This window comes from Brachyhypopomus gauderio, chromosome 14 (genome assembly GCF_052324685.1).
Source record: "Brachyhypopomus gauderio isolate BG-103 chromosome 14, BGAUD_0.2, whole genome shotgun sequence".
NCBI classification, from domain to species: domain Eukaryota; kingdom Metazoa; phylum Chordata; class Actinopteri; order Gymnotiformes; family Hypopomidae; genus Brachyhypopomus; species Brachyhypopomus gauderio.
Window position 1 is genome coordinate 3,359,982 of NC_135224.1, and position 72,089 is coordinate 3,432,070.

The 72,089-nt window shown below is 42.5% G+C and overlaps 1 protein-coding gene and 1 long non-coding RNA gene across 13 annotated transcripts; both read left to right on the plus strand.

Annotated features, from left to right (window-relative positions):
* The first annotated feature begins 6,304 nt into the window (after positions 1-6,304).
* LOC143474711 (NACHT, LRR and PYD domains-containing protein 3-like) lies at positions 6,305-58,751 on the plus strand. Of its 12 annotated transcripts, none has more exons than XM_076972251.1 (12): positions 6,305-6,449; positions 16,491-16,642; positions 17,049-17,123; positions 18,879-20,655; positions 27,056-27,232; positions 27,713-27,889; positions 28,098-28,274; positions 28,475-28,651; positions 31,130-31,306; positions 31,475-31,651; positions 33,316-33,492; positions 58,572-58,751. In XM_076972251.1, the coding sequence occupies exons 2-12, from the start codon at positions 16,522-16,524 to the stop codon at positions 58,597-58,599; spliced, it is 3,240 nt and encodes a 1,079-aa protein (XP_076828366.1). In that variant the 5' UTR covers positions 6,305-6,449; positions 16,491-16,521; the 3' UTR covers positions 58,600-58,751. The 12 variants fall into 12 exon arrangements, 11 of the variants coding, with proteins under 11 accessions (XP_076828366.1, XP_076828365.1, XP_076828368.1 ...); XM_076972250.1 differs by having other exon boundaries at positions 6,309-6,449; positions 14,898-16,642; XM_076972253.1 differs by having other exon boundaries at positions 6,320-6,453.
* Positions 58,752-68,029: 9,278 nt separating this feature from the next.
* On the plus strand, positions 68,030-70,188 carry LOC143474726 (uncharacterized). The gene is made up of 2 exons (XR_013120842.1): positions 68,030-68,856; positions 69,594-70,188. It is a non-coding gene; the product is annotated as an uncharacterized LOC143474726 (long non-coding RNA).
* The last annotated feature ends 1,901 nt before the right edge of the window (positions 70,189-72,089 follow it).

The following is a 72,089-nucleotide window of genomic DNA, read 5'->3' on the forward strand; positions in this document are numbered from 1 at the left end:
AGCAGCACGTCCTAAACCTGCATCATTATTAAAGATCAAACCCAAACACCACCTACACAGATGAGAAGCAGCACGTCCTAAACCTGCATCATTATTAAAGATCAAACCCAAACACCGCCTACACAGATGAAGCAGCACGTCCTAAACCTGCATCATTATTAAGGTGCTCTAAAAAAAAAAAACCCGATTCGACTATTAGTCAACTAAAGGGAAAAGCTGACGAATCCGATTTGACTATGAAAATCCTTAGTTGAATACACCCCTAATTATAATATCTGGGGGAGATATATTATATTAGAAGATTTTTCCAGTGATTAATGTTTGTTGTTTTTTGTTTTCCAATTCATGAGGCTGACTTTTTTGGCAATGACTAGTGACATTAGGATTGTTCTATTGTTTTGTGGTGTTGTGCTAATGGTTGATATGTCTCCTAGTAGGCATAATGAAGGTGTTGGATGAATTTGAGTATTTAGGGCTTGAGATAGATGAGTAGTGATTTCATTCCAAAACTGGTTAACTGGAGTGCAGTGCCACATAGCATGGATATAATTATTAACGGTGTTCTGATTGCAATGTGTACAGTTTGGTGAGTTTGTGAATCCCATTTTATACAATTTGTATGTGGTATAGTGTACTCGGTGGATAACTTTATACTGGATTAGTTGTAGATTAGTATTTGTGATAAAGCTATAGTTATTATTACATATCTGGATCCAGAATTTGGCATTTAGAGTTATTGATAAGTCTTCTTCCCATTGCTTGCACGGTAAGCAAATGTTAATATTTAATTGAGATATAATTTTATATATTTTGGATAATGTTTTATTTACAGTAGCAATGTTAAGAAGTTCTGAGATTGGTGTAGGGAGGTCTAATGTAGTTGGATTGATTTTTGAACTGATGAGTGATCTTATTTGTAAGAACTGAGTTCGTTCGATGCCGTATTTCTGGGTTATTTGTGGTAGTGACATTAATGTGGTATTGTTATACAGATGTTTTAGGTGTGTGATTCCTTTAGTCCATGATAGTTAGTTTAATGTTTTTTTATTAATTGTAAAGTCCGGGTTATTCAAGATGGGTAAATGGGTGGTTGGTGTTAGTACTGAGTTTGTTAGTTGGTGAAAATTCCACCAGGCTGTCAGAGTTCTAGCCACAGTTGTATTTTAGAAACATGGGTGATTTTTAATTGTTTGGCTAATAAATGGTAAATTGGCTATCTGTATATCTTTACATAATGCTTGTTCTAAATCAGTCCACAATCTATCTGTCCTTGTCACGGTCACAGCTCCGGACCCTTCCCTGTGGGCGTGTCGTTATGTCGTCTGCGTGCAGTTATGTCTATGTTTGTACTTCCGTGGGTGTGGGTCGTTTGTGAGCGTGTTCGTAGACGAACCTGTGCCTTGTCTCGAGATCACGAGGGTATGTGTTAATTACCTATATAATGTGCGTTCGCGCAATGTCTTGTGCTCGTCTTTGTCTACGGTTTCGTGCTGGTGTGAGTGTTATCTGTTTGCTTGCCCTCCGCACGGAGCTACATTTTTTTTTTGTCAGAATAAACGTTTTATGTTGCACTGTTCGACGCTCGTCGTGCCTCCTCCTTCCAGCGTCACAGAAAGACGAGCCGCAAGATGCCAGGGTACACGTCGGCATGCAAGAAGGGTAAGAGGAAGGCCAAGCGACACCACGCCACGATGTGCAGGTCCCCATCGAAGGGATGCAGCAGAACCCCGTGTGCGCCAACCTGCTGCGCCAAGCCCAGGCGGCTGAGACCGAGGCGCAGGCAGAGTGCTTCCGGCTGGTTTGGGAGTAAAGACTCCGGAGAGGAGGAGAGTCTCCCCCCCTCTGTGTGTTCGGGCGAGGAGGGCGAGGCCAGCTGCCCTCGCCCCACGTCTGCAGCTCCCCGGACATCAGAAGAGGAGGGGGTCAGTCCCCCGTCATCAGTGTACTCCGCGCCAACGGTGTATGGGACGCCGACTACGGGGAGGGCGAGAAGGAAACCAGCCCCACTCTGATTCCAACGAGCACCCCGAAATGGTGGAGGAGGAGGAGGTCAGTCCTCCCCCATCCGTTTACTCGGAATCCACGGTGTATTACGGGGAGGGGGAGGACGTCAGCCCACCTCCGTCCGTTTGCTCACCCCCCTTCGAGTCTAACAGCGAGAGCAAGGAGGAAGACAGCCACCCTCCATCCGTTTGCTCATCGCTCTCGGAGCGCAACAACGAAAGTGAGCGCGAGCAATGTCTTGTGCTTGTCTTTGTCTATGGTTTTGTGCCGGTGTGAATGTTATCTGTTTCCTCGCCCTCCGCACAGAGATACATGTGTTTTTTGTCTGAATAAACTTTTATGTTGCACTGTTCGACGCTCGTCGTGCCTCCTCCTTCCAGCGTCACAGTACTATTCGGTTTTATCCATTTTAATATATATTGTAATTGATTTGCAAGATAATAATGGTGGAAATTTGGTGCTTCTAAACCGCCGTATGATTTCGAGTTCTGTAACGTTGTGATTTTGATTCTAGATGGTCTATTTTTCAAATAATAATCAGTTATTGTGGTATTTAAAGTCTGAAACCAAGTGCGAGAGGGCTGAATGGGAATCATTGAAAATAAATAATTGATTTTTGGTAATATTGTCATTTTAATCATAGCAATTCTGCCAGCAAGTGAAAGAGGAAGTGTAGTCCAGCGGCGAAGATCGTCACTTATCAATCAATCAATCAAATTTTATTTATATAGCGCTTTTTACAACAGTTGTTGTCACAAAGCAGCTTTACAAGTGCCGAGTCCTAGCCCCCAGTGAGCAAGCCAAGGGCGACAGTGGCAAGGAAAAACTCCCTAGTTTTTTGCATGAGGAAGAAACCTTGAGAGGAACCAAGACTCAGGGGGGGAACCCATCCTCCTCTGGCCGACACCGGTCACCATGACAACAACGACAACAATTTAGACAGAAAGAATAAAAGGAAAAGGAAAAGATGTAGTAATGTCCATCATGGTGTAGGCTCATCCGGTCAGGCAGTAGGTGGCTGGCACTGGATAAATTGCTTGTCTCTCCTCATCTCATTTTTCCTCGAGCAGGCGGGCAGCCATGTGGAGAAAATAAAACAGGGAAAATTAGCTCTGTAAGAAGGCCTAATACAGGACGGATGAAATTAAACACATTTCTGGAGTGTGGCAGAATGGATCTGTACCTTTATCTAAGGGGGGGATGTTAATTATCAAACGCTAAACCAAATAGGTGGGTTTTCAACCTAGACTTAAAGATTGTGACTGTGTCAGAGTCCCGTACGCATTTTGGAAGGTTGTTCCAAAGCTGGGGGGCCTTATAAGAAAAGGCTCTTCCCCCTGCTGTTACCTTATTAATTTGTGGAACTAATAAAAGACCAGCACCCTGTGATCTTAGTTGACGTGGGGGTTCATAGTAGGAAATAAGTTCCTGGAGGAATTCAGGAGCAAGCCCGTGTAGTGCTTTATATGTTAATAGAATTTTAAAATCAATATGAAATTTAACTGGGAGCCAATGCAGGGCTGATAGGACTGGTCTAATATGCTGAAATTTTCTAGTTCTGGTCAGAACTCTGGCTGTGGCATTTTGAACTATTTGAAGTTTATTTAGATTCCTATTTGAACATCCTGACAGTAGTGAATTGCAGTAGTCTAATCTAGAGCTAACAAAGGTGTGCACCAATTTTTCTGCATCATCCTGTGATAATGCATTTCTTAATTTGGCAATGTTGCGGAGATGTAGAAAAGCTATCCTAGTAGTATTATCTATGTATTTATCAAATGATAGGTCGGAGTCGAGTATGACGCCTAGGTTTTTGGCTACTGTGCCAGCTGTAATGGGATAGTCTGCAAGATTAAGCATTAAATTAGGATTTTTTTGTCTTGCGGCCTTAGGGCCCACAAGGAGAACTTCTGTTTTGTCCTCATTTAGTTGGAGGAAGTTTTGAGACATCCAGCATTTAATATCTCTTACACAGGCCTCAATTTTTCCTAAACTGAGTTTGTCATCAGGTTTGGCTGATATGTAAAGTTGAGTGTCATCTGCATAGCAGTGAAAATGGGGGCAAGCGCCCCAGCAAGCGGCATCACCGTGCCTCTTCCTCCCCCCCGCACCGCGAAGCCACGCTGACACTTGAGCAGCTGGAGCAGGACCCGGTTTGTGTGTTCCAGCTGGCATTGACTCGGGAGTGCAAATCCCCGAGGTGGCAGAAATGCTCCGCGAGGGCGTGGTGAGAATATGGCTCCTACATGGAGGAGGAAGAAGAGAGTCTTCCCCCCTCAGAACACTCCGTGGGGACTGTGAGGGGACTGAGGATTCCTGAGGAATGCGCCTCCTCCAGACCATCCGAGGCCAGCACCATGGACTACTCCCGGGGTGAGAGCCTGGCGGAGTCCATGGAGAGGAGCCTGAGAGAGGAGGAGGAGCAGATGGAGATCAACGGGGGACTCCCATGCGCTGCACCTGACGCGTTCGCCAGCCGCGCTGCACCCAACGGAGGGTTCGCAGCGAAGGCAGGAGGAGGACCACCCACCGCAGCTCCCGGTCTCTCTCCCCTGGTCGCCCTCCTCCTGTTTCGTGTGTGTCTGTCCCTGTGTTCGTATGTCTTCCCGTGTGTCTCCCAAACCCCCTTTTCTCATTTGTGCCTCTGTGTATCAATGTACCTATTTGTGTGTTTGTAAACGTTCCATTGTGTTTGTCTAATGTGTTTTCCCCGGTCTTCCCAGGGAGGGTGTTCTAGGCTGTTCGTGGCAGACCCGTCACCGAGGGCGGTCATCTCCCAGACGCAGGACTGAGCGCGTCGGATCCGCCCATCGATGTGGGTTCGGGGCACTTGGTCCTGTTGGCACCCCGGGATGGGTAGTGCCCTTGGTGGGGGAGTCTGTCACATTGAGGACCCCGGCCCCTCCCTTTTGGGCGTGTGTTTACGTCGTCTAGGCCTCCTAGTTTGCGTCTGTGGATCTCCGTGGGTGCGGTTGTGTCTTGTGCTGATTCGTCTCACCTGTGGCTCGTCTCGTCATCACGTGGGGCAGTCATGGCCTGGTGGTTAGGGAACTGGTCTTGTGACCGGAGGGTTGTGGGTTCGATTCCCAGACAGGCCATGACTGAGTTGCCCTTGAGCAAAGCACCTAACCCCAACTGCTCCACGGGCGCCGGGCTAGGGCTGCCCACCGCTCTGGGCACGTGTGATCCATAGCCCCCTAGTAATCACTAGTGTGTGTGTGTGTGTTCTGACTGCACAGATGGGTTAAAAGCAGAGGACAAATTTCGATTGGGGTGTAAAAATCACAATTGACAAAAATATGGCACATTTCATTTCATGTGGTTTGTCTACTTAATGTGCGTTTGCGCAGTGTCCTGTGCTCGTCGTTGTCTGAGTCTACACGTTGTGTGTGCATGTTTATGTGTTTTCTGTGCACTATTGCGCTTTATGTGTATAATAAACGTAACGTTTGGACAAGTGGAAGCAAGGACTTCTGTCTCGTCTGTCGCCTCACCCGAGTGTTACAGCGATAAAGGAGGGATTACTGTATTTGTAATGTGATTTATATTTCCTATAATAAACCCAACATTTATTATTCGCAATAACCGGAAAAAAAACATTAATAGTCCTGATGGTCCTGATAGGAGGAGACACTCCAGTACAGACCAACATTAATAGTCCTGATGGTCCTGAGGAGGAGACACTCCAATACAGACCAACATTAATAGTCCTGATGGTTACACATGATATGATCATTATGATCACTTTATAATATGTAAATGTTTTCTTTGTTATTCCAGTGTAATAATCATGTAGTAAGTCTGTGTGGATGTAGTTAAAGTCTCTGATCCAAACATAAGTAGCTCTAGTGTGAACAGCAGGAATTCAGTCCAGTGTTGAGCACTGCTCACTGACTCTAACTAGGTTTGACTAGAAGCTTTGAACAGTACATAGTTAAACAGCACTGACACAGTCCTAAACATGCAGTCTGAACATCCCCCTCTGTTTGGACTGATCTCTGATCAGTTCATCAATACATAGTTAAACAACACTGACAAAGACCTAAACCTTCAGTCTGAACATCCCCCTCTGTTTGGACTGATCTCTGATCAGTTCATCAGTACACAGTTAAACAGCACTGACACAGGCTTCAACCTGCAGTCTGAATACCCCCCTCTGTTTGGACTGGTCTGGGATCAGTTCATCAATACACACCTAAACAGCACTTGTGCATGATACAACATGTATGTACTTGTAGCAGTCTGACTGCATTCCTCACCTCTGAGCTACTTACCCGTGACCCACTCTGGTGCTGTTATTCAGTAGTGGGAGATAAACTTGAATCTGGTGTCTCCACCTCCTACAGACTCATATGAGAAACTGAACAAACAGATTCAGATCACAGTGAGAGAGACTGAGCAGGATCATCATTTCATGAGACATGAATCTATTTCAGAGAAACACAGTGAGTATGTGAGTCTGTGATAGATAATACAGACAGTAGTAATAGAACTCCTAGTGTTAGTGGAGACAGACAGTAGTAATAGAACTCTTAATGTTAATACTGTTATATTGTGCTTTGGTGGTTTGTGTCTGTGTAATTTGTGTAACACTGTAATTTGCTGTGAATGTTTTCCTTGAAGTTATGTTGATGAGGAATTATGATTTTCTTATTGTTAGGTTGAGATTTATTGTTGTGAACAAGTCACATTTGGGGGCGTGGCAGCTATTTTATGTGAGAAACATGTCAAAGTCAAAGTGAACTTTACTATACAACAAGGAGACCACAGCTGAATGAAATTACATTTCTCTAGACTCCAATATGCAAATACAGTAGGCCCTATATTCCAAAAGAGCAATAAGACTACACATACAGTCGTTGTCATGGTGACAGCTCCGGATCCCTCCTTTTGGGCGCGTGTTAATGTCGTCTGCGTCTGGTTATGTCCATGTTTGTACTTCCGTGGGTCTGGGGTTGTCTGTGCGCGTGTTCGTCAGTCTCACCTGTGGCTCGTCTCGTCATTACTGGGGGGATTGTGTAGTGCGTCTATTTAATGTGCATTCGCACAGTGTCCCGTGCTGGTCTTTGTCAGTCATTCACATGTGTGTGTGAGTATATGTTACGTGCGCTGTTTGCGCTTTTGTTAAATAAACGGACAACTTGAAGTCTGCAAATTCTGTACCTGCCTCGTTTACTTAACAGGCACGCAGCGCCACAGTCGTGCCATTTGATCCATAACATCAACGCCACATTTAGTCGTGTTGTAATAGGAAACAGTTTCAGGCAGTTTCTTTGCTGTGACGCGGGGTTAGAGGCAGCAGGAGGCAGAGGTTGAGCATCTAACGTTTTATTCTCCATAATGAACAGAAATACTCAGGCCACTGGGCGGTACAAAACAACAGGCAATAAGGAATATAGAAAGCAAAGAAAAGGCTGTGTAGCGACGTCGGGCAGGAACAGTGTTGCAGCGGTCTTTTCCCACAAAGCGAGGCGAGGGGTGCAGGAAGTATGCGCAGCGCTGGACGGCGCGACCTGCAGGAATATAAAGAGCCCGAGTCTGATTAATGACAGGTGTCAGTACTCGGGCGATTGGGAGCGAGGGCGTGACCGAGAGTGAGTGGGTGTGCGCAGCGCTAGAGTAGGCGTGTGTGTGGAGGGAGGTGTGTGTGCATGCGCCCTCTGTTGGCGTCCAGGCCGACCCACCGTAACAGAGCCCCCCCCAAGGACCCCTTCAGCCAAACCTTCCGCGGACGGCCCGGACGGCGAGGAGCCGGACGGTGAGGATGCTCCCGATGGAAGGAGGCGACTAAGGAGGGGTTCAACACCCGGGAGGCCGGAACCCACGACCGGTCTTCAGGGCCGTAGCCCTCCCAGTCCACCAAATACTGCAGACCCCTACCCCTGTGCCTGGAATCCAGCAGCCGCCGCACCAGGTACGCAGGACCGTCCACCAGCTGCAGAGGAGGGGGCGGACCGGACCCTGCTTCAGCGCTCAGAGGACCTTCCCGAAAGGGCTTCAGATCAGAGACGTGGAAGGTCCGCGACACCCTGCGGTCGCCTGGCAAGCTCAGCCGGAAAGACACAGGATTAATGCACTTCTGAATCACGTAAGGGCCCGTGTAACGGTCTGCCAGTTTGCCCCGGGGACCCAGCCGGCCGTCGCGGGTAGCCACCCAGACCTTGTCTCCTACCCTGTAGGCAGGAACCTCACTCCTCCGGCGATCCACCTTCGCCTTGAACCGCCTCACCGCCGAGTGAGTGGGTGTGCGCAGCGCTAGAGTAGGCGTGTGTGTGGAGGGAGGTGTGTGTGCATGCGCCCTCTGTTGGCCGGGCCGACCCACCGTAACATTTGCGCAATTATCAATTGAAACTGTCTAATGCATTGTGCTCAAGATGCATACATTTTTTAAGGTTTTACCTGGTAAATCGTTAGCTATTTTTCCAGCCCGCAACACATTGGTGGAAAATCTTTTAGACCATGCCTGTGTACACGGGGTCATCTCATGTCTGATTTTATTCATCGTACCAACAATAGTGGTTTTGTTCAAAGGGGCGTTTGTGTTTGCAAGTGCCAATGAAGTGAAGAAATTGTCAGTCGTTATATTTCTTCCTTTACTCGTGAAAGGCGCCATCAAACGCAACACAATATTTTTGGACAACCGTTGAGCAGCCGGCTATAATAAATGATATATTTTAAGACTTTGGAAAGTGAAACACTTTCACTTTTGATCAACTGACAAATTCCGTTTTTTCTTCACACACACTCAGTGTGAACTTTATGATTAATTTCATTTTGAAAACTAATGATCTTTATTTATTTATACTAAATATTAAATGACATACGAATCTTTGCGACACCCGCTGGCAGAAAAGAGAATCACAGTCTTGAATTGTATGCAATGACGGCAATTTTACAGAGATACAAGCGAAATCGATTTAAACTAGTCTGTACAGGGTTTCTTTTAACAATGTAAAAATACTAGTTTATTAAAAGGACGATTCTGGGAAAAGTGAATTCTGAAATTGATTCCAGTGCAAAGATATGATTTTATTTTGAGCTGCTGCGGTCAAATGACCGGTGCTCCGCGCTTCTAGATATAAGTAGGTCGAACAGACGCGGCGCTTCTTGTAAGACGTCACAGCGGTCAAATGACCGGCGCTTGGCACTTCTACTAATAGCGTGACACAGTGAGCTCTCAAATTGCATCATTCGAGCAATTACATCAATAACAACATTGCTGTAGACACAACCATCCTGTCTTATAGTTCAACTTGAGGATTACCTCGACTGCATGTTTTATTCTGAAAAAATTGCTAACACTTAGCTGTCAATTCCCTTGTCATAAAACAAAATAAAATGAACACCACAAAGTTAAACCCAGAATATTTGCTCACTTGTAAACGAACACGGAGTATGACCACACCCAGTAACGTCTCATAGCGCGCAGCATATACAGTATAGCCTTTCCTGCCCACATGGGAAAATTAAGCATTAGCGAACAAAACTAGCATCTGGACATTCTGGTTATAAACCGCCTGTGGAATGCCCAACCATGACCATAGTTCTCTGTTTATGATTATATATGTTTAATAAAAATACCGCTATAAACGTATTTAAACGTAGAGTAAATTCGTCATTATAATCAGATTGTAATTTTTGTTATGTGCTTTGGTGGAGCAGAACAGTACTTACTCGCAGCAATGTGTGGTCTATTCTGCCGCGAATATCCCTTAGTGTTAGCGGGACATCACAGCGCTGACGTCAAGTAGGTGGTGCCAAAACTCATATAATTTCATATAGCCTATTATTTTACCCTGTTATATATGCCATTATATATATATATATATATATATATATATGCACACGTGCACCATCACAACGCTTTATGTTTGAATAAACAGCGGACTTACAGCTGAATTATCACCAGAACCCCCTCCACACACCACATCAGTCCTGTTTTACAACAGCTACACTGGTTACTAGGGATGCAAATTAACGATTAATTCATTAATCATTAGTTGATTGATCTCATCGATCGACTTTCGATCGTTTTCCACCTGAATTTCAGTGTTTCAATAGGGCCTTTAAAAATATCAGCTAAATAGTTAAAACACTTTGTTCAAAAAGTATATATTATATTATATTATGATAATTATATTGTATTATTGTGACGGGCAGGTGTGAGCAACTAAAAAGGAAGCGATCACGCCAAGTCTCAGGGAAATAGGATGGTTTAATAGAAAGTGTGCAAACCAAAAACCCGTGCATGGTTCCAGATTAAGTAAATAATAACCAGCAGTCAACTGGTACAAAGACGACATAAATAGACGAACAAACGACCCTCAGGTGAGACGGATCACGGGTCCCGCCCACCTGAGGGACGAACATCACGTGACCAAAAACAGGACCGCTGCCGCTGTAACCAGGGGCGATCGGTAGGGGGCCCCCCCACAACGTGACAGACCCCCCCCACCAAAGCCGCACTCCCCTCCGGATGTGCGGCTTACAGCGGCAGCACACAAAACACAACAAAGGGGCGGGAGGGCGGGGACAAGACAGGGACCCGTTCCCTGCCGTCCTGAGCTGAAACACAAAACACAAAACCCATAAGCTCCTCGTCACAGGACGCAGACAAGGCAGGGACCCGTTCCCTGCAGTCCTGGAGCTGAAAACATAAAACACATAGGTTAGCTCGCCTCCTGGGCGGGACCCTGGACCGCCTTAGGCCGCTTAAGTCCCACCGCTGTGTGCGGACCGGGAGCACATGGCCCAACACACGTCACAGGTGTGGATGTGTGCAGGCCGCCACACTGGGGTGCGGCCATGGCTTCCACAAACACCTCCCGAACCTACCTCCCTGCCCTTTTCGCTAGGGGTCACCCCAGACTCCTGGGGAGTGAACCCCTCCCGGGGCCCCTCATCTCAAGGTGGACTCCTCCACCCAACCCAGGAGCGCCAGAGACCAGGGCCCTGGCAATCCGCAACAGGGACACGCTGGTCACCCCGAGCTCGAAGGAGAGGGTCTCCTCCTGGAGACCCCACTAGGTCCGGGAGTACCGCAGTCCACCACCAGGAGCGACCTGCAACACATCACACACACACACGCACACAGACGACACACAACACATAACGCGCACTGCCCTGCCTGTTAAACCCCCTTTACCCAGGGGGGAGGAGACCCCTTCTTAGCCTGAGGAGACACCCTGCCACTAACACCCCAGGCATACTCTGCCTACTTAAAGGGGTACAGGGGCTCCTACCTGCTCAGGGGTCCCTCCCAACAGGACAGGTCTCCCAACGAAGCAGCACCTTCTGAGGAACCCCATAGCTCCCCCCCAAAAACATATTTAGGGGGGACCCCTCCGGGGAATAACAAAACAAAAACACAGACAACATATAACATATACGCACCTTAAGATGCCCTCCGTGCCACACCCAGTGGCACGGGACCTCTAATGGGCCCCTCCCCACACACAGTGAAGAGGGGTGCAAGAGAGGAATTACATAAAACAAAGCACGCTACACTCTAGGACAAAACGAACACGCAAAGACAGAACACAAACAAACGGACAGGACCCACCGATGCGCGCGCTCTGCGGAGCGCGACGCGCCCACTCCAGCTCTCTCTCTCACCGTTTTCACCACGGGATCCGTAGATCTTTGGAGAGAGAGAGCTATGCGCGAGCGGCTTGTGCGCCACGCCCATAGCGACGCGTCCCTCTGGCTCGCAGTCGCTCACCCCCCTCACCGCGGGATATCGGGTGAGCGAGGCGAAAGGAGCAGAGAGACGTGTCTCACGCATTCTAGCGCGCAGCACGCATCGGTGGACCCGTCTACATACACACACACAAACACCACCAGCGAAACACACACCACAGCATACTCACACACTCGCTCACGTCCGCGTCGTTATTAAAACACAACACAACGTACATACACACACACATACAGACGATAACGAACAACGGACGTGCGCAATGTGAGGCACCGGTAGTTTCGCTGGGCGAGAGCGGAGTCTACCGGTCCCCCGCTCTAGTCACCGCCGTGTGACTTACGGGTTTAAACACAAACATTTAAACACGGCGGGACGAGTGGGGACAGACTCAACACTCTCAGACAATACACGACAAACACACAGCACGTAGACAAACACTTACCACGAGACATGACCACGAACGAAGGAGAAAGCAAAGGAGACTGGCGGCTTCCGAAGGGTGGCTGGTTATTCTGTAACGGGCAGGTGTGAGCAACTAAAAAGGAAGCGATCACGCCAAGTCTCAGGGAAAGAGGATGGTTTAATAGAAAGTGTGCAAACCAAAAACCCGTGCATGGTTCCAGATTAAGGAAATAATAACCAGCAGTCAACTGGTACAAAGACAAGACATAAATAGACGAACAAACGACCCTCAGGTGAGACGGGGTCCCACCCACCTGAGGGACGAACAACACGTGACCAAAAACAGGACCGCTGCCGCTGTAACCGGGGGCGACCGGTAGGGCCCCCCCCCCCACAACGTGACAATTATATGATATATTGCTCAAGTAATTATGCATTAGGAAATTTTTATGGTATAACAAAATACATTCTTTCATTTAAAAAAAGGAATAAATTAAGGACTGGCTCCATTTGAAACATTAGACATTAATTATTTTTTTTTAAAGAAGAAATTAAATAGAGAGCCAAACAGAATATTATTGAGCACAATGTTTCTAGCGTTGTAGTGAAAACTTGCTGTAACGCGACCGGAGAGTGCCCAAGTCTCCACAACATCATTGAACTTGTCAGCTAAATTGTCAGCGGAGTGTCTGTACGACTTGTTTGTCGTAATGAGCACTGCAGATTTTAGCTGCCAGTTCTCGTCAGTGTAGTGGCACGTCACGGTAATGTAACTTTCTGTTGTTAGAGCCGTCCAACAATCTGTTGTAAGGGCTACAGCAGTAGCAGTAGCTAGCTTTGTTTTTAGCTCACTCGTATTTTTTCGTAGCGAGCTTCGAAAACGCTCGCCTTCCCAGTGTAGCTGTGATTTTAGGTTGACCAGGTGCACTGGTGATATGCAGGACAGCTGCATGGTGTTCAAATGATAATTGAGTGAGCTAGTGGAACTGTTGTACTTCAATACCGCATTACACAGAGAACATCTGACTTCTTTGCCTAAATTATCAATGTTGAAATGGTCCCACACTGCACGTCTTTTCGCCCGCTTCATTTTGTTTTCCACTCTGGTCTTTTGCGACACGTGTTCACCTCTCATTCTTATGCTCTGTTCAAGTTGCTACAGGAGCGCTCTCTAACGATTAATCGTAATTAATACATTTTGATCGAGTAACCTCTTGATCGACAATTAATCTAAAGTCAATTAATAATTTGCATCCCTACTGGTTACCCATCAAGTTCCACTCAGATTACAAAATTCTTTTGCTTATATTTAAGGTGATCCACAATCTTTCCCCTTCATATCTGTCAGATCTACTTCAAGTCACCACTCCCTCTCAGATCCTCTTCTTCCATACAGTTAACTGTACCCTCTGCTCGTCTAGTCACTATGGGGAGCAGAGCATTCAGCCGCTCTGCTCCCCGACTCTGGAACTCACTACCATCTGCACTCCGGAATACAGACTCACTCACAATTTAAATCCAGACTCAAAACTCATCTGTTTAAAATTGCATTTTCTTTATAAAAACTTCCTCTGTCTTGATTGGAATATTTTATTTAATTTAGTTTTATCTTCAATGTTTGTTTCCTCTGTGTAATTTCATTATTGTCTTTTATTGTACAGTGTCCTTGTGTGCTATTATTATTATTATTATTATTATTGCTTATGTTAGTTGAAGTTGTGCCAGCCAACAGAGAAGGTGATCGTTGAGTTGTTGAGTGTTTTCTCTTAGCTAAGGTAGTTGGTAAAGTTGCTTACTGTGTACCCTAAGTAAAACGTGAGTGCTGCTGCGCAGGGATGGCAAATATCCCCACAAGAAATAAGAACTACGTGATTGATCCTTCAGCAGATCTTGATAGATAACTGAGACTTTGTTAGTGAAAAAACTAAGAAATGCGTTACATTGATCAGGTGTAGGGGCCAGAGGAGATGAAGAGGGACGCAGTAGATTATTAACAATTTTAGAAAAGGAGATGATTCTAGGACAGAGAAGAGTTTACAGATGAAAGTTTACGGTAGGAGAGCAGTAATTTGGAGGAAGGAGGCAGAGTGCTAGGAGAGAAATATGAAGTGATAAACAGATGGTCAGATACCCCAGTGTCATGACCACCACATTTATAATAGTACCAGAAATGGACCAAATTAAATCCAAGATACGAACATGTTTATGGGTAGGAAAATCAACAAGCTGATGCAACTCAAAACAGCTTAACAGTGATGAGAAGCCAAGAGAATGTGGTTGAAATTCTGTAAATCTTAAATGGTGAGCACAATAAAAGTCAGAATCAGTTGGGTAAGGTAATAAAGTAAAATGAATTTGAAAATGAAAACAATTATGGATTAATCCAGAGGTCTCAGTTATAAACACACAAGGCGTCTGCAAAAGAGAGCTAATTCCCCTCTCGGAACTCTCACCTTTTATACTCATCCATAAGCACGCAAGGTGTTCACAAGGTGAGCATGAGGTGATTAACTGCCAAGCATTCACAGTGAACTGTTTCCTGAATTGTAATGTCACTGAAAGTATATTTGCTATTGAATATGACAGCTAAACCTCTGTAGTAATCATGCTGTAACTGCCAGATTTCAGTCAGAAGGAGGAAATCTAAGCGATGCTGTCTGATGAGGTCGTTAATAAGGGCTGCTTTGTCAGTCATGGAATGATAGTTGAACAGACCTAGGTTGAGCAGGCGAGGATAAACAGATAAAGAGCGGAGAGTACTAGGAATAACCCGGGACTGCGGAACCTCTCTCAGGGCTCGAGGGTCCATTCCGCGTCGAGGCGTCAAAGGTGCCGAGCTTGGGGAGATGAATAGAGCTGAAGACCACAGGGATGCTGGAGACAGAAGATTGATGGACTAGAGAGCGATCCACAATGAATGTAACGAGGCCGATGGGCGATACCAGCAGAGAGACATATGCCGTATGTAGTGGAGTCCAATCATGATGGAAAACAAAGATTGTAAAGTTGTAAAGATTGTAAAGTAAACCCGCTGGAAGTCCTCAGCAGCACCCGAGACCAGCATAACAACCATAACCGCTAACACGGAGACCAAAATAGTAGCCACAATAGCAGAAAAACGAATGCTTACGCTGCGTTAGCCCGTGTTACCGTCCAGAACCACACACTGTCAATCGGCGATAAATATCACAGATCGCAGACTGGTAAGAAACAACAAACAAAGAGAGATGGGAAACTCACTCATGCATGTTGAAACACGGGACTGATGACGGCCCACAGAGAGCTCGCAGGTAAACACAAAGCTGCCGGCTAAGCAAAGTTGGTAGTTGCAGTAGTTTCAGTGAGTTCACATGACTCGGAATAGATCCACCAAGAGCAATCCTTGTTTAATCCAGAGATGTAAGAGGACAGAGCAGGACACAGAGGTAGTATAACGATCACAAAATGAATAAATAAAGAGAATAGGCAAAAAGAAACATCGGTGAAGGAGCGGCAGCACAGATGCGCACAGCGAACCCTTTACCCGGCATGCCATGTGTTCTAAAACATCGCAAACAGTATGATAGAGTACAAAATATATACAGTAGGATACAATACAAAATATATACAGTATGATACAGTACAGAGTACAAACAGTATATAGAATATGATACAGTATATAGAGTATAGATTACATAAATTACATACTAATCAAAGTACACCATCATGATTAGGGGAAGAGCTAATGAGGAATTATATACTATCATCATTAGGGGAGGAGCTAATGAGGTGTGATAAACCATCACCAGTAGGGGAGGAGCTAATGAGGAGAGTTATACCATCATCAGTAGGGGAGGAGCTAATGAGGAGAGTTATACCATCATCTGTAGGGAAGGAGCTAATGGAGTGGTAGACTGTCATCAGTAAATTTATTTACCAGTTCAGTTTCCTTTTCACTCATTTTAAATTGAAAAGATTATTGGAAACATCATTAGATGGGTTCTGAATTAATGTATTTGTATGTGAAAGAACCTTTATTATGTGATTGAACTGCGCACTAATACTATGAACCTGCTCACAGCCAACCATCTACAAATTTATACTGTATTTTTTTTATCATCTACAGTATACAAATACTGTACTTAACAAATTCCAGCAACCTATTATAGCTTCTACACTTCACACTAAACTCTGCTGTATTTAATCACACAGATCAGGCATTATTCATATACTAAAATATAATTAGCTGTTTCTTTACTATTTAATAATTGTTTAATAATGCTGACTGCAGATCTACGTGAATAAACAAACTGTGAGACACACTGACCTGTTTCATACTCTGGGTGGTGCTGTTTCACACATTTGAAACATTAACTTTTTAATGCCATCCTCATACATTGATGTTTAGTGGTGTTTGTGAAGTAACGTCTGATTAGAAGATGGGGAATTCCAGTCCAGTCCAGACCAACATCACAGCTCAGACAGGAGGGAACATCTGTGCTCCTCAGATCCAAAGGAGTCAGTTTCAGGGACCAGTGACAATGAACTTTACAAATGGAGGTAAGAGATGAATCTGAATGTCAAGATGATCACAGACCACAGTTAAAATTAATTTATAATTACTGGTCATATACTGGTTATGAATACAATTCTCATAGTTGTAAATCTTTCTTTCTTCGATCATTATCACCAGTTTGGTATAATTGATTAATCAGACTTTTGACTATAAAAGCGTTCTTACTTTGCATTTCCCCCACACCTGTCTAAAACCTTATATAAACACATTGTATTGTACCTTAATATAAACATTATGTATGTATATTGTATAATATATAAAACAAATGAATACAGTAGGCCTACATGAAGACAGCAGTCTTCATAGCTGCACATCCTCTTTTATAAGTCTGGGTTTTTTTTAGTTAATTATGTTAATAACTTTGGAATTTTCCACTGTTCTCTCCACCAGTTCAGGAAAAGTCCAGTTCCAGCACCATCCCAGTTCAGACTGGAGGATCTTCAAGGACTCCTGCACTCAGTAAAGGTCTGTTTATACAGATCACTGATTAAGTACTGAAGAGCACATCTGAATATACACATCACTGATTATGTACTGAAGATCAAATCTGAATATGAAATTATTTACTGAAGAAGACACAGTCACACAGGACAGTGACACAATCACACAGGACAGTTACAGTTATACAATCACACAAGACAGTTGCAGTGACACAGTCACACAAGACAATTACACAATCACACAGGACAGTTACAGTGACACAGTCACACAGGACAGTTACACAATCACACAGGACAGTTACAGGCACGCAGTGTATCTGGATAGTCAATCACCCAGCACAGGAAATACATGCAGTGTCAAACAAAGGTCCATTGTCAGCTGTGCAAGCAGTTGTATAATATATTATATATACACACTATATGACTGAAGCAGTCAGATGGGGGCGTGGTCACAATGGAAGCAGACGAGGTGTCGTGTCAACAGCATTTGTTCAGCATTTTCTACCAATGAGGAACCAGAACAGCTCCGTTTTGCTAATCTAATTTGGAACCATTTGTTTTATTTCCACCAATAATAAGGTTCTGGAAGATGTTATCTGTAGATGTTTGATGACAGCTGTCAGCAGACAGCCCTTAAGGTCTCTAACCACTAACACTGACCACCAGGGGGCCTGTGAGCTGCTCTCCATTTGGCTGGGTGACAGGTGTGGCTGATTGACTGATTACTGTGAAGGTGGCTCTATGTCTCCCTCTGGTGGACAAAGATGTCCTTTTACACATTACAAACACGTTCATTCAGACAGCTTTGTTTATATTAACAAAACTTCAGTGAGTCTGATCAAACAATAGTAAAGCAAAGATGACTCACATCTTACATATTCTGACAGGTTTGAATTAACTGCCCTAAATTCTCGTCTGTCATGACTAACACTACCAACCATCAAGACGTTTAGGACTAAACAGGAATTGCATAAAGGACTCATGTATAACATTACCAACCATCAAGACGTTTGGGACTGAACAGGAATTACATAACGAATTCATGTTTATAAATGCACACCAAAATGGACTTTATTTATCCCTCACATCCTTTCCTTTTTTTTTAATTGTTGTCATGGTGACTGGCATCGGCCAGAGGAGGATGGGTTCCCCCCCTGAGTCTTGGTTCCTCTCAAGGTTTCTTCCTCATGGCCTTAGGGAGTTTTTCCTTGCCACTGTCGCACTTTGCTTGCTCATTGGGGAATTGGACTCGGACAAGCGCTATATAGATAAAATTTGATTGATTAATTGTTTAACTGACCAATAGCAGTAGAGTTCATGTGTAACAGACATACAAGTTCATAGTTTAGAAGACATAATGTTACACTAACTGTGACGGGCAGGGTGAGCAAAATAAAATGGAAGCGATCACGCCAAGTCTCAGGGAAAAAGGATGGTTTAATTGAAAATGCAAACCAAAAACCTGTGACTTGATCCAAATTAAAGATATAATAACCAGCGGTCAACTGGTACAAAGACAAGACATATATAGACAAACAAACGACCCTCAGGTGAGACGGATCGCGGGCTCCACCCACCTGAGTGACGAAAACCACAACAACAACAACTGCCGCTGTGGACGGAGGTGACCAGTAGGGGGCCCGCCGTACCGTGACACTAACACTTAGTTTCTTACCAGATATAACTGGGAGGTGTAAAAGAACTGATGTTTTCTGACTAAGAAGGTAAGAATTATAGCTACAGGAATCATAATTTGCTGGTTTCTGTGTTTTCTTATCAGGTATTTTGTATGAAAAATCAAGACTCCAAAAATGCAAACTGAAGAAAAAATACAATGAAATTAATGAAGGAATCTCAGATCATGGAAGCTCAACCTTTCTGAATGAGATATTCACAGAGCTCTACATCACAGAGGGAGGGAGTGGAGATATCAATAATGAACATGAGGTAAGACAGATTGAGACAGCATCCAGGAGACCAGCAACACAGGAGACACCCATCAAATGTAATGACCTCTTTAAGGACAAACACATCAGAACAGTGCTGACTAAAGGAGTTGCTGGAATTGGGAAAACAGTCTCTGTGCAGAAGTTCATTCTGGACTGGGCTGAAGGAAGAGCCAATCAGGATGTCCTCTTCATATTTCCACTTCCTTTTAGGGAGCTGAATTTGATGAAAGAGAAAAAGTTCAGTCTGATGGATCTGATTCATGATGTTTTCCCAGAAACAAAACAAATAAAATTAATCGACTGTGATGCTTACAAAATAATTTTCATCTTTGATGGTCTAGATGAGTATCGGCTTCCTCTAGATTTTCACAACAATGAGAGCTTGTGGGATGTAACAAAGTCGACCTCAGTGGATGTGCTGCTGACAAACCTCATCAAGGGGAATCTGCTTCCCTCTGCTCTCCTCTGGATAACCTCTCGACCAGCAGCAGCCAATCAGATCCCTCCTGAGTGTGTTGACCAGGTAACAGAGGTACGAGGGTTCAGTGACCCTCAGAAAGAGGAGTACTTCAGGAAGAGAGTCAGTGATCAGATCCTGGCCAATAAAATCATCTCTCACATGAAGTCATCAAGAAGCCTCTACATCATGTGCCACATTCCAGTCTTCTGTTGGATTGCAGCCACTGTTCTAGAGAGAATGTTGGGTGAAGCAGAGAGTGGAGAGATCCCCAAGACTCTGACTCAGATGTTCACACACTTCCTGATCTTTCACATCAAATACAAGAACAGGAGGTACCATGGCACAACTGACCCTGATCCTCACCAGACTAGAAAGAGTGTTCTGGCACTGGGAAAACTGGCTTTCCAACAGCTAGAAAAGGGCAACCTGATCTTCTATGAGGAAGACCTGAGAGAGTGTGGCATTGATGGCAAAGAAGTGTCAATATACTCAGGAGTGTGTACACAGATCTTCAGAAAGGAGTTTGTACTGCTCCTGGGGAAGGTGTTCAGCTTTGTGCATCTGAGTGTTCAGGAGTTTCTGGCTGCTTTATATGCATTTCTCTCCTTCATCTCCAACAACACAAATGTACTGGAACAGAAAACCACTGGAGTCCTACTTGACATTAAAAGATCAACAATGTCTGACTTCCTTAAGAATGCAGTGGACAAGGCCTTACAGAGTAAGAATGGACACCTGGACCTTTTCCTCCGCTTCCTTCTGGGTCTTTCACTGGAGTCCAATCAGACTCTCTTACGAGGTCTACTGACACAGACAGGAAGCAGCTCTCACAGCACAGAGGATACAGTCAAGTACATCAAGGAGAAGATCAGGGAGAATCCCTCTCCAGAGAAATCCATCAATCTGTTCCACTGTCTGAATGAACTGAATGATCATTCTCTAGTGCAGGAAGTCCAAACATACCTGAACAGAGGAGGTGAATATTGTCTCCATGGAGTCAGTCTCTCTCCTGCTCAGTGGTCAGCTATGGTGTTTGTGTTGCTGAACTCAGAAGAGGAGCTGGATGAATTTGTCCTGAGTAAATATGACCCATCAGAGGAATGTCTACTGAGACTGCTGCCAGTGGTCACAGCATCCAGAAAAGCTGAGTGAGTATTTTCATTCATAAACACATTACAGCACTGGGGGGAGTTTTATAGAGCATAATAGAGTCAGTATAAAATCATAAGAGTAAGGACATTGTTAATTCCAAAAAAGAATTATCACACTTCTCTCTCTCTCTCTCTCTCTCTCACACACACACAAATATCTCTCCCCCACACATGTGGCAACACACACACAAGCGCGCACACACACACACACACACACACACACACACACACACACACACACACACACAGAAGTTCATTGTATCTCACTGCAGGGAGTTTCTGTACTGGGATTATTGATCCCTTCCACCAATAATAGAACAACTTAATTAGAATTAAAATGTGTTGGTATAAATTCTACTGCAGAGTCCAGCATAATTCATGAATATGCATAACCAATTTAATACAATTACTGACTTTAGCATTTACATTACATAATGTTATTTGATTAACAGAGATTCACATACGTTTCATCTAACACAAGATTGACAGAGAATCTGAGGGTCGTGGGTTTGATTCCCAGGCCTGAAGTCATGACTGAGGTGCCCTTGATCAAGGCACCTAACCCCAACTGCTCCCCGGGTACCGGGCTAGGTCTGCCCACTGCTCTGGGCACGTGTGCACCACACGCCCCTAGTAGTCACTAGTGTGTGTGAGTGTTGTAACTGCACAGATGGGTAAATTCAGAGGACAAATTTCGATTGGGGTGAAAATCACAATTGACAAAAATGTGGCAACTGACTGATTCTCCCTGCCACAAAGAAACTACAAATACACTCAGCAAGGGATATATATATATATATATATATATATATATATATATATATATATATATATATATAAATAACAATCTGAACACTTTTCTCAGGCTTAATGAAAAAGTTAAATTAAAATAAGAATATTTAACAGTAAATGTTTTCAAAGATTTCTATTATTCATAATTTTCCACGTTTTGATTTGTTATTACCTACATGTAACAATTTTCTGAGGTCTGGTACCACAGTTTGTGAATTGCCTGCATGAGGAACAACAGCGTCCCCTCCTGGTGAACACAGAGAAACTCTGTTAATAATATGTGTGTAATTACAGGTTTCAGTCTGTCTGTGGAGATGCGGTGTATTGTGTGTGGATCATGTAACGGAATATTAGTGTACACATGGTGATTCACACAATTTATTTCTCCTGCTGTTATTGATAAATGAAAATAAGATTATATCTGCGGTATCTGGTGTTGAATAAATAGATCATTATTAACAGGGGTGCACATAACATTTTTGGTCTAGTTCTCAAAGGAGCACCTAAAGATGTTGCTTGGTGCTCACCTTTTACAATTCAGGAAATACTACAAGCATTCATCATCACTACTCTCCTGACTGCTCTCATCACCCTCTTCCTCCCTTTCAAACATGGTGGATGATGATGAGGGCTGATTTAGCCTACGATGAGCTGTGTGCATGTATAAATCAACAGCTGCCTTTGGGTCAAATGTCTCTGTTGTGATCCTAGACAAGAGGATGTGCATCAGCGATGAGAGTCGCAAGTCTGATAGGCGGGATCTGTACTTATTTTTTATTATATGGAGATGTGAAAATCCCCTCTCACATGCCGCACTGCTCAAGGGCAGTGTAAGGGACAACAGAATGACTTTGTGAATGTTGGAGTAACTATCTGGATTGCTCATCTTCACTATGTTGACCAAATCATACACAGAGGAGGCTGCCAAACGCTTCCCTGACTGTTTTAAACGCAGCCATTCTCTTAGAGTGGCATCTCTGTCAACAGACAAGCTGGTCTCATATTTCTGGAGCATGTTACTCAGTGTTTTGATACCAAAACTGTGGAGGTGCTGCATTTCTTGAGGCCAAGTTGAAGGATCAAATACTAACAATTGATCGCATGATTTGAGTGATTCATATCTGCTTTCAAACTCTTGAATTAAACCTCTCAATACATCTGACTTGTCCCTGTCAGCATCAGCATTTGAAACAGCTTCTTTCCTGTACTCGCCTTCACTGTCAAGCAGTAGTGTCAGCTGTCCAATAGCTACCATGAGCTCATCTTTGCATTCACCAATAGTCAGCTTCTCTTGCTGGAACTTGAGAGATGTGAAGTGCAAAATCTTTCCAGTGTCAAGCATGTTGGCTACAGGGGTGATAGAGGGAAAAATTCCTGAGCCTGAACTTTTTCTGAGCGCGGGGTGTGTGTGTGTGTGTGTGTATGGAGTGTTAGTGTACCATATTTAGAATATTTAATAATTAATATTTAAATAAAGTAATAATAAATAAGTCAGGTAATCATTATAGTGAAATAAAAAACAAATTTCTATTAATATTCTGAGAAAATGCTGTAACCTAAAGATTTAGATTAGACACAATATGTTAAAAACAGGCATGATTAATTATTTCTTCATTACTGTTAGTAAATTATAGGATACCAGACAACTCAAAGAAATTATGCAAATAAAGTTTAAAAGAATTACAAGTATTATGATTATAGTTAGTTTTTATATATAAAATTTAATAAATTTAATAAATATTTTGTGTTGGTTTATTAGGACATACATTTTGTGCTTTTGTTCATGTATTACACCTTATGCCATAAGGCGGCCAGGATGAACCAGATCGTCTGACTACCTGTACCGGCTCAAAAAAAACACTCTTATATTTCTGATAAAAATTTAACTTAAAATCAGAATAAAGATAAAATACTGAATTTATCTTGTATCTACCTCTGAAGCTCTTCCGATGTCTGAAATACAGGCGGTCCCCAGGTTACGACGTTGATCCGTCGTAAATCGATTTTCGGTGTAAATCGGAACATACGTACATATTGTACGTAAATAACGTACTATACGCAGTTATCTTATCCTAAAGCTAAGCTTTTGGCCAATACCTTTATCCATAGCTGCGTTTAACTAATCCTGACGCCGCGCACACCAAACACCAAGTTCCTTTTACGACGCAGAACCACTTAGGTCCAAACGAGGCTTTATACAGTAAATGGGAGATGTGTAGTAACCACGAAAAATCGTAACTTGGGAACCTCGTAAGGATCGTAAGGATCATATTTCGGGCTCAAAACAGATAGCATGCGCGCGCGTGTGGTTTATCATTATGATTTGACGGATTTTTCCCCCCCTCAAATTTTTTTTTTCTCGCGGACGTGTCGGTACGCCGGAATTCCGGCGTGGCGCCTGAAAAGTATCAGGCCTGTGGCTAGAAAACACTGAACACGCTCTGTGGCTATATGTTTTAGGTCACTGTCATCACTTGTAGCCACATGAATTTGAATGGCAGGTAATAGCCTCCATATTTTCAACAAAGTTTCTTGTCTCCATGCAGACAATCTAATATTGTGAAAGTTCCCTAGTTTGACAAAGGCGATGCCATTCTCAGCACATATTTTCTTCAGTTTATCTGTCCTTTTTGCACCCCCTTTCTGCAAATAAAAGCTTAACAACTTTACAATAGACTGTGTAAATGTCTCACAGTATGGAACCATGCGATCAGCTGACTTAGCGCAGTTTTCGAGTGTGTGGGCGGTACACAGGATATGTACAAGTGAATCCCCGGTCGCAACCATTTGACGCAATTTGGGAAGGACCCCGTTGTAAACTCCAACGTTCACTGCAGCTCCGTCTGTGCATACGGAAACCAGCTTCGTCTTCCACTCATCCCCTAAACCACAGAAGAGCTGCATAAGTCCATTCACTATGTCCTGTGCTGTTCGGTTCACACCCAGATTAATTAATCCAAGGAAATCTGAGGTAATCTCTCCATTGTTAGACACAGACACAATGTACACAATTTCCTTCTCCAGTTTTGTTATGTCTTCTGATCCATCAAAAAGCACACCCCAGAATTCGGCCGCTTTCAGTTTTTCATTCAGTTCTGAACTGACTGACTGTGCAATGCACTGAAGGATGCAGGCTCCCCCTTCTCGTGAATGATATGCACTGCCGACGTTCACTCCAAGCCTTTTAATTAGCACAATATCCTCCTCATATGAACGCATGGGACGTGCATGCTTTGCTTTGTGAAAGGCCAACAGAAAAATATTACAAAGTGCTTGACGCTGTTCTTCACTGAGTTTATCCTGCCACCTGTCCAAGGGGTCGACTGGATATCTGATCAAGGCTGCGCCTGTTATCTATAGTTTGCAGTATTTTCATGTGCTCTTTACTCTTCTCGTGCTTTTCAAAAGCTGGGTGGCTGAAATTTTTTGTTCCTATATAAAAGGCACTGCTTTTATCCGCGAGACTGGGATTTTCACGGCATAATTTACACCACATTTCTGTGCGGTCATCATCTGTTTGGAGCCATGCTACCTCCTGCAGCCATTTTTCTGCGAATAATCTTTTTTTACCTTCAGTCTCAGTCTGGCATTTCTTTGGAGGTGGTGGAATACCAAAGTAATTACTTAAGGTAGCTTGTTTCTTGGACATGCTGATGAATCAGTGGGAGTCTTAAAACCAGTAAAAAAATAATAAGCTAGCGCTAGTAATCAAATAAGCTAACTCTCTGGAGCCCGCCTATGTTATCGTGGCCCAAAAACGCCAAACATAATGGTGCGCAAACACGCTTCACGTTGAAATTCACGGTGCGCATCGATAATTTTGACCACGCATGCGCACCTGCGCACCACTTATGTGCATCCCTGATTATTAATTAACATTTAACCAACACAAAGCTAATAGGCTAGTTAGGTTAGTTAACTTAAGCTAAAAGCTTAACTAGCACATTTTCAGCATCATGTTGAGGTCTAAATTCATATATTGGGCTTAAAGGTTCTGTGTGTTTATGAAGAAGACACATTTAGATGGTGTGTGTTAAATATGAACAGAGGTGGGGACTCGAGTCACATGACTTGGACTCGAGTCGGACTCGAGTCATTAATATTAAGACTTTTGACTTGAGACTTAGACTTGACTTGGACTTTTACACCAATAACTTGGGACTTGAATTGGACTTGAACCTGTTTACTTGCAAAGACTTGATTTTTTTTTACCCCAAATCAAAATTTTAAAACGCATATTAATATTTATAAAGTGCGCCCCATTAATTTCATTTCCGTCCTTCGCAGACCGTTGTTACACCAGATTCTGTGACCGACGAGTTTTGTGACCACAGGGGGCGCTATTTCACAGTTTCTGTTCAGAGGCACAAACGCTTTACGAATGCTACGTAAACTACGCTAATGCACTTTCTTTACTCGTTTTGTTGGTGTCCACGAGCCAAAATATGACAGATGTTTATATTTACATTTATCGTCTCTTAATTACATAAATGTACTTAAACAAGATTTACCATCCCCTCACCATTGCAGCCAACAAAGAAATCATGAATGGGATGTACAGGTGAGCCTTTTTAACTGGGGTCACCAATTCTGACAGCAGCCATCAGAATATGTGACCCCACTGAATCTCCAGGTAACAATAGTAGCCTACACCGTGACCCCACAATAACAGAAAACAATGAAAAAATAACCCTAACCTTTTATTAGTCTATATTTAAACATTTTATCCAAATGTTTAGAATAACCATGACAGCATCTTGCTTACGATGACGCTTGCTATTTTCGTGTAAAATGATGTAACGAAACATTCTTGTTTAAGTACATTTATGTAATTAAGAGAAGATAAAATGTAAATGATCTGTCATCTTTTGGCTGGAGGACACCAAAAAACAAGTAAAGAAACGCATCAGCGTAGCATTCGTAAAGCGTTGGTGCCTGTAAAAAAAGACTCGAAAGGACTTGAAATTCCAAGTTTCAGACTTGGGACTTGACTTGACGGTTGCTTGTCTTGACTCGAGACTTGACTTGAGTTGACTGTCTTTGCTTGAGACTTGACTCGGGACTTGAGGATAAAGACTTGGACTTACTTGAGACTTGCAAAACACTGACTTGGTCCCACCTCTGAATATGAATATAGGCAGAATAGAGCAGTCATGGCCTGGTGGTAGGGAACTGGTCTTGTGACCGTAGGGTTGTGGGTTCGATTCCCAGATCTGAAGCCATTACTGAGGTGCAAGGCTCCTAACCCTCAATTGCTCACTTGTATTAAAAAATGAGATAAAAATGTAAGTCGCTCTGGATAAGGGCGTCTGCCAAAATGCCATAAAAATGTAAAAAAAAAAAAAAATTAATTCATTTCTACATGATTTTATCCAGATTTTGCTGCTCCAGATTCGTTTTGGACACTTGGACAAACCGCAGTGCGGACGCATGATGACCGCTGTAGTGTGAAGGTTCCATGTGCGGTTTTACCACTCTGAGATCTGTGTGTGTGTGTGTGTGTGTGTGCTTGTGTGTGTGTTGCCACATGTGTGGGGGAGAGATATTTGTGTTCATGTGTGTGTTGATGTGTAAGTGTCTGGAGTTTTTCTCCTTCTTTCTACAGTCTGTCTGACTGCAGTATTAGAGAGGAAGGCTGTGCTGCTCTGTGTTCAGCTCTGAGGTCAAACCCCTCATCACACCTGAGAGAGCTGAATCTGAACTGGAATAAACCAGGAGACTCAGGAGTGAAGCAGCTCTCTGCTCTACTGAAGGATCCACACTGTACACTGGAGATACTAGAGTGAGTTACTGACTTACTGACTCTTTATACACACACACACACACACACACACACACACACACACACACACGTACATATGCACATTTATGCAACACAACCAGGAGGACCACAGTTCCCAGACTCCTCTATGTCGATTTTCCTCGTTCCTCCTCCCCTCAGTATTGATTCTTTATACCTGTGTCTCTCATTAGTGCTCTTCTGTAAGACCTACCCATCCATATCCTCAGTGCGAAGTATTGCCGAACTGTTTTTTGATTGCCCTTGCTCTGTCTCACTATGCTAGTAAAAATAAAACCCATTGTCATATACTCTGCGCACGTCTGCAAAGTGACATGTACACAGCCTCTCTCACACACACACACACACACACACGCACGCACACATCACTGTATATCTCTCCAGAATACACACACAGTGTCTGTATTTGTGTTCACGTGTGTGTTGATCTGTAAGCGTGAGGAGTTTTTCTCCTCTCTACAGTCTGTCTAACTGCAGTATTAGAGAGGAAGGCTGTGCTGCTATGTGTTCGGCTCTGAGGTCAAACCCCTCATCACACCTGAGAGAGCTGAATCTGAACCTCAATGAACCAGGAGACTCAGGAGTGAAGCAGCTCTCTGCTCTACTGGAGGATCCACACTGTACACTGGAGACACTAGAGTGAGTTACTGATTACTGACTCTTTACACACACACACACACACACACACACACACACACACACACACACACACACACACACACACACACACACACACACACACACACACAACTGTATATCTCTCCTAAATACACACACAGTGTCTGCGTTTGTGTTCACATGTGTATTGATGTGTAAGTGTGTGGAGGTTTTCTCCTTCTCTCTACAGTCTGTCTAGCTGCAGTATTAGAGAGGAAGGCTGTGCTGCTCTGTGTTCAGCTCTGAGGTCAAACCCCTCATCACACCTGAGAGAGCTGAATCTGAACAACAATGAACCAGGAGACTCAGGAGTGAAGCAGCTCTCTGCTCTACTGGAGGATCCACACTGTTCACTGGAGAAACTACAGTGAGTTACTGACTTACTGACTCTTTACGCACGCACACGCACACACACACACACACACACACACACACACACACACACACACACACACACACACACACACACACCACTATATGTCACTCCTGAAAATACACACAGTGTCTGTGTTTGTGTTCATATGTGTGTTGATGTGTAAGTGTGAATAGTTTTTCTCCTCTATACAGTCTGTCTTACTGCAGTATTACAGAGGAAGGCTGTGCTGCTCTGTGTTCAGCTCTGAGGTCAAACCCCTCATCACACCTGAGAGAGCTGAATCTGAACAAAAATGATCCAGGAAACTCAGGAATTAAGCAGCTCTCTGCTCTACTGGAGGATCCACACTGTACACTGGAGAAACTAGAGTGAGTTACTGACTTACTGACTCTTTACACACATACACAAACACAACACACACACAGTCAATATCCTCTCTCCCTCTCAGACACACATTTACATTTACATTTTACATTTATGGCATTTGGCAGACGCCCTTATCCAGAGCAACTTGCATTTTTATCTCATTTTTATACAAGTGAGCAATTGAGGGTTAAGGGCCTTGCTCAGGGGCACCTCAGTCATGGCCTCAGGTCTGGGAATCGAACCCACGACCCTCCGGTCACAAGATCAGTTCCCTAACCACCAGGCCACGACTGCCCATGTAGTAACAAGTAACATAATACAGGAAGATGATAAAATCCTGCACCTAACATTATATTAGAGCTCAGAGGCATTTCATCCCTGCATAGTTTTAAGAGCAGTCTCAAAACATTCCTGTTTAGATCCGCTTTTAGTTAAAACTATTAAGATAGAGTTTCTTATCTTATTTACTTTACTTTTTATTATCTTACTTACTTCACTTTTTACTTTTTATGTTATTTTAATATTTTTATCTTTAATTTCTTTTAACATTTTCTTTTTGTCTTTGTCTTATCTCCTTTTAATGTTTCTTTTATTTATACTGTAAAGCACTTTGAGTTACATGTATGTATGAAAGGTGCTATACAAATAAAGATTATTATTATTATTATTATATTATTGTATTATAAACCAACCAACCACTATGATCTAATAATACCCTACTACTATGCTCATGACCCATCGTCTCAACTACCCAGTACGACTAAGAAACTACTGCGATGACAAGATAGATTTCACACACCCTATGCAAACACTGGTTGCTTGAACAGAACACAGCAGCAGCTACAATCTGATACTGGCTCGACAAGGATCCAGAAGCACAGCGCACTATGTTCATGGTCCATTGCCTCAACTGCCAAGTACTCAGACCACCAAACAAACCTGGACTGACCTTCAAAACAAAGTGACAAGGACACACACAATACCTTGCAAGCTTTTCATTGTGGTCATCAGGAAGGCACCTCCCTTCGTTGGTGTTTCAATGAATTAAGCCCCCAACACCTCCAGAAGGCTCATCAATGGAGTCTGGTGTCCCAGACCCACCCCCCTCCAAGCTCACAATGTAGCCCATCACAAAATTTTACCAACAACCCTGCTACCAATATCACACCAAACAATTTATCTTTTCAAGTACTATCCTTACCCCACCTAACCTCAGCCCTTCTTAGCCACACCCACCGACTAGATCTCTCAGAGCTACCGCTGACAACTCCTTTACCACTGCTCTCATCACACAGCCTCTAAATCCAAACTCAGCCAGTAGTCTTGTGGCAGACTTCGCCACGAAACCCCTAGCCCCTACCTCTACAGGTCTAATATATGCTTGCCAGCCCCGCTCTCTTACCTCAGCCACCAAATCTGCATACTTCAACCTTTTCCTTTCATATGCTGCATCAACTTCGTCTTCAAATGGAACAGGTAGCTCTATGAAATACACTATCCGCTTACTTTCAGAATACAACACAACATCTGGCCTCAAGTTTGTGACTACAATACACTGTGGAACCTGCAATTTACAGCCTACATCAACCAACAGTTTCCAATCTCTTGCATCAGCCCACTTATCGCCAACTTTTGAAAACTGTGCTGGCTCCTTGCTATGCTGCCCCTCACACACAAACCTAATTACTCTATTGGAACTAGCAACTGGCATGCCATTAACTTCCAACCGCTTCTTATCAAGTGCACCTGCTAATGATTTGAGTACCCGATTATGCCTCCATGTTTAACGTCCCTGTGACAAACTCACCTTGCATGCCGACAGGATGTGCTTCAATGTACCACTTCCTGCACATAGCTTACAAGTTGGATCCTCACCTAACCACTGCCCAAGGTTTTGTGGAGTTGGAAGCACATCATAGGTAGCTCCCACAAGAAACTTTATACGACTCGCATCCAATGCCCACAACTCTCGCCAGGTGATTCTCCTCTTCTCCACACTTTCCCATTTCATCCACTGACCCTGCTTACTCTGTCCTGCAGCTTTTGCCCGTCTTACTTCCTCCTGCTCTCGAATAAAACCAGTCACCATTCGTCTTCTCTCAGGAGATGTGGCCTTGCTGAATGCCCTCCATGTATCACCTGACCCTAGTCCTGCCCTCCCATTTTGCACCTGCCCTACAACATCTCTATGCTCCAATGCCCTCTTTGCTGCCTGAGTTGCCAAATAGTATCCTCTCTCTCTTTCTCTCTCACATGCACACACACACACACTGTCAGTTTCCCCCTTTTCCTCTGAGACACACACTATCAGTTTTAATTAAATTCATAGACACACACTTTCTTAATTGTTCTCTCTCTACAAACACATACACACACACACCCCACTCTGTTACTCCAGAATACACACAGTGGCTGTCTGTGTGAGTGTGTGTGTGTGTTGATGTGTAAGTGTGAGGAGTTTTTCCTCCTTCTCTTTACAGTCTGTCTGACTGCAGTATTACAGAGAAAGGCTGTGCTGCTCTGTGTTCAGCTCTGAGGTCAAAACCCTCATCACATCTGAGAGAGCTGAATCTGTACTACAATGAACCAGGAGACTCAGGAGTGAAGCAGCTCTCTGCTCTACTGGAGGATCCACACTGTACACTGGAGAAACTAGAGTGAGTTACTGACTTACTGACTCTTTATAAACACACACACACACATGGACACGCACACGCACGCACACACACACGCCACTGTATATCTCTCCTGAATACACACAGTGTCTGTGTTTGTGTTCACATGTGTGTTGATCTGTAAGTGTGTTTTTCTCCTTCTCTCTACAGTCTGTCTGTCTGCAGTATTAGAGAGGAAGGCTGTGCTGCTCTGTGTTCAGCTCTGAGGTCAAACCCCTCATCACACCTGAGAGAGCTGAATCTGAACTACAATGAACCAGGAGACTCAGGAGTGAAGCAGCTCTCTGCTCTACTGGAGGATCCACACTGTACACTGGAGAAACTACAGTGAGTTACTGACTCTTTATACACACCAGTGTTCATTTTGACAGCAATATTTTATTTAGTTTTAGTCTAAAATGTCATTTAGTTTTAGTCATAATTTAGTCCTTGGAGTTGTTTTTAGTCTTAGTCTAGTTTAATCGACTAATGATCATTAGAATTTAGTTGACTAATTATAAAAAGAATTTAGTTGACTAAAATATAAATGGTGTAATAGTAATTATATACACTTGCACAAAATGAAACATTTATTAACCAGTTACAGAATATTATTGTTTTTATCTGCAATATATACAAAAACTTTATTGACCTGAACTTATAGTTATTGAGCATAACAATAACACAACATTGATGACCAGTAGGCCCACTCTACCTGAAAAGCATATGTAGTTTATGAACAATACATATTACATTTTATATAAAACCGGGTGCCGTAAAAACATCAATGCCATAGCCCGCAGATGTCGTTTCATTTGCCGTATTTTTCCCGACATCATCGTCCCACATGGTTTACACACCATCAAAGTAAAAGGAGAAATGTGTCCATATATCACCGCTCATCTTTCTCCCTGCTGACATTGTAGAGTTAACTTCGACTTAAATTTCATGAGTGACCACAGTTCACAGGCTGGTATGGTCTTACCGGGTTGTGTGCGATGTGAAGACTTTAGTACTGATTGGACAGTTACCCGGTTTGTCCCGCCTCTCCGTGCGTGCTAAAGTAGTTACGGTTGGATCTCTTCTTAACTTACCCCTACCTTTCACAAAACTAAATCAGGTCTGACTGGATGTCGTCGCTGGCCAATATTTTTGTCTTGTTTCGTCTTGTTGACGAAAATATCCATTCATTTCGTCATCGTTTTTATCCCTTTTGTATAGTTTTTATTTAGTTATCGTCTCGTTTTCCGTCATGAAAAAAAGGTTCGTTGACTAAAACTATGACAAAAATTATGTGTCAACAAAATTAACACTGATACACACACACACACACACACACACACCTACATATGCACATTTATGCAACACAACCAGGAGGACCACAGTTCCCAGACTCCTCTATGTCGATTTTCCTCGTTTCTCCTCCCCTCAGTATTGATTCTTTATACCTGTGTCTCTCATTAGTGCTCTTCTGTAAGACCTACCCATCCATATCCTCAGTGCGAAGTATTGCCGAACTGTTTTTTGATTGCCCTTGAATACTATCTCCTTGAATCTGGTTCTGACCCTTGCTCTGTCTCACTATGCTAGTAAAAATAAAACCCAGTTATATACTCTGCGCACATCACGCACACATACACACACACCACTGTATATCTCTCCTGAATACACACACAGTGTCTGTGTTTGTGTTCGCATGTGTATTGATGTGCCCTACATCTCTATGCTCCAATGCCCTCTTTGCTGCCTGAGTTGCCAAATAGTATCCTCTCTCTCTTTCTCTCTCACATGCACACACACACTGTCAGTTTCCCCCTTTTCCTCTGAGACACACACTATCAGTTTTAATTAAATTAATAGACACACACTTTCTTAATTGTTCTCTCTCTACAAACACACACACACACACACACACACCCCACTCTGTTACTCCAGAATACACACACAGTGGCTGTCTTTGTGTGAGTGTGTTGATGTGTAAGTGTGAGGAGGTTTTCTCCTTCTCTCTACAGTCTGTCTAACTGCAGTATTAGAGAGGAAGGCTGTGCTGCTCTGTGTTCAGCTCTGAGGTCAAACCCCTTATCACATCTGAGAGAGCTGAATCTGAACTACAATGAACCAGGAGACTCAGGAGTGAAGCAGCTCTCTGCTCTACTGGAGGATCCACACTGTCCACTGGAGAAACTACAGTGAGTTACTGACTCTTTATACACACACACACAAACACACACACAGTCAGTCTCTCTCTCTCTCACGCACACACACACAATTCCCGTTTAGGGGTCGCCACAGCGGATCAAACTCCTCCATCTGGCCCTGTCCTGAGTGTCCTCCACTGACACACCAGCCACTCTCATATCCTCTACGACTGCATCCATAAACCTCCTCTTAGGTCTACCTCTCCTCCTCTTGCCTGGAAGTTCCATCCTCAACACCCTCCTACCAATATACCTCTCCTCCCTCCTCTGTACATGTCCAAACCATCTCAATCTCGCTTCTCTAACTTTATCTCCAAAACATGTTACATGTGATGATTCTCTAATAAATTTATTTCTAATCCTATCCTTCCTCGTCACTCCAAATGAGAATCTCAACATCTTCATCTCAGACACCTCCATCTCCCTCACCTGTCTCTTTGTCAGTGGCACTGTTTCCAGTCCATACAACATAGCAGGTCTCACTACTGTCCTATAGATCTTTCCTTTCATTCTAGCCGAAACCCTTTCTATCACAGATCACCCCAGACTCTTTATGCCATCCACACCACCCTGCCTGCACTCTCTTCTTTACCTCTCTTTCACTTCCTCCATTACTCTGTATCCTCGACCCTAAGTAGGTAAACTCGTCAACTTTCACCAAATCAACTCCTTGTAACTGGACCTGTCCACCGTCTGCCCTCTCATTCACACACATGTACTCTGTTTTACTCCTCAAATGCTACGCCGTACAGGTATGTCTTTAATCTCTTTTTAAACAACTCCTTAGACCCAGCAAGTTTAATGTCTAATGGCAGACCATTCCAAAGTTTCGGAGCACATGCAGCAAAAGCACAATCCCCCTTGCGTTTTCTCTTAGTCCTTGGAACTACTAAAAGCCCTTGGTTAGAGGACCTCAGTGACCTAGCATTAGAATAAGGAACTAATAGGTCAGAAATATATAATGGTCCATCCCCATGCAAGGCTTGGTATGTTAAAACCAGAATCTTAAAATCAATCCTTTGGGCAACTGGCAGCCAATGCAGTGAAGCCAACACAGGTGAGATATGCTCTCTTCTTTTGGCACCAGTAAGCACTCGAGCTGCTGCATTCTGGACCAGCTGCAACCGTGTCATAGCTCCTTGACTAAGACACGTAAATAAGGCATTGCAGTAATCAAGGCGTGATGATACGAAAGCATGAATAATTCTTTCTGTATCTTGGAATGAAAGCATTTTCCTAATTTTTGCTATATTTCTCAATTGAAAGTAGCAGCTCTGAACCAGCTTCCTTATATGCACTGAAAACTTTAACTCAGAGTCAAAAATTACTCCCAAATTCCTTGGATAAGAATTTATCCATAAAGCCAGTGGCCCAATTTCCTTCTTTACGTCCCCAATCACTGTTGGAGAGCCAAAAATCAAGACTTCTGTTTTTCCTTCATTTAACTTGAGGAAATTACAGGCCGTCCAATCCTTAATACTCTGAATGCAATCAGTTAGACTCCTCAATCTACTGAAATCATCTCTTTTAAAAGATAAATAGAGCTGTATATGATCAGCATAAAAATGATAAGAAACATTAAAACGGCTTATCAAATTTCACAAAGGAAGCATATATAATAAAAATAAAATAGGACCAAGCACTGATCTCTGTGGAACTCCACAGGAAATAGCAGCACAAGAGGACAGACTGTCACCAACAGACACCATAAATTTTCTGTTTGATAAATATGATACAAACCATTCCAACGCAGTCCCTGATATTCCCACCCATTTTTGCAGCCTATCTATTAAAACACTATGTTCTACAGTGTCGAAGGCTGCACTGATATCCAATAACACTAAAACAGACACATCTCCAGCATCAGCATTCATCAGGATATCATTTAAAATCCTCACCAGGGCTGTCTCTGTACTATGTTTAGATCTAAAACCTGACTGGAACTTCTCAAAAATACCCTTCTCTTCTAGAGTAGCCAAAAGCTGTTTAGCAACCACTTTCTCCAGTATTTTTGAGACAAAAGGTAACTTTGAGATTGGTCTATAATTTACACAGTCTGTAGTATCAAGACCTGGTTTTTTAAGAATAGGCTGCACTATCGCTAGCTTAAAACAGTCTGGGACACAGCCTGATCCAAGAGACAAATTGATAATTGACTGAATGTGAATGCCCACCGAGTCAAAGACCTTTTTTAAGAATTTTGCAGGGAGAATATCACCAGAAGAAGTAGACGGGTGCAGGCCATGCATAACCTTTTTTAGTTCCTCAAGAGAAATAGGAGAAAACTGCTCTAAAACTACAGGTACAGCCACCTGAGGAACCACTGTAATAGGTATAGAGGGAAGCGGAATATTACCTCTAATATCCCTAACTTTATCTACAAAAAAACTTAAAAACGTTTTCACATCAATCCTAGAGCTCATCGCATTCAGGCCAACCCCATTTACCAACAAATCAATAGTAGAAAACAAAAATCTAGGGTTATGCACATTTGCAGTTATTAATTCGTTAAAATATTTAGCTCTTTCGACCCTAACCCTATTATTAAAAATTAACCACATATCTTTTAAATATAAATAATGAACCTGAAGCCGTGACTTCTTCCATTCACGCTCAACTCTCCTACATATTCTCTTTAAATGCTGAATATCCTCATTTATCCATGGAGTTGAATTTACAACAGATTTTAGCCTTGTTTTCACTTGTGCAACCTCATCTAAAACAGTTAAACATGATTTGTTAAACGAGCAAGCCAAATCATTTACATCAGTACACATAGACAACTGATCACTAAACCATGGGTTAAAGCAAGAAATTTTCATTTGACTGAAAATTTTTCCTGGCAAAAGACAATCCCAGTAATTATCATGGCCTGGCGGTTAGGGAACTGGTCTTGTGACCAGAGGGTCGTGGGTTCGATTCCCAGACCAGAGGTCATGACTGAGATGCCCCTGAGCAAGACCCTTAACCCTCAATTGCTCACTTGTATAAAAATGAGAAAAATGTAAGTCGCTCTGGATAAGAGCGTCTGCCAAGTGCCATAAATGTAAATGTAAATTACGGACAATGTGGTGTAGTTGGGACAAGGCCTCTTTTGCCTAATTCTACAAAATAAACACATTTATAAAGTATATTTATCTAAACAGCCTGAGTAAGGACAGAAGAGAGAATCTATGAAGCAACAAAATACAACACCTGAGCAATAAATGTACATAAATGTTTATATAATGGAGTTATCTGGGGCTGCTCTTCCAGAAAATTATTTAAAGATCAAGTCAAATTTAGTGAATCCTGGTGAGTTTTAAAAGGTATGAAGCTCTCTTGTTTTTATCAGATTCACTATCGCAAAAACATAAGCCGTAAGATTACCTGCTTTAAGTAGGTATGTTACAAAAAAATTTAATATCCAAAAATGGCAAATTAAATCACACCACTGGATAGAGCTTTTAAATACAAACAGAACAACACCATCCATGTTAAATTGGTTTAGAAATTAAAAAGTTGACATTTTAAATTGAAGAAATGCGCCTATTTTCTCCGACTGTATTAAAGCTAAATGAAGAAAAGTCTGTGATCGGTGGAGAGATTCTTCAGTATAAATAACCATAACTTCTATATTTCTCTACAAATTCAAATAAAAATTGAAATTTAGTCACTTTATAGTATGGACATGACACTATAATATTCAAAATGAATGAACAAATGAATATTTAATGATTAGTTCATTGGGCTGAAGCGCGGCACGCGTGAACTTACAAAATTCGAGAGGTGCACAACCTCGCGAATCGCCAGCGCGCGAGCCACCGCGATTACGTCATTTTCGGCGCGCGGACCCTCGATTATATACATATATATACATCCAGCGCTGATGAGCGCCAGTGAGATCATGTTTCGGCCACAAAACAGATAGCACGCGCGTGTGTGGTTTATTATGAATTGACGGAATTTCCCCCCCAAAAAATCAAATGACGGAAATCCGTCGTAGTGACGGAGAACTTTAACCCATGCACTAAACCCAATAAACATATCTGAAAAAGCAGCCACTGAACTGTCATTTAAAAAGCGAGACCGTACATAGTGTTTAGAGCATGCAGCAGTCATAATCAGGGGGACCTTAAAAATAATACACTTGTGGTCTGATACAAACAAGTCCTCCATAGAAAAGGAATGAGGAAACAACCCCAGCGTGAACACCAAATCCAATGTGTGACCCCGATTATGAGTCGGGCCTCCAACATGCTGAACAAAGTTAAAATGGTCCATGGTGTTCAGGAAATCTGTCGCATATCTATCAGAAACATCGTCTATATGAATATTAAAATCACCAAGAACCAATACTTTATCATAGTCCAAAACTATTGAAGAAAGAAAGGCTGAAAATTCTGACATAAAACAGCTTTGAGACTTAGGAGGGTGATAAACCACAGCACATAACAGTGGGTTTTCTCCATGTACTGTAAATAACAGAACTTCAAAACTTGAAAAGGCTCCCACAGAAACAGTGAAGCATTTATAAAGGTCCTTAAAAATAACAGCCAAGCCACCACTCCGACGTAAGCTCCTTGGAGAGTTTAAATAAGAATAATTTGGGGGACAAAGTTCATTTAATCCTAGGAACAGTTAATAACCCTGCGCCCTGTGAACAAAGTGAACGCGCTGGGTTGTATTGTTCAATAAGTTCACTAAGATAGTCTGGAGCTAAGCCGTGCAGTGTTTTATATGTTAATAAAAGTATTTTACAGTCAATATGGAATCTAATTGGCAGCCAGTGTAATGACGATAATATGGGACTAATGTGATCAAACTTTTTAGTTTTTGTTAAAACTCGTGCTTCTGCGTTCTGAACTAGCTGGAGTTTGTTCATCGATTTACCAGAGCATCCAGCCAGGAGACTGTTGCATTAATCTAAACGAGAGGATATGAATGCATGGATTAGTTTTTCCGCATCACTAGTATTTAATATGTTTCTAATTTTAGCAATGTTGCGTAAGTAAAAGAACGCTACCCTAGTTATATTGTTAATGTGTGTATCGAACAAGAGATCTGGGTCTATTGTGACGCCCAAGTTCTTTACCTCTGCGCTGGGGGTTATAGTAAAAGAATGTAGATTCAATGCTACATTACGTATCTTGTCTCTCGCAGCCCTAGACCCGACTATTATTAGCTCTGTTTTATCGGGATTTAGTGCTAGAAAGTTACACGCCATCAAATGTTTTATCTCTTCTACACATTTCTCGATTTTACTGTTTACGCCTAAATCATCGGGTTTTGCCGATAAATATAGCCCTTATAGCAGTGTCGTCTGCGTAGGAGTAAGTGTTAACTACAGCCATCTTTATCCTTTTAGCTAAATCTACCACCATTTGTCCTTCTGTATTCCTTTCATTAACACCATATCTACCAAACACCTCCTCATCACCACTGTTCCCTCCACCAACATGTCCATTTAAATCTGCTCCAATAACCACTCTCTTCTTTAGGAACCTGCAAAACAACTTCATCTAACTCTCTCCAGAATTCTTCTTTCTCCTCCACATCACAACCTACCTGAGGAGCATAAGCACTAATGACATTCATCATCACCCCATCAATCTCTAACTTTACACAGATCACCCTGTCACTTACTCACTTTACCTCCACTACACTCTTACTAAACTCATCCTTCAGGATTACCCCATCTCAATTTCTCTTCCTGTCTACACCATGATAGAAGAGTTTGAAGCCACCACCAATGCTCCTGGGGCCTCATTTATAAAACTCTGCGTAGCTTCTGGAGTGAAAGTGTGCGCACGCACAAAAAACAGGAAATGGCGTACGCCCAAAAAAATTCAGATTGAAAAAAGTGTGCGTATGCACACTTGAACGCTGTTTCCTCTTTATAAATCACAACCTGCTTGTAAGTGTGCGCAGGTGACCCAGCCTCGCGTTCCGCCTCCGCACCGCCCACATTTACCCATAAAAGGTTCATGCAAATCACACAATGAATATTTAAATGTGGGATTCCCCATTCATTCTGAGTGGGATAATGGAGGAACGCAAGCCAAAAAAGTGGAATTTCGAAGAATGTGAAGTAGAGGCCCTTGTTTTGGAGGTAGAGGCAAGGAAGGATGTGTTGTTCCAGGCCATCGAGCAACCACATTGGTTAAAACCATGGTCACATCACAAATAACCTGTACGTTTATAGAATGAAACTGCTTTCGGTTGATGAAAGCAACTTCATTCTGGCTCGGCGCTCTTATAGCAACATGAGTGCAGTCAATTGCTCCGATTACATTGGTGAAAACGGCCACTGCTGCAACTTGCGCTTTGATTTGAGCCTGTTCATTTGCAGTGTAAGGAAATGATGTACCGACTTGTCAATCTGATTATGCCAACTAATACAGCTGGCATTATGGAGCTTAAAGATGGTTGAGGGATTCCTGACCTGTCCGCTAATTCTCTCTGAAAACCACCTGTCGCCAGGAATCCAAGGGTTGTTAGCACCTGTAAGTGAACATGTACAGCCCGATTCCGTAACGTGGGTCTCTGTAAATCTGTCCCCAACTCGGCACACAGTTCCATGAGAATGGCTCTTGGAAACCTAAATCGGCTCATTAACCAGTCATCATCATTCGCAAAAAAATCTTCTTGATCTCTGAAAACACGTTGTCGCCGTATTTGTCGGTTGGCTAGGTCTTCAAGTAATGCCAAAAACGCCATTATGACAGACAGTGCTTCACTCTTTTCTGCCTATTTATAGAGCTGCTATTTTATGCCATTACGTACAGCTGTTTATGTTCGTAATTATATGCAACTATTACCAGCCCTTAACATCTTTCCTCTCTCTTTATTATACAGTATAATTTGTTGCAATAATAATAATAATAATAATAATAATAATAATGATGAATAGCACCTTAAAATTTTAAAACTGTGAGACAAAACAGATAATACATATTCAATAAATATAATAGATAAAACATATAATGCAGAATAAGATACATACATAAACTATACATGCAGACCAAAAACATAATTGAACAAGTGATGCTTAATTTTCCTTAATCTTCTGTCCTTACTCTTGTTTTATGCACTATGAACTAATAAGCGGAAGGAATGAAGGCTTGTGCATTTACTTGCAATTCCCTACCTTACACATGGATGTCACTAAGTCCCGCTCTCTCCGCAATCTTTTGAAGGGATACGGATGCCTCAAACTTTGCTTAAATATACGCTTGTTTTCACGCCAAGTATTTTAAAATAAATTACAGATCTTACGTGAGATGATGCGTACGCACATTTCAGGCCCCTTTTTGTGCGTACGCACCCTTTATAAATGAGGCCCCAGGTCTTGATCCCCTTCCACTTGGTCTCCTGTACACACAGTATATCTATTTTCCTCCTCTCCATCACATCGGCTAGCTCTCTCCCTTTACCTGTCATAGAGCCCACATTCAATGTACCAACTCTAACCTCCCCCTTCCTGCTATGCCTCCTCTCCTCCTCCTCCTTGTCCCAACAGTAGTCCAATTTCCACTAATCTGGAAATCCGGTATGGCACTAAAATACACTGGTGTGTGCACCCTAGTGGCAAATTTGTGTTTGTGAGTACAAATAAACAATTGTACATACGAGACTTCATACTAAATATCACCTAAATATTAGATTATAAACAATATTAGGGCATTTAAGCTCTGTAGTACTTCCTCAGCATCGTGTAGGGTCTTAGTTAGCATGGTTAGCTTAGCTAGCCTCTTGGACATTTCTATCCTATGTTGATATTTTGTTTTGGCAATATATATATATATATATATATATATATATATATATATATATATATATATATATATATATATATTAGGGGTGCAAATGATTAATCGACTTTCGATTAATTGTCGATTAAGACGTTACTCGATCAAAATGTATTAATCACGATTAATCATTAGAGAGCGCTCCTGTATTAACTTGAACAGAGCGTAAGAACGAGAGGTGAACACGTGTCGCGAAAGACCAGAGTGGAAAACAAAATGAAGCGGGCGAAAAGACGTGCGGTGTGGGACCATTTTGAAGCGTGTTCGGGAAACGAGGCAGAAACTGCGTAATCCAGAAAATCCCAAGGAGGGAAACTTTATTTTCCACGCAACTCAAACAATAGCACTGTTCTCTTCCCCTCCCCTGGCGCGTGCAGGCGCCGCTCTCCCAGTGTCACTTAAAGGGCCAAGTGCCTGTCTGTTAGGGAATTCGCTGCGAGGAGTAGTAGTCGCTACAATTTCAACATTGTTAATTTAGGCAAAGAAGTCAAGTGTTCTGTGTGTAATGCGGTATTGAAGTACAACAGTTCCACTAGCTCACTCAATTATCATTTGAACACCATGCATGCAGCTGTCCTGCATATCACCAGTGCACCTGGTCAACCTAAAATCACAGCTACACTGGGAAGGCGAGCGTTTTCGAAGCTCGCTACAAAAAAATACGAGTGAGCTAAAAACAAAGCTATCTACTGCTACTACTGTAGCCCTTACAACAGATTGTTGGACGGCTCTAACAACAGAAAGTTACATTACTGTGACGTGCCACTACACTGACGAGAACTGGCAGCTAAAATCTGCAGTGCTGATTACGACGAACATGTCGGATAGACACACTGCTGACAGTTTAACTGACAAGCTCAATGATGTTGTGGAAACTTGGGCACTCTCCGGTCGCGTTACAGCAAGTGTTCACTACAAAGCTAGAAACATTGTCCAAACATGGGCTCAATAATATTCTGTTTTGCTCTCTATTTAATTTCTTCTTTTTTTTAAACATTTTTTTAAATGTCTAATGTTTCAAATTGAACTGAGCCAGTCCTTAATTTATTCCTTTTTTAAAATGAAAGAATGTATTTTGTTATACCATAAAAATTTCCTCATGCATAATTACTTGAGCAATATATAATATAATACAATATAATTATCATAATATAATATATACTTTTTGAACAAAGTGTTTTAACTACACTGCTCAAAAAAATAAAGGGAACACTTAAACAACACAATGTAACTCCAAGTCATCCACACTTCGTGTTCAGATAGGAAGCAACACTGATTGTGAATCAATTTCAACTGCTCTTGTGCAAATGGAACAGACAACAGGTAGAAATGAGAGATTTTCAACTGATTTCAAAGATTTTTATTAATTGAGATCTAGGATGTGTTATTTTAGTGTTCCCTTAATTTTTTTGAGCAGTATATTTAGCTGATATTTTTAAAAGCCCTATTGAAACACTAAAATTCAGGTGAAAAACGCCGCTTATCGATTAATCGAAAGTCGATCGATAAGATCAGTCAACTAACGATTAATGAATTAATCGATCATTTGCATCCCTAATTATATATTTAGGGGTGGGCATAGATTAATTTTTTAAATCTAGATTAATCTCACTGAAATATTGAAATTAATCTAGTTTAATCTATATTAAAATGGCTCATATGCATGTGTAGCGCCCCCTGGGGGTGGCTACTAGAATATGTTCAATATTAAAATACAATGAGAAATGATGGACCAGTTAGGTTCGCTCTGGAGGCAAGGATAATAAAGACACACAAAGTATGATGAGATAAATTGCAATAAATGTATTAAAGACCTTAAAACAGGGGTATCAATGTGCAAAGGGGGAAATCAGGTAAGAAAAATACACACATTAAAACACATTAACAATGTTCACACACAGTATATTCAAAGTTTAGTTTCTCTATTGTTATACGTTTTGTGTTATACACAAAATATTAATCAATACCCAATGGTAGAGTTTATGGTGTTTCCAGAAGTAAATATTTAGTACTCAGTCCTCAGGGGTAACAAAGTTGGTATTTTAAGTTCTATTTAGATTATTAATCAGAGGTTTCATTTAATTTCTAGGTTTTATCAATGTTTATATCACTAGCTGATGTAGGTATAATTAGAGATTAAGGTAAGTATAATTATTAAGGTATGTATTGAAGGTATGTATAGGAGTATTAAAGTATGTATTGAAGGTAGGTATACGTTTGATTTCACAGATTAAGAGGTAAGTATTTGTTTTGTCTATTGCTCTACAATATAATAAATCAATGTTATTTCTCTCTCAACACCATAAATGATTTCTAGCAATTCACATAACCAAAATAATAAAACAATCAATTAAAATAAACAAATAACAATATAAAACAGTGAATATCAAAGTGAATCAGTAAATATCAAACTCAATGCTCAGGTATGAAGTTCCTTGGGCTTTTGGCTCGCCAGCTCGTATCCCACACGACTGGACTCTAGTAACCAGGCGGCAGGTCTGAGCAGAATTCAGTAGAGTTCGTCCCAATCAAAACTGGCCTATTCATACAAAACAGGGCCTTTAGCGTTCAATCACAACTTCTGTTTCACATTTTTCAAGTAATTACAGTAACTTCGTTTTTATATAGCTCTGGTTACACATTTATCGTCTCCAAATATATATATATATATATATATATATATATATATATATATATATATATATATATATATATATATATATACATACACACACACACACACACACATCACAGCCCAGTAGTCAACATTACAGCGATACAGCTTTAGCTTAGCAGAAAAGAGGTACACATGAAAAGGATTTGTAGTTAATCCTACTATTTGTAGGATTTGTAGTTACACAGTTAGCTAGGCATATAAAACCATAAAACTAATTAGCAATGCACGCAAAACCAACCAAACGCATCAGCCTTTAGGGGAGTAGGAGTTCAGTCATTTTTGTTAGGAAGCCAAAGCGAAGATTCAGCTCCCCGCTCGGGATAATCGGGCGCTGAAACTCAGCTCACCGTGTAGATAATCCACTCGAAAATACTCAAATTCAATTTCTCGTTCTGCCTGATTCGCGATCCAAACAGCTCAGTTTCTGATGCAAGAGTGCAGGACGTGCTGGACTAGCTAACCCAAATGCTGATTGGTTGGTTTTTTGTGCAGTGGCTGTTACAGAGTTTTCATTGGCTAAGTAGTGGCGGGTTTAGCGGTTCTATTACCGCCAGCTACTTCAGGATTTCTACAGGTCAGTTTTTGCCGCAAGGGCGGTCCTATTGCTGCCATTTGAGCTTAAATATAATAATTATTATTTTAAAATATTTATTTCTACTAATTTATTAATTATTATTTATAAATTATAATTTTAACTCTGTAATAATAAATTCAGTTCACTAAGGTAAATACCCATTTTTAATTCCTTACTAATTATATTATTATTTATTAATATTTTCATATCCCATGCCAACCCACCAACCAGGATTCCACAACCTCCAAACAACCACTTGGGGCAGTATGTCCAAGGGGTGTCAGCCACAGTAACCTGGGTTACACGTGCTACCCAAGTAATGACTAAAAGTCAGTTTTTGATATAGGGTTTCTTAATACAGGGGGTGCATTAGACCAGGGGCTCATCTCCTGTTTCCAAAATGCATCAATGACTGCTTGAGGAAGCTGTTCTATTTTGATACTTGAAGAAAAAAAACATGCTCAATATGCAGGCTGTAGCAACCCCAGCTGAAGAATGGTCAAAAACTCGAAACTGATGATTCGTTAGATTTATTTCTTGTCTTCGGAATTCACCGTAAGAGCTAGTTAAAATAGAACAAAATTTGCAATCACCGCACAGAACAACACAGACCACAAAAGCATGTTCGGTGCAAAACAAGTTCACAATCATTTCTCGCACCTTCACGCAGTTAACCATACAAAGAAGTATTCACCTTGTTCGCCATTCAGCTAGGTGCTAATTCTCCTCCATTAAAAGTCCCAAACCACCATTCTTCTTAATGTCGTCCAACCCTCTTTTCGTGGGCAGCGACACAAATACGCTGCGCAGCGTCACAAGCAGTGTTGCGAATAACGCCGTTAAAAATAACGGCGTTAGGTAACGTCGTCATTTTGTCAGTAACAGGATAATATAATTAGTTACTTTTCCAGTCGTTACAACGCCGTTTACGTTACTGGTCATTAAAAGCGGTGCGTTACTATATATTAATATACTAATGCGAGCGGACCGCTGCCCAGGCAAGTGAGGAGTAACAGATCCCGATAGGTCACAGTTCTCGGTGTAACACGTGTTTAACTTAACAAGTCAGTAAGCGATTGGCTAAGGCAGCGTTATGATAGCCAATCAGAGCCAGTGTTTTTACATGTGCGCCGAAGCACGCGAGTGACACGACACAAACGGAGAAGAGGCCGAAATGGCGTCAGGTGCAAGCCGAAGAAAACTAGAACTTTCAAGGCGAAATAAACATTATTTAAGAAAATACTTGAAGTTCCTGAATGTCTACCAGACTGGGTATTTGATTTATTTAATTGTGGTTGTAAACAAACCAGTTGTCTCAGGTTGAGAGAATTTAATTTAATTTCATAGATGTAAATGCACTTTATATAGTGTAACTGTTTACTTTTGCTTTTTTTTTTTTTCCAAAGATTTAGGAAAGGATAAAGGATTTTATCCTGCACTGGTCTGTGGATGTGCAATAAATATCAAAAGTTAAACAATTTTCTGATCTACTCATTTCAACTGACTGTGAAAACTGCTTAAAAAAAAACTTAATTAATTGGCATATAACCTTTTTTTAACTGTAACGCAAATAGTTACTTTCCCTGGTAATTCGTTACTTTTATTATAGAGTAATTCAGTTACTAACTCAGTTACTTTTTTGAACAAGTAGTGAGTAACTATAACTAATTACTTTTTTAAAGTACCTGTGACGGGCAGGGTGAGCGAAAATAAATGGAAGCGATCACGCCAAGTCTCAGGGAAATAGGATGGTTTAATATGTAAAGTGCGCAAACCAAAACCCGTGAACTGATCCGAATTAAGGATATAATAACCAGCAGTCAACTGGTACAAAGACAAGACATATATAGACGAACAAACGACCCTCAGGTGAGACGGATCGCGGGCTCCGCCCACCTGAGGGACGAACACAACGCCACACCCACATGACAAGCTGCTGCTGTAGACGGGGGCGACCAGTAGGGGGCCGCCGTACCGTGACAGATCCCCCCTCCAAGCCGCACTCCCCTCCACCGGCTGTGCGGCCTACAGCAGCAGCACACAAAACAAAGGGGCAGGCAGGCAGGGACAAGGGACACACCCCCTGTAGTCCCGGAGCTGAAACACAAAACACAAACAGGTTAGCTCGCCTACCTGGGCGGGACCCTGGACCGACTGGGCCGTCAACAAGACAAAACCACGCCCCGGTCGGTCACAGGGCCCTCACGCCCTAACCGGCCTTAAGCCGCATAGCCCCACAGGTACGAGGACGGCGGGCCACGGCTCCGTGTCCGTCCGGGGTGTATGTGTGCAGGTTACCTCCCTGGGGCGTGGCTAAATCACCTCCTGGACCTACCTCCTCCCGGAGCTGGCCCCTGCCTTCTGCTAGGGGCCACCCCAGCCTCCTGGGGAGTCAGCCCCAGCCGGAGCCTGACTTTACGAGGTGGACTCCTCCACCAAACCCAGGAGCGCCAGAGACCGAGGCCCAGAGCACCCTTATCGCGGGCTGGGGAACAGCCCCCAAGGGCCTCTTGGTCACCCCGAGCAGGAGGGAGGATCTCCATCTTCAGCAGGAGCTCTTCGGACCAGAGCCCTATCGTCCCCAAACATTCGGGGGCCCCAGCCCTCTAGGGAGGGGCTCTTTCCGACCGGGCTCCGGTCACCCCACAACATAAGGGGGGCTCCTGCCGGCTGGAGACCCCCACAAGGTCCAGGACTGCCACGATCCACCGCCAGGGAGAAGCACCTGCACATAAAACACAAAAAGCACACACACACCCACACACACCAACACAAAACACAGACGCGCACTGCCCTGATCCCCCTTACAATGGGGGAGGGGTCTCCGTCTTAGCAGGGGAGTTCCACCTGCTCAGGAGAACCCCCCACGTTCCTGGTCAGGGCCTCCCTTAGGAGCGACGCCCTCCGTGCCACTCCCCGTGGCACGGGACCATCACTGGTCCACCCCCACACACACACTCAAGGGGGAGGAGCATGTGTGGAATTACACACAACAGTTCACAAGCACGCTAGGACAAAACACACAAAGACTAGACAAAAGCACGGTGCAAAACGGCAAACGGACAGGACTCACACATGCGCGCTCTACACAAACAGTGGTGACGCGCCGCTCAAGTTCGCAGTCGCTCCCCACATAAAACACTAGACACACGGGGGAGCGAGGCGACCGTGACGAGCGGCGACAGCGTCACACACAACATATTCAACAATTAACACAAGCGAGCGACGCACAACGTTCCATACATCCGTTCACTGACACACACACACACATGCACACACAAGTGACCACACAACACAAAGAGCCCGACCGGGGTCGATTGCCCTGGTCACCGCCGTGCTGCACACACACACAACGTTTCAGCACGGCGGGGCTCTTCAACAACAAACAAAACACCACGCAGACAAACACTTACCACGAGACATGACCACGAACGAAGGAAAAAGCAAAGGAGACTGGCGGCTTCCGAAGGTGGCTGGTTATTCTGTGACGGGCAGGGTGAGCGAAAATAAATGGAAGCGATCACGCCAAGTCTCAGGGAAATAGGATGGTTTAATATGTAAAGTGCGCAAACCAAAACCCGTGAACTGATCCGAATTAAGGATATAATAACCAGCAGTCAACTGGTACAAAGACAAGACATATATAGACGAACAAACGACCCTCAGGTGAGACGGATCGCGGGCTCCGCCCACCTGAGGGACGAACACAACGCCACACCCACATGACAAGCTGCTGCTGTAGACGGGGGCGACCAGTAGGGGGCCGCCGTACCGTGACAGTACCGTTCCCAACAGTGGTCACAAGTGGGCGGCGCAGCAGCAACCACCAAAACAAAAGTCTCTTTCTCTTGCATTAATAAGCAACAACAAAAAAAAAACCAAAACAACTGAATATGTCAGATCCTTTACACTCCCACCAAATCACAAATACAACACACTGGGAATCATTTACTAATCATGAGTGATTTCTCTAGATTAAGGAGCTTCAAATGCTAATGAGTTTACATACAACATGAACCTGAATCATATACTTTCACTGTTGAAGCTAAACCTTAGACTGGGAAATGTGGAAGTAAGAAAGTAAGTAAAACATTATTCAGACTATTATCCAACAATAGTACAAGTTTCTGAATAGGCCGTTCAACTATAGATGGGGCACTGAGGCACTCACCATTCTTGCCTAACTTTGGATCACCGAGTTGTATTTTGACTCTCCTTACTAGACCGTCTTTGGCAGTAGTGGTTTCTAAGACCCTAGCCAGTTGCCACTCATTTCTTGGTGAGTTGTCATCTTTCTCCATCACTATACAGTGGGGAAAATAAGTATTTAGTCAGTCACCAATTGTGCAACTTCTCCCACTTAAAAAGATGAGAGAGGCCTGTAATTGACATCATAGGTATACCTCAACTATGAGAGACAAAATGTGAAAAAAATTGAGAAAATCATTTTGTCTGACTTTTAAATAATTTATTTGCAAATAATGGTGGAAAATAAGTATTTGGTCACCTACAAACAAGCAAGATTTCTGGCTGTCACAGACCTGTAACTTTTTTAAGAGGCTCCTCTTTCCCCCACTCATTACCTGTATTAATGACACCTATTTGAAGTCGTTAACAGTATAAAAGACACCTGCCCACAACCTCAAACAGTCACACTCCAAACTCCACTATGGTGAAGACGAAAGAGCTGTCGAACACCAGAAACCGAATTGTAGGCTGGGAAGACTGAAACTGCAATAGGCAAGCAGCTTGGTGTGAAGAAATCTACTGTGGGAGCAATAATCAGAAAATGGACCTACAAGACCACTACTAATCTCCCTTGATCTGGGGCTCCACGCAAGATCTCAGCCCGTGGGGTCAAAATGATCACAAGAACGGTGAGGAAAAATCCCAGAACCACAAGGGGGGATCTAGTGAATGACTTGCAGAAAGCTGGGACCAACGTTACAAAGGCTACCATCAGAAACACACTACGACGCCAGGGACTCAGATCTTGCAGTGCCAGGCGTGTCCCCCTGCTTAAGCCAGGCACATCTGAAGTTTGTTAGAGAGCATTTGGATGTTCCAGAAGAGTATTGGGAGAATGTCATATGGTCAGATGAAACCAAAGTAGAACTATTTGGTAAAAACACAACTCGTCGTGTTTGGAGGACAGTGAATGCTGAGTTGCATCCAAAGAACACCATACCAACTGTCAAGCATGGGGGTGGCAACATCATGCTTTGGGGCTGTTTCTCTGCAAATGGACCAGGACGACTGGTCTGTGTACATGAAAGAATGAATGGGGCCATGTATTGTGAGATTTTGGGTGCAAACCTCCTTCCATCAGCAAGGGCAATGAAGATAAAACGTGAGGAGATCTGCATGGAGGAATCGGCCAACATACCAGCAACAGTGTGTGCCAACCTTGTGAAGACTTACAGAAAACGTTTGACCTCTGTCATTGCCAACAGAGGATATACAACAAAGTATTGAGATGAACTTTTGTTATTGACCAAATACTTATTTTCCACCATTTTAAAGAATTTATTTGCAAATAAATTCTTTAAAAGTCAGACAAAATGATTTTAATTTTTTAAGAAACTCTCATAGTTGAGGTCTACCTATGATGTCAATGATGTCAATTACCGGCCTCTCTCATCTTTTTAAGTGGGAGAACTTGCACAATTGGTGACTGACTAAATACTTATTTTCCCCACTGTATCTCCAATCTGCAAATTCCTTCTTGGGACATGCCAGCGCTGCCAAATAGTAATGTTTGCAAGATACTCCTTGCGCCAGCGACCCCAAAACTGCTCCGAGAGATACTGAACATGCCGCCACCTTTTCCGTGCATACACATCTTCCTTGACAAATGTGCCTGGTGGGGGCAGAGGTGTAATATTCTTCAAGGTGAACAAGTGATTAGGCGTGAGGGGCTCTAGGCTATTTGGATCACTGAGGTTGTTGACAGTTAGAGGGCGATTATTTACAATTGCCATTGCCTCATACAGAAATGTCTGCAGAGAAGAGTAATCTAGTCTGCCTGAGGTGAGTGAAAGTGTATTGTTCAGGACTGCTCTTACTGTCCTGATCTGCCGTTCCCATATTCCGCCAGCATGACTTGAGTGAGGTGCATTCATGCAGAAGTCACACTGATTCTGTGCAAGAAACACGGCCAGTCTTTCTGTATCAATTTCATTTAGTGCTCTCTTTAATTCATTTTTGGCCCCAACGAAGTTGCTTCCTTGATCAGACTTGATCTGCCGTACTGTACCTCTTATCACAACGAAACAACGCAGCCCATTAATGAAGGCATCGGTTGACATGTCAGTAAGCATCTCTATATGGACAGCACGAGAGCAGAAGCAGGTAAATAGGAGACCATACCTTTTGTGAATGCTTCGACCCTGCCTTGTTAGAAAGGGACCAAAACAGTCCATTCCACAATAAGTAAATGGTGGTAATGGTTCCAATCGCTCTAGTGGAAGGTCAGCCATTTTTTGCTCCTCTGCAGGTCTTCTTTGCTTCCTATAAGTGATGCAGTTGTGAATAAAGGATGCTACAGTCCTATTGATGCCTGGGATCCAAAAACCGTTGGATCTGATCTCATTTATTGTAAGACCCTTACCTTGATGGCGGACTATTTCATGGTAGTGGGAAATTATCATTTTTGTAATAGGGTGAATTTTAGGAAGAATTGCAGGGTGTTTAAATGAGTTAGGAAGCGATGAATTATGAAGTCTACCTCCCACCCTGAGCACACCATCCTTATCTATGAAAGCATTAGGAGAATGTAATTCATTATGAGATGGCAGAGAGGTTCCTTTGCTTATTTTCTTCAACTCGCATTGATACACCTCTCCCTGCAGGGCCTTGATTATGATGCATTGTGCATTGTCACGTTCAGTCACAGTAGTTAAGCTGTTAGACTTGTCCTTGTTGATTCGTCTGAGGATGCGAGCAACTGCCTGTGTCACTCTTCGCCATGAGGAAAAGTTAGACAAACGATCTATCAGGCTTAGATGTTCTGCAGCTTCCGTGTTCAGAGTGTGTACCACTTTGATTTCTGGGTCTCCAATGGGTAGTTCTAAAATAACATCTGATGGAAAGTGCATGTCTTTCTCCCATAAAAACCTGGGTCCTGTGAACCAGTGGGAGGACAGCAGCTCACTGACGGTCAAACCTCTTAAAGCATGGTCTGCTGGGTTTTCTGTAGTAGGGACATATTTCCATTGCTTAGGGGTTGTGCTGAGGTGAATTCTTTGCACCCTGTTAGCTACGAACGTGTGGAATCGCCGTGCCTCATTACTTATATAACCTAGCACCACCTTGGAGTCAGTCCAGAAAAATTCTTGAACATTTGCATATCCAAGCTCCTCTTTTAGCATATTGCTGACCTTTACCGATACAACTGTAGCTGTCAGTTCTAGCCTCGGGATTGTTGTAAGCTTTGTGGGAGCTACTCTTGACTTTCCGATGACTAAAGCACAGTGAACTTCTCCATCTTCATTACTGAGTCTCAGGTATGAGCACTGACCATAGCCACTGATACTTGCATCCGAGAAATGATGCAACTCTGTTCTGATGATTTTTCCAAAGTTAACAGGTGCGTAGCTTCTGGGAATGTCAATCTTGTCCAGATTGTTCAAATCACCTTTCCAGTGTTCCCACCTTGGCTGAAGTTCAACTTTCAGGGGATCATCCCAGCCAGTGCCATGTCTACACATCTCTTGTAGAATTTGTTTTCCAGTGAGCACTATGGGTGCCACAAACCCTAAAGGGTCATACAAGGACGCAACTGTTGATAAAATTTCACGACGTGTGGCTGGCTGGTTTTTGAGTTTGATCTTGAACTTGAAACAATCAGAATGTGTGCCATAGAATACCTAAGGCTCTTTCCAAGAATGTGTCATCAAAGGCCAGATCCAGCTCTTTAACATCCTTTGCTCGTTCTGTAGGAGGTATACTTTCCAAAACAGCTTCACTATTCGATACAAATTTGTGTAGCCGTAAGCCACCCTGAGCGCAGAGTTCTCGTGCTTCTCTTGCCAGCTTGATGGCATCTTCTGCATTTTTAATGCTAGTAATCCCATCATCAACATAAAAGACCTTCATCACAAAGCTTGCACCTAGGGGGTACACATCACTGTTTTCGCTGGCCAGATGTTTCATCCCATAGTTAGCACACCCAGGGGAGGAGGTGGCACCAAAGAGATGGACCTTCATGTGGAACTCACAGGGCTGTGCATTGAGCTCTCCATTTTTCCACCAGAGGAATCGCAGGTAGTCTCTGTCAGATTGGTCCACATGAAACTGATGGAACATTTTTTCAATATCGCACATTAGTGCAATCGGGTGTTGACGAAAACGAATGAGGATACCAAGCAAGTTGTTAATTAAATCTGGTCCAGAAAGAAGATGATCATTCAAGCTTGTACCTCCATACTGTGCTGAACAGTCAAATACTACACGCAATTTGTCTGGTTTCTTTGGGTGATAGACCCCATGATGAGGAATGTACCATTTCTCTCCTTCTATTCCATCATCTCTTATTTCTTCTGCATCTGCATCTTTATGACATCGTTCATGGACATGACATAATGTTTCTTATGCATCTCATCTCTTAACAGCCTTCTCTTGAGATGGTTGAGTCTAATTGTGGCAAGCTGTCTATTGCATGGCAGAATGGGCCTTTCCTTAAAGGGCAAAGGCATCTCATAATGGCCTTGAGCATTTTTCTTTATGCTGTTCTTTAGTTTATTTAGGAAGAGAATATCTTCCTGAGACACCTTTCTACATGCATTGTCAATGTCCTTAAAGTCTAATTCTAGTATGCGAACAGCATCTGCTGGAGTGACTGGGGGGAGCTCCCTAACAGCCACACGATGACACATGCTACTGGATTTAGGCATATCGAGATATGGTAGTGAACATCCCACGATGCTCCACCCCAGGTCATTTTGCACAGCATACGGTTCTTCAGACCCTCCTACAATTACTTTCCTTGGTGCCAAGGCCCTCGAGCAGTTGTAGCCTATTAAGAGGCCAACCTCACAGTCCATTAGTGGTGGAATTTCGTCTACAATGACTGCAAGAGGCTTCCAGTGCTTGGCTGTGTTGCTGTTAGGAATATGGGTCCGATTTACTGGTATACAATTCTTGGTGTACACAGGAGGTAGGTCAATATGAACAGCAGAGCTATAGCCTCCAACGCGAAGCCCTGACACCCTTTCGCTCTTTAGAACTGTGTCCTTACCAATCATGGTGGTCAATTTCAACTTCACTGGATGAGTGTCTGCTTGTAAACCATCACTCACCTCTTGATCAATGAATGTAGTATCACTCTGTGTGTCAAGTAGAGCATAGACAAGCTTTTCAGAACTCGGACTGGTCCTTGATGAGACCCATACAGGCACAATCATTGAAGTGTTGATAGACGGTTCTTCTCCAGCTACATTGAGAGCAACGGCTTCCACTGCCTCACTATTATTAGCTTGTGCCGAGGCCATAGGAGGTGCGGGTTTCTGAGTTTTCTCATAGGCATCATCATGAAGACGTGGGATGTTTCCTCTTGCAGGTTCTGCATAGGAGACGATGGCGACAGTCTCTTGCACTATGTCCATGCTTTAAACATCCATAACAAAGTCTGTTCTCTTTAACAAATTTCCGACGCTCTTCTAGAGGCTTCGCTGTAAATCTAGTGCAGTTATGAAGCCGATGTTTATTATCTTGACAGAGCATACATATTTGTTTAGTATGTGACCTTGTTACCCCATCATCATCTGTGTTTGTTTGTGTACTGAAGACACTGGCCTTATTCCTCTTGACATCCTTGGTGGTTCGTTTCTCTGGTGCAGATTCAGAAGAACGGAGTGCATATAGAGAGGTTATCGGATTGCAAGCAACCTCTGCTTCCACTGATACAAAGGCTGCAAATTCTTGAAAGGTAGGTTGAAAGGTTGACTTTGGTTCAGTGTTTGCGTGACTTGCCTATTCAAACGAGAAGCTGCCCAGTCTGGCAGTTTTTGTACAAGCTTTTGATTTTCTTCACAGTCATTTAATATTTAGAGACCCTTAACGTGAGGCATGGCATCCAGACAAGCATTCAAAAAGTCTGAGAATTCTCGCAGTCCTACAGCATCCTTGTGTTGAACCTTTGGCCAGTTTGCCAGCCTTTCTCTGAATGCCCTTTGTATGTTGAATGGTTGACCGTATCGCCAATCCAACTTGCTCCAGGCATCTTGATACGCTTCCGCATCATTTCTGTAGAAGGTACCATCTAGAGTTTTACAAGCTGGACCTCCTACAAACCTTTTTAGATAGTACAACTTGTCAGCAAAGGAAGCACTCTTTTGATCAATGAGTGACATAAAGGAGTTTTTCCATTCAACGAACTGCATTGGATCACCAGTGAAGACAAAGGTTTCTGGCACTGGAAGTCTATTTAGGGCTATGCTGTCTTGAAGAGCCTGTGCAAGAGAAGACATGTCTGTCTGTCTGTGGTACTGCAGTTACAGCGTTGGATGAACTTTGAAGAGGGGGTTGGTTAATGTCTTGATCTGTCCTTGGCTCATACGCAGTGAATGAATTATCAGTTCTGTATACTGCTTCTTGGCTATAGATCCCCAACCTAGCCTGAGCTACTTTTAGATCTTTCTCTGCCTGTAACCGTTCTAACTCACGTTTTTGAGCTTCAACAGCTTGTTTATGTTGTTCTTCCAAATGCTGAATCTTTTCTTTTTGTTTATTTTCCTCCAATAATACTTCATACATAGCTTCCTTAGCTGCTAATTTTTCCTCGGCTTGCTCCTGACTCACCATTTCTGCCTCTCCTCCGTTTGTGTCGCGTCACTGGTGTGCTTCGGCACGCGTGTAATAACACAGGAGTTGGCATTGCCTTAACTACGGTTCAACTACAATTTGTATATTTTGACAATGCAGGTTGTAAGGTTAGATCAACTTTTAACAAGAAACTCAATAAAGTAAGCAGATCCAATTACTTTGTTATAGTTCATGGTGCAATTAATTATTTTTGGCTCAGCTAAACTAAAAATCATAGTAAGGCTAGCAATTTTAAGTTCTGTTTTTACAGTGTACGATCAGCCTTTCTGAGTCTCTTGATTTAATTCAGATGTCGAGGCATTCAGCTCTTGATTTAACTCTATCTGCCAGACTGTTTTAGACACTGTGGCTCCGCTGAAAATTAGACCTTCCAAACCTCGATCTGAGCCTTGGATAAATGATAATCCGCGCGCTGCCAGGCGTGATTGCAGGAGAGCTGAGCGAAAGTGGAAGAAGGCAGGATTGCCAACTCTCATGCATTGAGCGTGAGACACACGCATTTGACCGTCTTCACACGCTCTCACAGCACACTTCCGATTTCTCACACCGAAAAAAAAAATCTAGTTTATTTACCTCTGATCCATATCTATGATTCAATGAGTTACTAGTCCCTAGCGCCAACCACGGGTGATCGATCGCGATATAATACATAATTTGTGTTAATTACGTTCGCCACCCCCCCGGTCAACAATTTATGTTCGCCACACCCCCCACCTCCCCCGTCAACAATTTACACTCGCCACCCTCTCCAGGTTCAAATCTCACTCCAAGTGATCTTGAAAATTTGGCAACCCTGAGAAGGACAAGTTACAGGTGCCCTTCCAGTTGCCGTTTTTATCAGAAATCTGTGAAAGCCGCTAGATCCAAGTACTTTTTGATATAATTTCTTCTAATCCTCGTGTTCCTTTTAAATTAATAAATTCTGCCCTAAGTCTAAAATGTGATGCTCAAATTAAGTCAGTAGTAATTAGTAATTAAGTCCAGCCTTTTTCAATTAAGACAACTGACAAAGGTCAGGCAATTTCTTTCACAGCACCACTTTGAGATTTTAATCCATGCTTTTATCACGACTTGTTTGGACTATACTATATGCAATACACTTTATGTTGGGCTGAACCAGACACTACTAACCCGACTACAGATGGTACAAAATGCTTGTCAGGAATGTCACCTGATAGCCATTAAGGACTCAGCTGTTCCTCATCACCACGCCCACATTCCAGGCATTCATATCCACCGCCATCACAACACCTCGTCGTGAAGTATTGCCAACTATGTTGCGTACTGAGCGTTATTCTACTCTGCTGTGTCTCCTGTGTACCGATCTCTGCCTGTTCCCTCGACCTCGTCTCCTGTCTAGCCCTCAGGTACCATACGGACTCTGGTTGTATCTATCTGCCAAATAAAGAGCACTGTGCTTTTGCATGAGGATCCCTCTCTGTCTCCTCCATTCGTTACAATGCTGCTGCTCGACTTTTAGTTGGTGTGAAAAGATGTGAGCACATTACATCGATTTTAGCATCACTTCACTGGTTCCCAGTTCATTTTAGGATTGATTAAAACATTTTTGCATTTGTTTTTAAATGTCTTCATGGCTTCACCCCACCATATCTATCTGACCTCCTCCACTCATACGCCCCTTCATGCTCACTCAGGTCAGCTGATCAGTCTTTTTTAGTCATCCCAAAGACCAAGAGGAAGATGAGAGGTGACCTTTTCAGTCGCTGCTCTGTGCACATCAGGCAGGCTGACTCACTCTCTGCTTTTCAATGTGCTCTTAAAACCTTTTTTCACTTTGGCTTTTAACCCAGTTTGATATGTTGGTTCTTATTGTTTATTGTTTTAACTGTGGTTTTACTTTCTATATATTAGGGCTGCACGATGAATCGTATTTTTATCGTTATCGCGATGTGAAGTTTCACGATAAACACATCGAAAGAGCCACGATAACTCCTTGAATAACAGCAAACTCAAATTGCATTATCCTCGTCCAGCAATAGAGGGAGCTATTCGCGCTGCAGACTATGATCACGTGACGTAAGTAGGCAAGAGGCAGAGTGAGGTGAACACGCTCATCAGACACGCGATTTGGTTTAAGCCTGGTTTACACTTGACGCAGCGCGAGGGTCCGCAAGGCGAAAATAACAATCACGGTGGCTTCGCCCGTGCGCGATGGTCTCGCGCGCTGTCGATTCACGAGGTCGTGCACCTCTCGAATTTTGTAAGTTCGCGCACGCCGCGTCTCAGCGCAATGAGAACAGTCATGTTTGCCGGGTTCATACACCTATACAAGGTGGAATTAAAGCACTTGTACGTCACTTTCAAGGTCCATTTCAATAATTTCCAGCTCGTTAAACTTAATTGAGTTAAATATTTATACATATACTCTAAATGATTCGAAATAATTCGCTTTTTTTATCACATTATTTAATGGTTGTTTATTTTCAAAACGCCCAATCTTAACGTCTTCACGTTCTTTCATGTTTCATCCTGGAATTACAAGAGGCTCGTATTTGTTAATGTAATTACAAGAGAACTGTTCAGTCAGACAGATATTTGTTGTGAAACGAAGTAGTTACAATTTCAAGTACTTTAGCCTAAATTCCAGCACTTTTCAAACCTGATACACAAAGCAACATTAAAATTGGTCAGGTAAATGTTCATTCCCCTGTATTTGAGGGGTGTTTTTTCTATACTACTAGGCCTACATATCGTTTCGGACAACACTGCAAAGAATGTGACACGGCAAGATTAAACGCTTCCGTCGTTCGCGGAGGTTTTTACGCGAGGTGTGCGGAGTCGCGCTACGGTCACTCGTGAAAGTATAAACCTAGATTGAATCTATTGTTGAATAAACCTGCAAAATATTTGGAATTATTCTGGATTCATTACACAGTAAAAAAAAACGAATGAACGTGCTGCTGTTCAGAGAGACACTACATCTCTGTATTTTAATCTTAATTTATCGTGGTTCACATCGATATCGGGATATCCAACAATGTTATCGCACATCGTAATTCTAGTCCATATCGTGCACCCCTACTATATATGTATTTTAAACCTGTATTCTCTTACTTGTGTACAGAACTTTGGCCAATTACATTGATTTTAAAGTGCTCTATAAATAAAGTTTGTGTATAGTGTGATGTCTGACTGTGATGAGTGTGTGTTCATTTCTGATTCTGTCCTATTCTCTGTCTTACAGTATCTGTCCACTTCAGTGGAGACGCTGACGTTGATCTGACCTGATCTGATTCTCATATACAGAGAAGAGCATGACCACATACATACACACACAAATACACACTTGACCTGGATACACACACTTGTCCTGTAACTGCTGTAATATGACTGTAATGTTTAGTAAAACGGTTCAGAAAAAATTCATATGTTTATACTTTTTTTATGTTCAGTTTCTGTGATGTTGTGGAGGTGACATAAGTGTAATTCTTTATTCCAGTGTGAAAGTGTACCAGGAACTGTGTGTGTGAGATAATGTTGTGTATTTTACTCCAATCTACAATAAAATATAGTCTGAATGTAATATTTATGAATTTAACATGTAAAGCCCTGTTTAGATCATGTCAACCTTTAAAACAGATGTTGACATCAGTTCTTCCAAACACACTTTATCATTTCAATGTCTCTGTTACCAGATGAAGATAACTGCACAAGCAGGTGATTTTACAATGAATGTGTGTGTATGTGTGTGTGTGTGTGTGTGAGAGAGAATAACAGGCACATACAGGTATGTTTTTAGACTCATACGTCATTAGATTAATATGGCCTTTCATTCATTTACTCAAGTGAACTACAGCAAGGAAAACATTTACAAATAAAGAGGTCTGCAGCTGCTATTGTGTGGGCTGCAGGAGAGCTTTCCTGTTTTTAGCTGAAGAAACTGACACAGCAGTTGTACACAAGGTTCCTGTCTCTGTACATTCCTCTACATTTGCCAGTGACGTGCGTTTTCGATCGAGGAACTGAGAACAGGTCTTCCTGTTCTGATGTGGTCTGCAGCACTCCTGCAGCCCACACGCAATCCCACATAATAGCAGTGACAGCCTAACAATCATGGAAAACAATCAAGGAAAAATTGGTACAAATCACCCCAACCCCACCATTTAGGAAAAAATGCATCATCCATAGTTTTGGGCTAACATCATGCTACCTGTATAGACTCATAGTGTAGATTACCAAAGCACTAAAACATGTGTAAAATGTTTTCATACTTCTCTATAACTGTTCAGACACAACAATCAAAAATCTTTGATCATAGAAATTTTACTTTGAAAGGCAAAAAAGTTTTTTGAACTTAAATGTGCTTTCCTCTCATGCAATGAGGCTCTCTTCTTTGCAGGATGAGTAAAATGAATGACTTTTCAAAAATGTGTGGTCACATAACCAATTTCTTCTCTGGTTCCCTAGAAACAGGAGGTGGTGCAACTTCCCCACTAGCACAAATCACCCCACTCTCCCCTACCGGTGGCCCTTATTTTGTCCAGCGCTTCAGTACTCATAGTGCACAACATGCTCCCAGAATCAAGCATCCCTCTCAGATTTACATGACCATTTACTAAGACTGGAGTGTAGAACAATTCACTAGCTCCCCCAAGCTTCTGCGAGCCCTCAAAAATGACTTTATCATTAGGAAGGCTTTCACAACAGTTCATATATATAGAGAATGGGTCCAGCACTTCAGTGAGGATGTCCCTATAATGCCGTCCATGTTTACCCTCTCATCACATGGGCTAGCTATCAGCATCAGATGGGAGCGGCACGGGTCTGGGTGACTGCGGAGCTACTAACGGGCAATCACGTTTCACGTGGCCAGATTTGAAGCAGGTAAAACACAACCTAAACAACCTGCAGTGTGCGTGTGTTGTGTGCTCTGCCGATTTACAGACTCTTCATGCAGCATGCTGCCAGCCTCGCTGGCCCTGGGATCGGTCAAACCGCTCATGAGCACGTGAGTCGCTGCCAGGGACGGACTGGCCATCGGGCATACCGGGCATTTTCCCGGTGGGCCGACGTGCTATTTGGGCTGACAGTCCTGACACTTTTTTATCTATTTTTATATTGGTCTGACCGGCCCATAAAACAAGTAGATCAGTGGGCCGATTCAGATGGAGGCAGGCTGATTGACACTGGGCTGGCGAATCACATTAACACACCTTTCGCGATGCTCCTGCTGCCTGCATAATGCATTTGGCAAAAAAAAGTCAGCGCGAGAGTTTACCGGTCCTTAAACACGCTGGTATGCAGCCCATTGGTTATTTTCTTTACTGACACAGAGCTGCACCAATCATATCATCAAACACCCCCTCCTCCATGCGCCGGTGCGTAGTGCAATCTAACGTTGATTAACATAACATATGTGAGTATCTGAGATGGAGAAAAAGCGCAAAGGAGGTGCAGAGAAACTACGACAAAAAAAGAAGCTTGAACTTCAAGTAAACGCTGCCAAATGTATAAAAATTACTCAAATGTTTGCCACAGCAGGGCCTTCATCAGCTCCCGTGGCTGATGACAGTGGTGGCGGTGGCCAGTGGACAGAAACATGTACTAGAACGTGCGGTAAGCCTGACTCCTTTCAGAGCAGCTATAAAATGAGTAGGGTTAAGCAACCAAACCCTTTGCCAAATCTGATAAATTGATAAAACATCAATAAAATCATTTTGGCTAATGTTCTATGGCCGAGTTAGTTTGTATTGTAAATTCAAAAGGTAAAATAAGTGAATAACGTCCTTACCTCTATTATAAGACTTTGTGTACACTGACTGTATGAGAAAATAAGCCTATTTTAGTACTATGTCTTCCATTCTGAACTAAATAGTCTTAAATGTGAGAACACTTTTAAAACCTCCATTCACCAACAAAAACAGTACTAAGTCACTCAGCAGGCAGCATTCTATTTTCATTATTATACTATTAATATTTGTGGGGTGAGTAGTAGGCTAGGCTAAGGCTATGCTTGGTAGGAAGGGGAAATGTTTGGTAGTTTTTATGGAGGTGTTTAGGGACAATGTACAGAAATGAAAGGAAATTACACTTTTTAAAATGGTAATTTTGTTTATTGCCTGTGCCATATGCCAATGCTGCTGTGTGCCTCTTCACAAATCTTCATAAATCCAGTATTTCTAGGTGTATTTTTAAAGCCACCATTCAATTAAACTGAGTTACTGGGCAGTTTTCTGATTTTGTTATTAGGCCATTGATTGTTTAACTTGTAAGCCTAGGTTTAGCTACTTTTTCGCCTGGATGTGTTTGGGGGCATTTAGCCTAGCTGACTAAAGAAAATGTAGGCTCTAATTAAAGAAAATCTTATTTTTTACAATGACATAATTCTTTTTTTGCCAGTATTATGCCAATGCAGCTGTGTGTCTGTTTTTCTGATAAAACAACAATAATTAATTCCTTATGTTGAGATAAAAAAAAAAAACATAACAAAAAACCCAACCTCACCCCAGAGTCTGTATTCATGTTTTGATGAAATAGCATCCCCAGAAGACAGGAGTAGTGAGAGAGAGGAGAGAGTCGGAGAGAGAGAGGACTGTGTCAGTGAAGGAGAGGAGAGTGTCTGTGAAAGGGAGGAGAGAGTCGGTGAGAGTCAGGAGAGACACAGCGGGAGAGAGGAGAGCAGAGAGCAGGAGGACATAGATTACTTTGCCCGTCCTGAGCCTTCTATGTTACAGAGCTTTTTGTCTCACCACCCACAACAAAATGCAAAAAATCCAGTGGTGCAAAGGGTATTCACCAGTAAAAATGAAACCAACAGGATGTGGCTAACATATTGTAAGAGACGTCACACATTATTTTGTTTTGTGTGTATTGCTTTTGGGAAGATCAGTGACACAAGCACATTTATTACTGGAATGTCTGATTGGAGGCATGTGCACCAGCGCACAGAAGAGCATGAAAAGAGTAGTGCACACCGAATCTGTGCCGAAGCTTTTTTACTAAGGAGCTCAAAAGCAGATATCAGCAGCATGTTTGCTGGTAATCAGCTGTTTGCTCATAGGGAACAGGTCAAAAAGAGACGCCGGGTATTGGAGCGTGTCGTGGATGTGGTAAAAGTGTTAGGTAAGAGAGGGTTGAGCTATAGGCATACAGAGAATGAGGCAGCCTACACACTGGATGATGACTCAATTGACCATGGGAACTTCTTGGAACTTATCCTTTTATTAGGAAAATATGATGTCTGCCTAAAAGAGCACCTTGATGATTGTATTGAAAAGAGCAAAAAATTACATAAATCCAGTGGAACAAGAGGTCGAGGGTCTCTTATCACCCTGCTCTCCAAAACTACAGTCAATACAGTAATTGATACAATTGGGCACCTCATTCAAGACTGCATTTCAAATGATGTGCAAAAAGCTGGAATGTTCTCCATTCAGCTGGACACAACACAGGACATAACTTCTCAAGATCAGTGTTCAATACTATTAAGATATGTTACTGACACTGTGCACGAGAGGCTTGTTGCCTTAGTGAAATGTGAGGCATCTACTGGGCAATACTTTGTAAACTTGGTCTCAGATGTATTGGACCATCTGAAGCTGGATAAAGACATGTGCATAGGAAATGCCACAGATGGGGCGTCAAATATGCAAGGCCATTACAAAGGATTTTCAGCACTGATGACCTCTCTGTCACCCACTCATGTCCATGTCTGGTGCTATGCACATGTACTTAATCTGGTGATGTCCGATACAACACAAATTGTCATTGAAAGTGGATCACTATTCAGTCTACTGAATGACATTGCTGTATTCATCAAGGACTCATATCAAAGGGTTAATCTATGGGAGAACAAAGCACAAGATAAAAGCCACAGACGCCTCTCTCCAATTGGGGAAACAAGGTGGTGGTCCAAACATGATGCTCTCAAAAAAGTGTTTGGACATTTTGGGAAACCACAGAATGCTTTGTACACAGATGCACTCCTGACACTGGCAGCCATAGAAGACAAAGATCATGAAAAAGCAACTGTACGTGCCAAAGCTCGTGGATTTAAAGAGGGCCTCTTGAAATATGAGACCATATTAACAGCTCAGACATTCTTAAGAATATTTGAGCAAACAACACCTCTGTCTAAATACCTTCAGACAGAAGGCATGGATATCCTTTCGGCTCATCGTATGGTGATTGCCACAAAAGAGGGCCTGAAAAGCATTGCCAGAGATTTTAAAAGTGTGAAAGAAGCTGCAGACACTTTTGTGCAATGGACAAATGACAATATTGAGAAAAGAGAGGAAGAAACTGATATTGAAATTGAGAGTGCATTGCCCAAGAAAAGAGAAAGAAAAAAAAAAAACAGAGCAGGAGAAATGGCTCAAGATGAGCCTCTAATGGATGCTGACAGTGCATTCGAAGTCAATGTCCACAATAGAATTCTGGACACTGCTCTTGATGCCATTCATAGAAGGTTTGTGACACATGGCATTCTTTTCGCTGATTTGGCATGGCTGGACCCCAAGAGCTTTGAACAGATCCGGAACACTACTCTACCCAACAATGCACTCGAAGTCCTAAGCAGATGTCTTATTAAATTTGACACTAATGCAACAGTAGACAATCTCCAATCAGAGCTGAAATGTTTAGCAGGACAGTGGAACAGACTGAAAGCTTCCCATCTTGATGATTATATGACCAGAACAGTAGAAGATGGAGCTAAAGGGCAAGAAGAGGATATTGTGGATAAAACCTGTGCCTCTTGTAAAAATTGCCCACTTTGCTGCCACCAGGTTTTGCTGAGGCTCAACATGCTCTCAGATGCCTATCATCTCCTTGGGCTTGCTTATAAGTTCTTGCTGACCCTTTCCCTGACCCAGGTGGCCTGTGAAAGAACATTTTCTACCCTCAAGTTCATCAAAAGCAGACTCAGGAGCAACTTGTCAGCTAGCAAGCTGGAGGGGTTTATGTTGATGGCCACTGAGAAAGACATTCTCATGGCATTGGACACAGACACAGTTATTGATAAGGTGGCTGAGAAGAGTGAATTACTGAAAAAGCTGCTCTTGTGAGTTACTAAGGTAAGATGAGTTTATTGAGTTATCATTGATTATGAAAATATTAATTTCAATATAATTTTTTTTAAATGATTTCTACATGTCTGAAACTCTCTTCTCTTACAGGATTCTAACACTCCAGTATACTTCAAATACTTTGTCATTTGCATCCTTTTTTACTCGGTGAGTTTACAGTAGTCCAATGCTACCTTAATCTGAAATGCTGAATAGATCTGATGAGTTACTAATCATAACTACTTATTAACAGTGTGTGTGGTTGAATGTCACTAATTCTCTCTCACTCTCTCTCTCTCTCTCTCTCTCTCTCTCTCTCTCTCTCTTTCTCTCTCTCTCTCTCTCCCTCTCTCTTACATAGGATGCCTTTACTTGTTCGTTATAGGAGGAGTTCTTTAGGGGGTGAATCCACTTGAATCTTTTTCCTTGGTGAGTTCACAGTAAATGTAATGCAAAAAACAGATAATCTCTTATTCTCCTTCTATCCGTCACACACATACAGGATAATGTCTTTATTTAAAAGATTTTTTCAAGGAGTTCACAAGCCATTTTTATTCAGCACTTGCTTTGTCTGCAAAACAGTAAAATCATATCAAACTACCATGATGTCTATAATTTCTCTTTCTCTCTTCCTCACACGTTATCATCCCTCATAAGTTTTCAGTGTCTACACTTCTATTTTTATCTTGAAGATTGACCGATAATTAAATATCTCTCTCTTTCTCTCTCTTTTACAGTTCAAGAGTTTAAAGTTCATTCAGTAGGTTCAGCTACATTCATTCTTTTGACTGGGTAAGTTCACAATTTATTGAGTACTACTCTTGGAAGAGTTAGCATCTGATCCTTTATTTTTCATCTCTATTCTTTCTCTCTCTTGTCTTCCTCCCTGAAACACATAGGCACACCCAGTTGGATGAATGCTGCATTGATTACTGTGATGGAGTGGTTCAATATGCATTTTCATACTGTTAATAAACAAAACTTTTTGAAAGTATTTAATGATTTAAAACTTATTTAATTTCACTCTCACTAATTCCTGTAAACTCATGGCATGGCTTAGGGTACATGGTTTTAAAGAGTGTAAACTGTTGGTATACACATTCAAAAAACTGAAAATTGTGAAAAGCGTTATCGTGTGTGAGTGGGCCGGTCTGGTCCAAAAATGCCAGGGCCGATTTTTTGTCCCAGTCCGCCCCTGGTCGCTGCCAACAGATGAAGTGCACAAAGACAAAACTCTGTCAAATACACCCACCAATTGCTGGGTAGCATGCTCAGCCGCAGACGGTGCTGGAGTAGCACATGACGTTTGCATAACGGGAGTGCCGGGCCAAAGATGGCTCTGCTGACCTACTACAGGCTGAACCTGACCCTGATCACTAACAGGACCGGATGGGGAATTGAAATGATTCACTGGCCCACCAACCGCTACAGGGGAGTTACGTGTGTATTGGCAAGTGGGGTTAATTTGGGTCTGGGCAGAGCAGACCATGCTCAGAACCATCAATTCTCTAGACTGTCCAACATGGTTGTCCAGACGCCTCTGTACCTCGGCCGCAGTCCATTCCTCTGGTGGCTTTAGTTGAAATGTTAGAAAGAGGTTGGGATCAGGACAGTGAGTAACAAACATGGCAACTTCAGCACCCGCATCTTCAACTAGCTCGTTAGCTGCATCAATGGATTTGTTCAAGCAAATCCAGTAATCCATTGCACATTCACCGGGCTGTGGCAAAGTGTTATAAAAGTCCTTCATGGGTAGACTAGAGTAGGCCAGCTTGTTAAAATTGCGCCTGAAGATATCGAACACTGCAGCCAGTAAGTCAGCATCACCTAGCTTTGTTCAGTCTTGTCGTCCAACCCAGTCAGAGCTGAGATGCCTGCTGATGATCAAGCTTGGCCCCCAGTACAACAAGATGGACAGAGACTGGACACCAGGAGACGTCCATCTCCACAACACTGAGTGGGAACCGCAGCTGGACAGGAGGATCCAAACAGGCCCTACAGAGAGATTGTAGGACGCCTGGTCACAAGGCTGGAAGCTGCACACCCAGCCACTATCAACACGTCCAAAATAGCTGCATGTAAACAAGAAGACGGAGAACCTGTCAGCGACTTCCTCGTGAGACAATAGTTCACACTGACCACAGCGGTCTTGTAGCACCAGCACAACGAGCGGAGGCCGGCGGAGGCCAGCCCATGGGAAGCCCACCTGAGAAACAGCTTCCTGGTAAGCATGAGAAAAGACATAAGTGACCTCATCAGAGCCCAGTGCATTGGGTACAACAGCGCCACCCTGCAAACCATAGAAGATCATGCCAAACACCACGAGGCACAGCTGACATGGAGAGTGAACAAGAGAATCCAGAAGCAAGCTGAGACGCAAAACCAGGCTGTGCTGACCATGATGCAAACAACCCAGCACGTGCTTACTCAAGAGAACGCTGAAGGGGCCGCGCCTAGAGGCAGAGGCAGAGGACGAGGTGGATGGGGACGAGAGTTACCCCAGAGGCAGAGGTGGTGAATGTTACAACTGTGGAAAACTAGGACACTTAGCAAGAGATTGGCCTGAAAATTAATAAAGTGCTGGGCAAGAATTCCAAAGATTGACGGGCAGCGGAGAGGCTGGACGGTACAGGACCACTGGAAAATGACAAAAGGAAAGTAACTGGTTTAAATGATCATTTTTTAAATTATCAATGCTTGTAGAAGATTAGTGAAGGGCTGCAGAGCCTGCCTAAAATAACATTGACTGTAAACGGTACTAAAGTAAAGTTTTTGGTTGATAGTGGTGCCACCCATTCAAAAAAACATCTTCGATGTAAATTAAATAATACCACATTTGAACATAATTTTTTTATTTCAACTGCATGTCCATTAAATGTTATGGGTCGTGATTTAATGTGTAAATTGGGATGTAATATCAGTAGCAGGCCTGAGGGATTGTTTATGTAGTGGGAGTCAGCTGTGTTGGGGTTCAGTTATCAGCAGGAGTTCCACTGTATGCTTATGGGGTGCAGAGTGCAGGAGGAGAGTGTTGGGAACACTCCATGTGTGAAGTGTGTAGTTTATTGCCAGGTGATTTAACGTTGCGGCCGTAGGGGTCGCTGCATTGCACGCTGCATGTGAGTGAGGGCCCTGATAGAGGTTTTGAGGATAAATTTGATGTTGGAAAACATGATTGCTTGGCTGTCACTGCTATTATGTGGGATTGCGTGTGGGCTGCAGGAGTGCTGCAGACCACATCAGAACAGGAAGACCTGTTCTCAGTTCCTCGATCATAAACGCACGTTACTAGCAAATGTAGAGGAATGTACAGAGACAGGAACCGTGTGTACAACTGCTGTGTCAGTTTCTTCAGCTAAAAACAGGAAAGCTCCATATTAGGAGGAATACACATGTGAGATGAAAACTGTCTACTGTGGATTCTCCCCCCTCAGTTTCTCAGTGTGTCCAAATGTGCTGTAAACATGTTGTCAGGAACAGCACGTGACCTCCCGGATCATTCCCTACACCTGCTGCTCGTTACTCCACATTTCACGAGTACTTAAGCTTCCCCCTCTCACTTCCTGGTTGTGAAGTATTGTTGGCATGCCACTTACCAAGCATTATCTCTCCGTGATTGATCTCCTGTGTACTGACCTCTGCTCTCGTCCCAGACCTCGTTCCTAGCCTAGGCCTCGTGTACTTTCAGCCCTCTGTCTACCCGGCGTGACCCTGTACTGTACTGACCTCGACTACAGCACCCACATACTATACCAGGGTTCCCGCGGGGTCTTTAAAAGTCTTAAAATGTCTGAAATTCAAAACTTTAAATTTAAGGCCTTAAAAGACTTAAAAAACAGCCAGATTTTCATCCAAGGTCTTAAATTTAATTTAGTCAGGTCTTAAAATTTTACCTTAGTTAATTTTAGAAAAGTGTAGTTTAATCGAAACGTCCGGAAGTCAGTTCTGTGTTGTCTGTGTTTGTGCGGGGCTACAGGTGTTGGTACGTGTTAATTAATTAAACTACAAAACCCATAATAACCGCAGGCAGGAAACGGCCCTTGTCACGAAAAGCCTTCACGCAATTTTGTGCCTCATCCCCGCCGTCTTCGCTATCGTCAGTGCCGGGTCCCGACGGACTCCACCGCAGTATCGCTAGTGCTTCGGCTAATGATATTCGGGCTACATTAGGATAGAGTGACGGCAATGTTCCCTGGTTCGAATATCGCGAAAAAGTTTTCGTGTGGACTAAACAAATCGCATATATAGCTAGATTTGGCTTGGCAGACTTCATCAAGAGAGAGTTGATACGCTCTTACCGGGCCGTATGTGTTAATGTTCGATGAAAGCTTTAATTCAACCACAAAATCCAAACAGCTGGATCTTCATGTTCGGTTCTGGAGCAATGGATATGTGCAATCGAGGTACATGGGCTCTCATTTCATGGGCCATGAAACAGCGCAGGATCTACCAAAACTTATCAAAGTAAGTGATCCTTACTTATGCTCCACAGTCTTCTTTTCAATGTGTTAACCATTTTATACAATTAGGCTACAATACAAAAACATCTCAGAACCATGTACTGTCCATGGCATTGAGTTAGAGAAATGTTTCAATGCATGCTAAATCCCAGCTAGAGGAAATAAAAATATATTTACTGTGTTAAATCATATAAAATGTAAAAAAAAAAAAAAACAACTATGCCCTGTAGATGGGTTATGTCATGTTTTGAAACATGTTCCACTGTCCCATGCTCTGTTTCATGGATTGCACATGGTTTTATTTACATTGTACTGATGTATTGCCTTTTAGTGGGCATATATACATAGGGTAAAAACAGGTAGTGTGTCCCAACGTTTTCAATGTTAACATTCAAATTCATATTCAGCATGGCTAGACAAAGTAAGTTGGTTTCATCGGGATAATAAATAGAAAAGAAGGTAGGGGGTTAAAAAAGTTTTGTGTGTTTTAAGATACAGATGGCCTGGGGAAAGAAAATTCTGAGCCTTTATTTAATTAGTTCATTTTATAATTTCATTTATTTCAGTAATTTAACCAAAATGTAACATTTTAATAAATTTTATCAGCTGCAGGGTGTGAGGATTTGCCTTAGACATATTGGAAGATAGGCTGAGTCTACATGTTGTTAAATGTATAATGTGTGTATGATTATTTAATTTGATGGTGTACCTCTATCTTTTTATTTCTTATTTTCCAACAAGGAGGTGGAGGCAGAAAACATGCAAGAGGACACAACTGGCACACACAGACTCATATGTGACTGTCACAATGCATGGAGGTGTCACAGGTTCCCCTCACCAAGGAACTCTTAGCATCTGTGGGTGCAGCACGGTCAAAATACAGACTCTTTCTGGATCGGGAATGAATCAGGAAAGAAAAGGAATCCCAGAGCCAGAAAAGAAAGCTGACTGAGCAGTCTTTAGAGGACCTTAAGAAAAGGAAGAAAAGCTTGGAAGACGTGTCCACCTGTCTTGCTAGAGTGGCAGATTCTCTTGCAGAAGAAGCTGAGGGCAAGGCTGGATCCAAGATGGCTCAGCTCCTTTCCAAGTCAAATGCCCTGAGAAGGGCATACACAGAAAAGCTTGGCCAAGTCAAAATCCTTGAAACTGAGATTGGTACTGAAAAGGAAGAAGTCAGAGATATGTAGGGTGAGGTTGTATGTAGATATGCTAGTGTTGTGTTGGTAAGGTTGCTTGGGTTGAGAATGTTACTATTTTGATTATCTGTTTTAATATTGAATTAATGTAATCCTGTAACTAAATTAATCAAAATAAAATGTTTTAAGAGTTTCTGGGATCATTGGATTGTTTGTGGTAATATGTTGTGTTGGTCTTAAATTTCACTGAGAATGGTCTTAAAAGGTCTTAAATAAGTCTTAAATTTAACTCACTGAAACCTGCAAGAACCCTGTATACACGAACAGCGGAGTTATTCGTCTATTAGAGTGCTCTGTATTCACGTTACAAATAAAGACAACCATATTTCGCAATTGGATCCTTGTCTGCCTGGTTGGTTCGTTACACATGTGATAAAGGAATAAAGTAGATTGGACTGTCTTCTCTCCTCAGAGTTCTTGCTCTAGATGAGACGCTCTCATGCTTTTTTACTTTGGAAAAAACAACATGCACTATGGGCTCTGGAGGGACATTAAAAGCTGCTCATCTGCTGTTGAATTCAGTGATAGAGGAGTAAGGTTCTAAACTTCATCAAGCACACTTTTCTTCTTCTCTTCTCTCTGTACTGTATCTGATACTGCTTCCACTCTTCCTTCATCCGCACCTGTGTTTCCCTGGGCAGATCTGTGACTGGATATTTGTGATCTTTCACTGTCTCTTTCTCTTTGATAGCTGAAGTACAGAAGATGACTGAAACTGCTAATGTCCAGGACCTGAATTTGTCTTCCATTTTGATTTCAAACCTCTCAATAAAACTACCCTCTTAGGAGACCAACATCACTGATTTTACTTTCTCATGAAACACTAGCATGTGTATGTGAGGGTGTATATAGTGCGTGTATATTAACACGCACTCTGTGGTGAGACACTGTAGTGGAGACAGCTAAACGCAATTTCACTGTGACACCCAAAATGGAATCCTTTCCCACTGAACTGAGAAACTGACTCACATCTCTTTGGTTGCATGTAAATTTAAAGACTGATTCTTTACACAGCAACAAGTTCCCAAGGATCAACATTCACAATGGTGCTTATGTCCCCTAGCTTAGAACTCTGACTTTATGATCTCCTGAGCTTGGGAGAGAGGCCATCTAAGAGTTCTGTTTAACCTCAACCTTCTTTGGAGGACATTGGGACCACAGTCAGGAAGAGCAATAAAACTAAATTCCAACCTTATCTGATTGCCCACAGTTTAAACCCGTTATAAGTCCTGTGTTAAAATCCAGAGCTGAAGATACAAATATTTCAGAGATTTCTGTAAATCCAAATCTGAACTGTACACGGAATTGGGATTCAGCCTACAGGAACCAGCTCGGCGAATGCAGTCTAGAGACACCGAACTTGACTACCTTCCATACAAGGAAAGATTAATTATTCTTGAAACCAGTATTCAGCTTTCCAGCCTTTAAGGACAAAGGACCACAGGACCATGTGCCTAAATGTGAACACCGTGCCATGTGGTTGATATAAAGACACAACTTATGATCTTTCATGTATTCAGTATTAAGGGATCTTATTAGAATACCGGTTATTGTATATAAACACACCACATTGATGCATATTCATGTATTACTGTAACAAATCAAGGGGGCGGGTGACGCAAACGCAAGTATTCAAATGATTTATTCAATAAAGGAAACAAACACTAAACAAAGGAGAGCAACCAAGTAAGGGGATGAGTAGACTGGGGAGAACATGCAAGGACTAGACAGGTAAACAACCAACTAAACCTACCGGGACAGAATATAAACATACTACGACAAACACCTAAGATAATGTGAACACGATACAAACAGAATCAGAACTATGCACGACAGGACATGAACTACAAACACGCAGGCATAATACTCTAACCAAGGAGACAGAGAGGGAACCACTAAGGCGAGACAAACCAACATAGGGCAAAACATACAAAGGAATAACTAAACGAACTACTAAGAGAAATGAGAATCGGAACAAACCAGACCAGCGTGAGGAAGGAGTAACAGGAGGGTGCAGGCTACCGAACGTGGGGAAACCAGC

Excerpts from the sequence above, each read along its gene's own strand:
- LOC143474711 (XM_076972251.1), top strand. The coding sequence starts at position 16,522 with ATGGGGAATTCCAGTCCAGTCCAGACCAACATCACAGCTCAGACAGGA. Across the intron at positions 20,656-27,055 it reads ACAGCATCCAGAAAAGCTGA|TCTGTCTGACTGCAGTATTA; the intron begins GTGAGTATTTTC and ends TTCTTTCTACAG. Across the intron at positions 28,275-28,474 it reads TGTTCACTGGAGAAACTACA|TCTGTCTTACTGCAGTATTA; the intron begins GTGAGTTACTGA and ends TCCTCTATACAG.